The sequence below is a fragment of the Apium graveolens genome, chromosome 4 (genome assembly GCF_009905375.1).
Source record: "Apium graveolens cultivar Ventura chromosome 4, ASM990537v1, whole genome shotgun sequence".
NCBI classification, from domain to species: Eukaryota; Viridiplantae; Streptophyta; class Magnoliopsida; order Apiales; family Apiaceae; genus Apium; species Apium graveolens.
Genome location: NC_133650.1, coordinates 269,324,690 through 269,396,778, shown reverse-complemented (window position 1 = coordinate 269,396,778; position 72,089 = coordinate 269,324,690). Strand labels below are relative to the sequence as shown.

The following is a 72,089-nucleotide window of genomic DNA, read 5'->3' as shown; positions in this document are numbered from 1 at the left end:
CACTTGTTAGGTAATGAATCACACACATAGGGGGTGAATGTGTTTTTCTGATTTTAGGCTTTTCTTGAAAGTTAATGGTGGAACAAAGTAAATTAAATCTTGTATAGAAAAGTGTTCATGCAGAATTTAAACTTTCATAATATAAAGAACACAAATCTTCAAAACTCACTTAATTTTTATATTAAAAATTAAGACTATTTTGCTACAAAATTTCTAAGCTCTTTGATGTTAAAGAGCTCAGCTTCTTCTTGAGAGTGATACAAGAGATTTGATTTAAATTGTTACTTCTAACTAGAGGATCAGTGTTAACTTTATAACTCAGTTAATTGTTGGTTTACACAGTGGATAATAAACATGCTATTAGCTTTTCTAAACTGTCACTTGTCATTTCTATTTATAGAAAAGTAGATCTTCTATTTCTGGCTTAACATATCTTTAACATCCCGTGTTTACTTAAATCTTCCTCTGTCAGTTAATCTTTTCCATTGATCTTGTACACTCTTCAAGCTGCTTTTTGTAGACTTGTCAATCCAGCTATTGGATTGTTTGTTTATTATTTATCTTGGATATTGAACTGATCTACAATTCTGTACTTTGAGACTGTACTTCGAGATCTCCAGTTTGAATTAATAGAACACTTGACATCTCGATAAGTACATAGGCTTATCAAGATCTCTAGCATTCCATATTGAGTTTGACTTGTAGAGGTCTTCAGATTGTCGAGATCTCTAGTCTTCACATCTTCATTGTGACTTATCGATAACTCTGAGTTCTCTAGTGAAGGAATGACTTATCGATATCTCCAATCTTCAGTTCTTTAAATTGGCTTGTCGATATCTTCTTGAGTTCTCGAGTAGCTTTCCTGACTTCTCCACTCCCGGTGGATATTGCTCATCCGTCGAGTAGATATATAGCTCATCCGTCGAGTAGATATGTAGCTCATCCGTTGAGTAGATATATAGCTCATCCGTCGAGTAGATATTGCTCATCCGTCGAGTAGATATTGCTCATCTATCAAGTAGATATTGCTTATCCGTCGGGTACTTTCTGGAGTTCTCGAATGACTTCTCTATAACATTAAATCTGTGACTTGTAGAGATCTTGACTTAAAATATTTTTCTCCAAACAGATTTATTCAATTCCAAGCTTCTTCAAAATTCTTCTGAGGCATGATCTTCTCGATCTTCTTCCAGATAGAATCCTTAGGCTTGATACTGTTTTAGGAAAAAGACTCCAGTCCGCTCCTTTGCATTTTTAAAGACTTTAAGTGTTCCAAATACAAAATACAAATTTAGATAACAATATAACTTACTTAGGGTTGAAAAATTGTCTTAGTTTTGTTGAAGTACAGGCATGTCTTTTATAACAAATTGCTGAAGCATAAACAAGACAAATGAAATTAATGGCACGAAGGCCCCCAAATAGCACGCCCGAAGGTAGTTAAGACTTAAACAAGCCCAAAGGCAAAAGTATTTAGCAAACTTTAAAAAATTTACAAGTCCAGATCTAGGACTGAGGCTCAAGATCCGAAAGCTTTTCATCTTTGTCTGAAGATACCTCCGGAGGAGCATCCACCATGGCCCGACCGATGGGGTCCTCGAGGCTATCATCCAGAAGTTGTTTATAATCCCATCGAAGCTCATGGGCGTTCTCCAGGACATAATCAGCCCTGAACTGAAACAACGCTCCTCGATGAGGTCTAGCTTCTTCTTCGTCTTCTGAAGCTCCTTACGGGACCTCTTTAGCTGATCATTGTGAAGACTAATGCACCCGTTCGCCTTTGCCCAGTCCCTTTACAGCCTCTGCTTATCATTATTTAGAACAATGGCCCTTCGTTCAAGCTCCTCGGCCTTGCCACCCGGCCCTGCATGTCCCGCACCATATCCGCAACAATATCGGCCCAAAAAGTAGCCTGATAAAAAAGATACACAATGCAGAAATTCGATCAGCCTGAATGATAAAAAAACAAATGGAACAGTTGAAGGATGAACGAAGCATAAAAATTGACACTTATCAGGGAGAAGAAAGACATCAGCTCTATACAAGCCTCCATCGGGAAGGCCACAGCAAAGAGCGAACAATCCGCATGCAGCTGAAGTCGGCAGAGATCAGACGACACCTCCTTCATGGCCTCCATGATTGGATACATCATGTGTTCGCTCATCAGTACACCCTAATTTGAGATGTACGTCTTAACGACCCCATCGCGACTCCGAAGTCACTTGCCAGGGACTCCTTCACCCAAGAGCATAAGGTCATCCCCCTGAGTAGGAGTTTCCTCTAAAGCATACGGCTCTTGTAGACTGGTATCATCCCCCTCACCAGCAGTAGCTGAAAGATTGGGTTTATTCTTTTTCCTGGCATCCTTCGCCAGCCTCGCCTCTTCGACCGCCCTCTTCTCCGCGGACTTAAGCTTCTTCCTCTCAATCAAATATTTCTTAAAAGACACTAAAAAGGGAAACAAAAATAGAATTAAATAAGCTCATATTAAAATCACCAAGTACATAAAATACATGGAAATATGAAGGAAAGAAATCAATTATAAAATACAGAAAAGAGATGAAGGAAGGAAATCAGTTACCCTCACCCCATAAACTAAGTAGCCAATCATTATCCTGATATTCTTCGATGGTAAGCTAATCCACCTTAGCATGCACCAAAGCGGCATAAAGATCTTTTTCTTTATCGTTCAGATTAGGCATCGGGAGCTTAGTAGGGTCAAAGTCTCACCACACCAAAAACTCGGCTAGCTTCGGACCACTGATAAATCACCATTGGGTATGGGTGGTTTTGTTGCTTGAGTTTGTGGTCGTCCAATCAGCCCGACCGGCCCTTTTGGCAATATTGTAAAAACCCAGGATCTTCGGGTTCTTTCAAAAATCATAATGAAACCAAAAGAGTCATGTGAGCGGCTGTATCCCAGCCTGAAGGCAGCGGTTATGGAAGTAGTTAATATGGATAAATCCATTCGGATCCATCTATTCAGAGCAATACCATCTTTAGCAGGGGCACTCGGAAGCTACATTTGAGGGCAGTTTCGGAAATTCAAACCGCACGATCCCTGTACCCTTTAAGCACAGGTGGAGTATCATAAATCCTTTCACAAGCTTTCACAGGGTACAACCAGAAATAACCCCAAGGAATTGAATATTCGCGTACATTCCCCCCCCCCATTTTCTCTGTGGACAACTCCGAACGATTATTGGTCGCAGGATACGAGGCGACAGACCCAAAGAGCCTTCGCCCTGTCAGTTCGGGTTGAGAAGTGGAGGTCCCCGCTAAAAAGTTCGATAGGTCCATGTCCCTGTATTCGGAAATAAAGAGACTAATTATTCCATGTACTCAGATGAATGACAAAAAAAGATAAAAAAGAATGAAAAAAGTCGAGTACATGTCATAGGACTGAAAGAACGACTCACAAAAAGAAGACCAGAAATGGCCAAGGGTCGGTTACCGCAGGATGTTCTAAGTCTAGAATATCCCGAAGGAAGTTATTGCAAATGAACACCTCGCATACCATCTTTAAACTCAACAGACATGGACAGAAGACCGGAGGATGCCAAGGGTCGGCTCCCGAAAGATGTTCCAAGGAAGGAATGGAATTTCTTTTTCGATTGCATCACAAAGGCTTTTAACAAAAACTCTTCCAAATTTGATGCTCTTCATATCATGACACAACAAATAAGGTACTTTCTAATTCATGGTGCTTATTATGATTTTGGTTGAGTAGTTTTATCTTTTATATGGGATAGATTAACTGCTGATAGAAAGACTGTGTATTATGCTAAATTTTGTCAATTAATTTTTATATCTATTTCCCTAATACCCCTATCCCCAATAATCAAATTGTGTCAGTATTTAAGCTTACAAAAAGGGATTTCTCTGATCTCATCTCACAAGATGAAAAGAAAGAGCATTTAGTTCCTTTGAGGTTGCCATTGCCTTCTAGGAACTTGCTCATTGCAAGGCTCCATATGACTTATGATTTACCCAACAAGAAGAGTGCTTAGCTTCAGGAAATCACCATTGGGAACCCCCCTGTAGCTCACCCCAGCACAAAAACCCAAACAAAAACCCAAACAAAACCACCTCAGGTGCCTCATAAAAGACACCTGTTGTAAAAAGGAAGAAACTTAAGTTGGCTTCCAGGGTTGAGGCTCCAGTTTAGAAACCTCAAGAGGGTAGGAAATCAGCTGCTACAAATACTGATGTAGCCAAATCAAAAGCTGATGCAACATAAGTTCCTCAATCTTCTAAACCTTCAGAATCTGTAAGGAGGAAGCTTGTGCTTGCAGGATTAGAATCGGATGATGATGAGGACAATACTACCTTAGCTTCAAAATTTCCAAGCTTAAATTCTGATTCTTCTCCAAGACCAGTTGTTCTACCAACTGATGAGGGCACACCTACTGATGTTCAAAATGCCATATATACTGATGAAACTGGTACAATCCCAAGGCCAAGGAAAAGGAAGTTGGCCAAAACCTACTATGCTCAAACTCTGCTCAAGATTAAGAAAGAAGCTGCTAAGGAGACACATAGTGCATCTACTCCAAATCCTAATTTCCAGACAAATCCTGATGCACCCATGGAATTGTCTAATTCTCCAATGAAGCAGCCAAGAAAAAGATTGAGGGAAATAACTCATGAGCAAGTAGAAGAGAGTGTCAAGAGGCTGCAAAGGGAAGGTCTTTTCCCTGGATCAAGCACACAAGAACATGTATCTCAAAGGGATACAACAGCTACTACACATTATGATCCTATCACACAAGAACCTGCACTTCAAAGTAGTGCAGCAGATATTGAAGAGATAGAGCCTTTTGCTAAAAATTCCACTCAACAATGGCATGAAGCTTCCAAGATTCATGCAGAAGTTTCTCAAATCAAGGAATTCTTTAAGAAGATTGATACTCAAAGATACAATCAGACAGCTGTCTTTCATCAAGAAACTGTATAGGGGTCAAATTCTGATATTGAGAAGAGGAGTACATAAGAACCTGAATGTCAAAGTCATCCAACAACTCCTGAATCTCCAGCCCCACAAGAACTATTAAATTAAAGTTACAATGAAGGCTTAACTCCTGAAGCAGTGATATTGGTTATAGATGTTAAAGGCAGGATTCATCTAACACCACAATCTACTGATATCTTATTAGTACCTCCATTGGACGTCTTCAAAGAAACCGAGTCTTCAGAAACGCAAGGTATAAATACTGATTTCACCTTATCAGCATTTATTTTAAATACTGATTTTGTATTATCAATATTTATCAATCATGTTATAAATCATGTTGGTATGATTATATCTAGACCTTTATTTAAGAACTACCTCTAGTTGTATGACCACAAACAACCTTTCTTTAACCACCTCTTATTTCAGTAGGACAAAATTATCTGAGCCATTCATGTGAGGATGAGAGAAAAGATTTAGAGAAAAACAGAATTAAAGAGAGGCAGGATCCCTCGTGGAAAAGGGAGAGGTAGATGAGAGTCAGGATTTGTTAATCGTTGTGAGGAAACTCTTACTATTAAAAGTTATGAGCTGTGTGGTGTGAGGAGTAGTGAGACTAATTTAAAAGAATATAGAGATTAAGTGTTACTTGTTATATTTTGCAGGTGCACAGAGTAAAAAAGAAATAGATGCTGAATAACAGTCTATAGTCCCTCGGATAAACTCTGATGTACATCTCCCTGCAAGTCTAAGTATTGATACCTTCCTGCAGTCCACTCACTCTATCAATCCATCACCTGTTATTCCCTGTTGTTGCTGAAGCTGTAGATGCACAATAGTCCAATCATGAAGATCTATTCATAGCAGGGTCACCACAGCACTCCACAGGTACTGAGGTCTTGGAGATAAATACTGAAGCTCCACCTCACCTGTCTACTCATCTGGAAGATGTGGGGTTATATGCTGATGATATGGCAGTTTCTGAAGCAGCTGAATCACATACATCACCAATTTCTGACTCTATCTTAAATGCTGAAGCTGGAGTTGAATTTCAGCAGATAATTCAGGAACCAGTTATTGATGAAAAATATGGTCATGAGATAAAGTCTGATGATGGGGACAACAGCAATGCAATTCTAGATCGTGATAAGAATCTAAATCAACTCTTTTTCCCTGAAGACAGGCCTAACCATGTGAGGCAACAGAATTTGAAGGAATTAGATGCCAAGAACAAGAAGGAGTTCTTTGATGAAGTCTGGAATGCTAAATGGAAGGATGTTGAGTATCCTATATATAAGATAAATGCTGTCAATCACTTGGAAACAGCTAAAAAGACTATTCAAAATCCTGATGTCCTACATCATCTCAAACGTACTCTTTTGGTCAGATCTTTACATACATCTCAAGAATCTACTACTTCTCAAATTAATCAAATCATAGATTCTTTTGTTACTACAAAGCTGACCGTTAATAAGAAAATTCAGAAGCAGATTGCACATATTATTGACAGAAAAACTCAAATTGAATCCAATCAGGATAGATTGAAGGAACATCAGAAGATAATTTCTGGGCAACTTATTGAGGTACAAACTTCAATGGAGTTGATTCTTTCCTTTCTTCTTGGTGATGCTGCCAAAAAGGGGGAGAAAGTTGATAAATCTAAATGCATGCAGCTAACATTGAAAGATGTTGATGATGAAAATCCTGATGGAGAGCATAAGGGGGACAGAAGGACATTGTAAAAAGGAGAGATGAAGAGCTAGTTGGGAGTAGTGGATCATCAAAAGCCACTAGGTCTCAATCTAGATAAGGTGTAGGAAGTAGGAAGAGTAAAATGAGAGTTCAATCTAAAGAACTGACTGTGACACCTACAACAACTCAACAAACTCTAAAAGTCACAAATGCTGATGATGAACAAGGCATTATAGAGATAGAAGCTGGTGCAGAAGCAAGTCAGTATATACAAACTCTGAAAGTGAAAGGCAAGAAGACAACTATTTTCTACAAGGACCCAAAGATTCAGACACTTGATTCTGAGGTGAGTAGAAGAATCTTTGAGAAAGAAAATCCTGGAGTTGATCTTGAACAACTTAGGCAATTGGAGGAAGAATTCAAATCCATGAGGACGACAAATACTGATGCTGCTATCTCTCAATCACCTTACGAAGATGATCCTTCAAACAGACAAACCAAAGGGTTACTTATAAGAGAGATGAGTAAAGCAGATGTTGAAAGACCTCTCAGGTCCCAAGCAAACTTAAATGCTGACAAGAGACATAAGGGGAAAGAGAAGATGGGAGAGAAATCCAAGCCAAAGCCTAAAGCTTCTAAGAGGAAATCAGTATCTAAAGCATCTAAACCTCAAATACTGATAGATCCATTCTATATAATAGCTCAAGCTTTTGATACTGAAGAAAAAGTTGAAAAAGAAGAAGTCAGTCAAGCTCATCAAAGAAGAAAGATTTATAGAGCTGATTCGGCTGATAAACTGAAATTAACCTCTTACAATGCTCAAGTTAATAAAGAAATAAATGTTGATGTTCAACCAGTCACCACCTCTGATACTACTCAAGTTGTTGATTATTCAAAGCCAATTCAAGCTGAAACAACAAATCCTGATTCTGAGAACATAAATTATGATATGTCAGTGCTTACTTTTGAAGAGAAGAGGAAGTTTCTATTGGGAAGCAAGAAGCCTGCACCTAGAAGAGATTTATCTAAAATATTAAAAAATATTTACAGTGGGAGTTCTCATTCTAGAAGTCCTGGAATCACAAGTGGTATGGGAAGGTTAGGTGTTGATCAATCTGTGGCTGATGCTTTAATTTTAAGGAAGCAGGCAAATCTAACATAAATTGGAGATAATGTGATGCTTGAAGACTTGCAGAAGATCATATCAGTATAAATTGTTATTGATCTTGTTGGAGAAAATATGATATATTTTTTGGAATCTGAGAGGAGGTTGAGGTTGACACAAGAGCAGATGAAAGATAAACCATTGCAGGAGTTAGAACTTGTTGCTACAATTCTTAATATAACTAACTTTGTAACTGCTAGATGGTTTGCATTTTTGAAGAATTTAATATAGTTGAAGCAGAGAGGGATGACTTACAAGTCTAACTACATTCCAAAGTACATTGATAAAACTGAATATGTTGTTGATATGCCTATTGGAGGAGCCAAAGTAAAAATGAGTCTAGGACTGGAAGTCTTAAATTTTAATCCTGATGGAAAGAGGATTGGATTTCTGGAACTGGACGATCTATCACTTAGAAATTCAAAATTACATGATCTCAGAGAAGCCATCTACCAAAATGATGAATCAACAGATGATCTAAAAGATATCAAACAGAGGATGCAATGGTATTTGGATGTTATGAAAGAAAATCTATTGAGGAAGTTCCTTGAAGAAGCTGAAGACTGTGTTAAAGTTCATAATTAAAGATAAAGTCTGAAAATTACTGATTGAAAGAATGTATATATTTATTTAATTTCTGCACTTAGATAGTTTTTGACATCATCAATTAGAACTTGTAAATAAAATATATAATGCACAAGTTGGGGCAGATTGTTAGAAGAAATTGATGATATCAATATATAAACTATCAGAGTTTATTATCAGTATTTGAGATCAGGATTTACTGAAGGTGACGTCATCAGTATTTATCTATCAGTAAATGATGCTTAGTCACATCAATAGATATCAAAGAAGGAAAGGGATTACAAAATTCAAGGCGATGAAGGACTTTACTTACGGAAGCAATCATACATGGATATGTATTAGGATTCCCTATTGTAATAGACTAGGATTCCTTATTGATTGTGTAACTGTGCACTATATAAGCACATATTAGGTTTATACTATATGTGTAATGAATTATTATATCTTTCAAATAACCTAGCAGCTCTTAAGGATAATTGTTCATACTTTTGAGAGAGAACTTTTGTAACAGTTTTTATCTGATTAATATAAAAATTATTGATTCCGTTAAGCTTTATTGAATTGTTTGCATAAACTGTATTCACCCCCCACCTCTACAGTTTTATTATGGACCTAACATTATACAATATCTCAATAAGTCACAATCTAGTTCTCGATAAGAGTCAGGAAAGTGACATCTCGACATGAGATCTCTATAAGTCATGTGACTTCTCTACAAGTAATTTTCAACCATTCATTCTTCTCTTGTCGATAAGTCACATCTATACCCTATAAATATCCAGATATATCGACATAACCCCTCTTTACGCTTTCAAGATCTCAATTGACTTAGTTCCTGTGATTTTTAACCATTCTCAAACTTTTCAAGCTTTCTCTCTCTCAAAAACACTTACCCACTCAAATTCAAAACACTTTCGAATGACATCCAACACAAACAATGTCAGAGCAACAATCCACATGGAGGGAACCAACTTCTTAGCTTTTGTTCACCCGTCACAGGCACCTGACAATTTCAAGTGCTTTGTGAAATCCGTGGCTGAGTCATATCTTGAAGGAGCACTAACAACAAACCATGTGTTGTACTTTGACGTTCTAAATGAATTCTGGAACAATGTTGTTATTTCCACCCATGAAGATGACAATCAAGTGATGACAATGGTGGTAAAATGCAGTAGCAAAGGGGTAGCCGTGGAGTTCAATGCTCTTAATTTAAACAAAGCACTGGGAATCCCCATAGAGAAGATGGGTGCAACTCCTAGCTCTGAAGAAATCTCATAATTAATGGACTTCGTCCATTATGCAGATAAAATTGATTTGGCCATGATCAAGAAGAAGCACTTAAGGAAGAAATGGTCATTTGTATTTGACACAGTCATTAGAGCTTTCACATGCAGGAAAACAGGCTTTGATAATATCTCAAATGTGATGCAGAATCTTGTTTACTCCATGGGATATGACAAGCACATTGATGTGGGAAGCCTCATTCTAGGAGAGCTAAGCACAAAGTTCACACTGCCTTTGGTAAGTAGAGGTAAAGAGCTCTTCTTTCCTAGGTTTATTATGTCTTCTTTAAATTATACAGTGCATGACATACATTTAACTCAAAGGATAGATGTCAATCAAATAGGCATTTGTAAATAGGTTTCCAAAATTTTATTTAGATCACTTAACACAAAGAATCAGGTAAAGGTAAGTCTGAATGTCACTAACTTTATGTTGGAGAAATTCAAGACTTACCTTTACCCAATGCCTGACATGAGAAGCACTTCAAGTTCTAGTTCACCTATGGCTCATGGTCCTGTGGCAATACAAATGCAGGAACATCCACATGAGCATATCACAGATGTAGCCCTTTCTTCACAACCTCTAATGAGTAGTGAACCAACTATTTCATCCTCTCAAAAGGATGGAGTTAGTAAAAAGAAGAGAAAGCAAGTTCAACTAGCTGTAATCAATGATAGTGAGGAAACACAAAGTGAGGAAGTGTCTAACCTGGTCAAGAAACCAAAGAAGAAAAAGAAGATGGAGCTGATCACTCAATTAACCACCTCTATATCTTCTCAACAATATACAATTATAAACAAGGGACTAAAACAGACTCTAGTGGCACCTTCACAATAAGGTGTCACTATTGAACAAAGCATTCTTCCAAATGTACCTTGTGATGATTCTGCACCCTTGGCACACACATGAGTGAGAGCACATCACATGAAACTCCATCTTCCATTCAGGGGGAGTTGTTAACACTCAACACTGATCTCCAAAATTTTATTTCTCAAATTTTTTCTTCTTACAATGAAGAACTTGAATCCATTTCTCAAGCTCTGCCAAAATTAAATGACACAGTTCTTGAAACTGTGATCACCGCTCAGAACCGATCTCTAGCTGGTGAGAGGCTACATGCTGAGGTAGACCTTGATGACAACATCACAACCATAGGGGTTTCATCAGTTTTACTGAAGACCCTGTAGCTGAGGCTTACAATGCACCTTCATGTGCACAATAGTCTTCACAGACTGCTAGATTTTAGGGTAGTACTCTTGAGAGGGAGCTACTCAAATTCTCTCCAGTTCAATTGGAGTTTTCTCATGCAGAAATAACTCCCCTCAAAATCCTAGCTGAAATTGCCTTGACAATTGAAGCTAGGAGTTCACTTGCCAATGATCTAGCTATCAGGAAGGCAAGTACAATAGCATATTCAAGTGTCAGTTCTTTGGAAGAAGAACAAGAATTTGAGGCCATGGTACATGACAATGATGAAGGGTTTCAAGCACATAAACGGAACAGAAATGATATAAAACCAGAATAAAATCGAAACCCTACGCAGGATCCATACGAAAATAGATATTTAATTCGTAATAAGAATCTTTACCTTAAAGAATCTTTAAGAGTTCAATAATGGAGGATTAATGGAGTTTTAAACCTTGTTGAATCACCATGTATCCCGCTCTCACGATCTACGCTCTACGGTATCTACACAAATGCTTTTTTTGAAGGATTGATGTGTACTAGCACCCAAAAACTCCATCTCTACCTCTCTTCCTATATCTCCTTGAACGGCTAGGATTTTGTAAACCATGTATCCATATATATAAATCAGCCCTTAAAGAGTTTATATAAAAAGAAGAATGAGTTTTCTAATTATAATCTAATTATAATTAATAATAATCTAAAATACCAATTTATTATTTAATTAAATCACACTTAATTAATTAATAACTTATTTTAGAATTAGTTTAATTAATTTCTCTATTTTATTTATTTAATTAATTAAGTCATACTTAATTAATATCATAAATAAAACAAATTACATATTTAATTTAAATTCACAATTTAAATTATTTCTCCTTCAAGCGTTCTTTGTGTTTGACCCTGTAGGTTATTACTACGTTGGAAATAATTTTAATATCTAATATTGAAATTATAAACAATGAGCAGCATCCAGTAATACATCATTGGTACCCAAGTAATATTATATTTAAATCGGTGATTCGATTAAACCTTTCATGATAATGTATAATGTAATATAATCTCTTTAACCAAATATTATAGATTAAATTAGAGGCATGTAATATGTCATCCTCATCATAGTTTAATCCAAGTTTCCTTGATCAATGAATAGACTATCATATCAAATCAACATTTGAACGTGACCACGCATTTCATATTCTAGCTCACACAAGAGGCCAATATTATCACTTCTAAAATAGGAGGGTTAAATCTCATCTAGATCATTCATATTTCTCATACGATTCATAATATACCCAATGTCCACTTTTATCATTACTCGGTCAAGGATAACTTTTAATGGAATCAAAGTATATTAATTCTCATATAGAAATATAATGACTTCAGGTCTAAGGACCATTACATCATTATCACTGTGAGAATAACTTATGACACTATAAACATGTAATATCTCACAACGGTTCAATCCAGCACCATGTATCTAATACATGTGCCCGTGTTTTTACTTTAATATTATCATACCTATGATAAATGAGATGTGATCATCAGTCAACAAATATGGTCTTAATGCATTATTATTGTCCCCCATAATAATACTCAACTAGGGACCTTTAGGAATATAGATATTATTCTTATAATCTCTTTTCTAAGTCACGTACTTAGAGATATAGAATTGCATATCATATTCCAAGGACATTTATTAATCTAACATTTATATCGCAGTAAATTAAGAATTAATAAATATAAAAAGAATAATTGATAGAACATAAATATTAATAATCCAAATATCTTAAACTAAAAACATCATGGTGTTGTATCTAGGGCATAAACACTAAAGAGTGACCTGGTCAATCCCTCCTAATTCAAATGGAGGTTCACTTACCAAGTGAACAATACAATGCCAAAACCACAGTTTCAACTGTGAGTTCAACTATGATTCTAATCACAGGTACCACCCTACAAACCATTCCATCCACCTCAAACTCGACCCAAATAGACACAAACCAACCCTCCACATCTGCACAATCCTCTCACCTCATCTCTCAATGGTTGCAGGATGCTCAAGCTCAATCAATTACTATGAATGATCTTCTTGTAGATCAGCTTGCAGGCCTTGCCAACATTACCCAACAGCTACTCACCACTGATATATCTAATCAACACTATCAAGAAATTATATTGTCTTATAAAGAAGATGTTGAAGATTAACATACAAAAATTGAAGATGAAATTGAACATGATGGAAATGTAGATGATTGGTTGTCAAAGGACTTCAGCATTGAAATGGATGAGGCTTTGGCAAGATTTAGGTAAGAATATATCATAATTTTGAGTAACAATGCCAAAGTCCTCACTACATAAGAAGTGTATGATGCCATCACAGAGGTCTATAAAGCACAGTTAAAAGCTTTCCACTTTATTGGAAAAGCCCTTAAAAAGACTCTAGATGGTCATCAAGAGAAAATTAAGAAGATGGTGAGTGACATGATAGATGGATTGGTGCCATCTCTGATAGAAATCAAGAATAAGTTCAAAAAAATTGCTGACAAGATGGCCGCCTTCAGCTTGAATGATGTTTAGACAAGCATCAAAAATCTGAAAGGCTCATTTATGGCTCTGCATGAAGTTATCCAAAACCATATATCCAGCAACAATGACACTATGGTCAAATTGGATCAACTACACAAAGCCAGATATGAACCCTCAACTTGGTTATGGAGAAAATCAAGAGAGTGGTAAATGATACATTTGGTCCATCCATCTCTACCATATCTACACCTGGTCCTTCCACACCTGCATCAAATCAAGTTCAAGTACTTCAAAGTCAAATAACTGAACTTTAAGCTTCCAATGAATCTCTCACATCTCAAGTCTCTCAACTCACCTCTTAGTTCAAAGTCAACAACACAATATCAAGTCCCTGATAGACTTCCAGAAGAATTTTCAAATACAGACAAATGTGTCTCCGGGAGCTATCATGGGTGCTTTAAAGGTCCCTCTACAGGAAAATCCACAAATGGTACGGGCCCAGATCCCTCAACATGACACCTTGCCTTCTATCGAGCCTAAGGGGGAGATGATGGAGCCCAAGCTAAAATCAAGCCAAAGTGAAGATGATCTATTAGGATTGAAAGACTCAAGATGGTAGCTAAAGGCCCTTGTCTTGAAAATGAGTTTGTTGATTTTCTTGAAGGGCTGAGAGTCACTTAACTTAAATCACTTCACCTATAAAAAGGCTGTAAACAATAATGTCAATTTGTTGAGGGTGGTGTTGGTTACAAGACACAACTTCAAGGAGAAGAGAATTGTGGTGAATCTAAATGATTCCGGTGTTGACAGGTGCATGCAGGTCTCTCTCTCATTTCTACAAACAAGAAGAGCCTCAGAACTGGACATCTTCATCAATAAAGTAAAGGTGATGAGTCAAGAGGAAACTTTTTTGCTTCATTAACTAAAGAATGGTCAAATAGGAGCTTTTCTTAAAGCCTTCCTACAACCAAGCAAAAGAGTAGCCTACATTTTCCCCAACACTAGAAGATGCAAACAATTCCAATTACCAAAGCATTGTGTCATGGATAACAAGAAGTTGATGATGACTATAGAGATTGAGCTGAAGACAAAGAAGAACAAGACAGATGAAGATGTTGAGATGATAAAGATTTTTGCAAGATACCTGAAGAATGCAGAAAAAATGCTACCAAGGACCCAAATTAATGAAAAAGATGATGACTTGGATGATGATAAGCAAAAGAAAGATGAGCACAAATCTTTTGGTTCAAATTTAAGTCAGTAAAGTAAAGGTAGTGGGAGTTATAAGGATGCTATGGGTATCAAGGATAGTCAGAAGAAGGGAAAGGATGGAGGAAAGAAGGGAGATGGAAAGGATGATAAAGACTCCAAGAAAACACCAGTAACTCAAATATCCAAAACCTTGTCAACCTCAACCCAAACACCTAGCCAAACACAAACTTATAACATCAAAACTGTTAGGAATATATGTGCATTAGTTTGATGATATGTTTAACAAAACACTTAAGTAGAAATTCAGTGTCTGTAGCCTCAACGGATAAGACCACTTTGGCTATCCGTTGATGGTGTAGCTTTACTTAGAAATAAGTCTAGTGTTGTAGCATATTTCAGTCTCTGTATTTAAGATGTAATTCTTAGAAGTTGAGAGAAACTATGAGTCATGTTGACTACTAGAAGATATGCAGATAGGAAGGCCAATTGTAAATATTTCATGCCTTGTAATTTTGTATAAATGAAGTGGTATCAACGGATGACTTAAAGACCTTCAACGGATGAGAAGCTAAGCTTCAACGGATGTCTCTAAAGCTTCAACGGATAACATCCTTCAACGGATGAGTGAATCAACGGATGAAAGCTTCAACGGATGTTCTGTTGATTAACCGTTGATAAGTGGTAGTTGTACCTACAAACAGAGGCACGTGGGTGAACAGAGATAACTGAAATGTGGCAGCCTAATTTCAGGAACATCAGAAAAAGCAGCCGTTCTACTCTAGTATAAAGAGACATTAAGTCAACAAAGTACTGGAGTGAACTGGAGAAGAAACAAGTGGAGATCTTACTTTATTATTTTATATATCCTTGTCTTCACTTGTAAACTTGGTAATATATAAACCAAGTAGTAGCTAGTAATTAGATAAGAATTTTTCCAGAGCTGTTTAGAAAAATCTTGAGAGAAAAATTATCTAGTTTGTACTAGGATGCAGCTGTGATCAAATTCTTAGATCACAGAATTTCTGAAATACCATCTCTGGTGGAACAACAAATCCACCAGAAAAGTTTTTAAAGGTTTATTGTGTTCTTTACATTTGTGTTTGAATATATATATGTCTGTATCAGCTTAAAGCAATTCACACACTTGTTCATCTTGAACACACAGTCTTTATAAACTGCTCAAAACTTGAAAAAGTTTTGAGATTTACATTCAACCCCCCTTCTGTAAATCTCATTGTTAGTTCTCTAGAAATAACAAAAACCTCAAAGCTAAGTACCTATACAAACCTAAAACCAACTCTCTACTCAAAATTCCTATCCCACGGCAAACCAAACCTCCTTAAAGAAACTCTTCAATCCTCCTTCATTCAAACCTCTAACTAAAACTCATTTCAAGTCTACAGGGAGAAAACTAAATCTAATAAAGTTGAAGCTGGTGCCCTTTGGAACTGTTTTAATTAGGATGATTTTTTACCTATCTCATAAAAGATAACAGATGATGACTACCACAAACAGCTAACTGAAAAAATAGTCAAAGTCAGTGTTGAATCTTTGGGAGAAGTAAGAATTTACTTTAAGGATTGCACTTTTAACTAGTTAAACAAAGAAGTTATTGAGAACTACTCCAGTGTAGAGCTTAAAAAGGTAATCAGTTTGATGAATGCAAAGGATGCGCTTACCAGGATGAGGAAGGATGAGATAGCTAAAAGGTTAAGAGAGAGAAATAAAAGGCATGCTAAAGAAAAGGCTGAGAGGGAAGCAAATAAGATGAAATATACCAAGGAAATTGAGATGTTTGAGAAAAGGTCTGATGAGCTAAAGGCTAAAGGATTGAGCAGAGTTCCTTCAAATGGTGTGTTTATATATATCAAGGCTCATAAATTATCAAGGTACAGAATACAGAATCTTGATAGTTACTCCCTAAGTGAATGACTCAAACTGGTAGAAGCTCTAAGAGGAACTGATATTATTGAAGAACTTGAGTATCTTGTCAGACTAATAGATTTGATTAGAGAACAACCAAGTTATGAAAAATTCAGATGATCATATAAACTCAATTCTGTATGTAACTGCAAGAATGTATAAAATTTTCACTTTATAAATTTGTCAGTTTTATTTTCAATTTTAGCTTGGGGCTATTCTTGTTATCAGGCATGAATTTGTGACAAGTAATTTTCTCATAAATTGGGGGAGATTATTGTGCAAGATATGCCTGTATATAACAAGACTAAATTACTTTGACGTCCCTAAGGATAAGTTATATGATAATCTCATTGTATTATGTAACTGTATTTTTTGAGTCTGTAAAAATGCTAAGTAGATTAGACCGGAGGATTTTTTTTATGAACAACCATCAAGCTAGAGAATAAACACTGGAAGAAGATCAATCCTGATCATGCCTCATAAAAAAGTATAAAAGCATGGAGTTTAATAATGTTGTTCTAGGAAAAATATTCTAAGTTAGATATCTACAAGTCACAGATTAAGGAATATAGAGATGTATGCGGAGAAGTCAAATGGCCTATAGAGAAGTCCCAAGAAATATCGATAAGTTAATCTACATTTAGAGAACTAGAGATATCGATAAGTTATTCTACTTATAGAGAACTGGAGATACTGACAAGTCAAAAGCTTGTGTAGAGAACTGAAGATATCGACAAGTCAAAAGCTAATGTAGAGAATTGGAGATATCGACAAGTCATTCTACTTATAGAGAATTGGAGACCTCGACAAGTTAAAAGCCTGTGTAGAGAACTGTAGATATCGATAAGTCATTTTATTTATCGATATGTGACATCTCTACATAATAAAAGAGATCTCGATAAACAACTTCAGAATTCAGAATACAGATAACTTGAAGATCCAAGATTATCAGTCAATAAATAATTCTATCACTAAATTGGAAAGCCTACAAACGCAGCTTGAAGAATACAAGATCAAGGGCTAAGATGAACTGGACAAAAGAGGATCACAGACCTAGTAGATTATGCACAGATATGCTGCACTAGAAATAGAAATAGACAAAGAAGTTATAGAAAATATGTTAGTCTATTTTAGTGCAAGTTCTGTAAACCCTGCATATTGATCTATAAAACATATCGGGGTCCTTTGTTAAGTTCTAACAAACAGATCTAGAAAATCTTATAATTCTCTCAAGAGAAGTAGCTGGTATCTTATTTTCAAGAACAGAAATATGTAACAAAATAAGTTTGATTTAATATAAATCACATGAGTTTTAGATAGATTACTTGTGTGTTTACTTCTAGTCTTTTATCACTAGATCTTGTTGTTTAGTTCCAAAAGCCAAAAACATTCACAATTCATCAACAAAATAAGAAAATACATTCACCCTCTTGTATTGCACTTCATACCTAACACTTCATTGAATTCTTAGAAGTTTTCCCAAATCATTTATGGGAGGGGAAGATTGCTAGAATATAAGCCAACCAGACAGCTTTATTTTTATGAGGCCTTTTCGAACGTACCCAAAAATAAACACGTGCGGGATTGGCCCAAAGCAGACAAATTATACTAATGTGGAGTTAGGCCTTTTTAGCAAGAGCAACAAGTGGTATCAGAGCTAAGGTTTTAGTAGGTTCAAACTAATCCCAAAAGGGCTCCCAAAATGGACCTAAGAGGAGGCAGATGGGCTACCCAGTATGAGCTCAAGGAAAAGGGAGGTGGGCCTTCCAGTACGGGGCTAGAGGGAGTTAGAAAGCCAGAAGGATTCTAGTATGGGTCTAGGGGAGGAAATAAACCAATCAAGTGGTAGATTTGTTAGGTGTCGAGCCCAATATGTGAAGGGGGAGATTGTTAGGAGTTATCCCACATCGTTTGCAGGAGCAGCAGATTGCTAGAATATAAGCCAGCCAAACAACTTTGTTATTATGAGGCCTTTTGGGACGTACCCAAAAATAAACCATTTAGTTGTTGAGTATACAACAATGAAAGCAAATAAACAAGAACAATAAAATAAACGACAATCACACAAGACAAAGATTTATGTGATTTGGAAACTCCTACTCCACAAGCCGTACTAATTTTATATTGATCTCTCACAATTTGTTGTGTTATGATTTTACAATTACATGAGTACTTATAAGAGAAGAAACCATGCCTAAATCAAATTATAGTCCAAATCTGGAAAGTAGACTAATCCATAAACTAATCTGAATTTGAATAGTCTATTTTCATGGGCTTAATTAGTAGACTCCATAAACCCAACAATCTCCCACTTGGAGTCTAACCACATCTTCACTTCACTCTTGTAAGTCTAGAAAAATCAGTTCTTCAATCAATAACTCTAACTAGTGCAACGCCTTCTCATGAATTAATTCCGAAGGCCAGTTGAAGCTATGCAAATCTTCAACTTTTCATTCGTAACCACCTTGGTCAACATATTTGCAAGATTATTTTAACCAGGGATTTTATTCAAGGACAAAGTACCATTACTTATCAACTCTCTTGTGAATTGATATCTCAGCTAAATATGTTTCGTCCTAGCATAAAACATGGGATTCTTCGCTGTATAAAGCACTGTCCGCCTGTTTCTTTCCCAACTCCTCAAGAAAATTCTTCCACCAAATAATCTCCTTGCTAGATTAAGAGATAGCCATATATTCTGCTTCTGTGGTTGAAAGAGCAACACTCTTTCAAAGTCGAGATAGCCAACTACCTGTTGTGCCACCCAAAGTAAAAATATAACCCATTTTACTTTTTCTTGTATCCAAACATCCACCCAAATCTGCATCATAGAACCCTTCCAAGATAACATCTTTCTTATTGAAACATAATGCAACCTTGGATGTGCCTTTCAAGTAGCGTAACAACCACTTGACTGCTTCCCAATGCTCCCTTCCTAGATTATATATAAATCTGCTAACAACTCCTACTGTATGAGCAATGTCTGGCCTTGTACACAGCATTATTTACATCAAACTGCCAATTATAGACGTATAAGGAATTTTTGACATATCTCTTCATTCGTTTTAGACGATTACTTCTTCTTGAGATTAAAGTGACTCGCTAATGGTGTACTTCTGGTCTTCACATCTTGAACACTAAATTTCTGCAACAATTTCTCCACATACTTCTCCTGAGATAATTTCAAAGTACCTTCAGCTCTATTCCTTATGATGCTCATACCATGTATTTGTTTTGTTGTACCCATATCCTTCATCTCAAACTCCTCAGATATCTGTCTCTTTAGCCTGGTGATTCTCTCATGTTTGATCATGTTATCAACATGTCATCAACATACAACAACAATATGACATAAGATGAATCAAACTGTTTAAAGTAACAACAATGATCCATATCTCTCCTCATGTACCCATTCTTCATCATATAATTGTTAGACTTCAAGTATCATTGTCTTGGTGCTTGCTTTAAACCATACAAGCTTGCAAACAAGGTTTTCTTTCCTAGCTACCTGAAATCCCTCTAGCTGAACCATGTAGATGTCTTCCTCAAGATCACCATGTAAAAATGCGGTCTTAACATCTAGTTGCGCTAGATGTAACTCATCTGCAGCCATAATACTTAGCATAATTCTAGCTGTAGTCATATTAATAACGGAAGAAAATAAATATGTATAGTCAATACCCTTTTTCTGTTGATAACCCTTGACTACTAACCTCGCCTTGTATCTCTTGTTGTCATCATGTTCTTCTTTGATTCGGAACACCCACTTATTCTGTAAAGCCTTCTTTCATGCTGGTAACTCTGTTAAAGATCATGTCTCATTCTTCTGAAGAGAACTCATCTCCTCATCCATGATTGATTTCCACTGAACTGAATCATCCACTTGTACTTCCTCTGAATAACACTGAGGTACTTTGTCCTCGTCAATAACATATAAATGTTGTTACGGTGGCCTCACAATTCTGCTAGATTTTCTTACCTCAGCCTTTGGAGTTACTGGAACCTTGTCATTAACATTCTCCGAACTCCCACTATTTCCTGCAAGATCTTTTTTTGTAATATCTTCAAGCACTTCTTCCTCTTTCTCAGGTTGTTCATTTGTAAACTAAGAATCGACTACAGGCTTATTCTTATACACTGCATTCTCATTAAAAGTAACATATCTATTTCTAATGAAATTCATAGTAAGTTCATCCCAGAAATGATAACCCGTATCATCTGAGCCATAACCAATGAAGATATACTTCTTTGCTTTCGGATCAAGCTTGTCCCTATCGAAATATAAGAAATACAACCAAAAACTCGCAATTATGAAAGATTTACTTTCTTTTCCTGCCACTCTTCTTCAGGAATCTTGAACCCCAAGGACTTGAAGGTCATTTATTTATGAGATACGCTGATGTGCTAACTGCATCAGCCCAAATATCTTTGGCAACCCTGCATGTAATCTCATACACTTGGCCCTTTCATTCAAGGTTCTATTCATGGGCTTTGCAACATCATTATGATGTGGTGTCTCTAGAATAGTTTTAATCATTCTAATCCCAAATTTTGTGCAATAGCTTTTAAACTCAGCACTACTATATTCGCCTCAATTATCTGACATCAAACTCTTCACCTTTAAACCGGTCTGATTTTGAACCTGTTATAACCTTAACTCTGATACCACTTGTTTGGCCGCGAGCGATCCATAACTCTATATTAGTATGATATTGTCTGCTTTGGGCCGAGCCCACATGAATTTGTTATTGGGCATATCCCAAAAGGCTTCATCCTAATTGGAGTTATCTGACTACTTATAATCTAGCAATTTGCCCCTCCCACAAACGATGTGGGACAAATTCTAACAATCTTCTCATTCACATATCGGGCTCGACACTTGCCGAATCTGCCACTTGATTGTGTGATTTGCTCCCCCTGGACCCATACTAGAATTTTTCTGGCTTTCTAACTCCCTCTAGCCCCATATTGGAAAGCCCACCTCCCTTTTTCTTGAGCTCATACTTGGTCTGCCTCCTCTTAGGTCCATTCTGGGAGTCTGTCTGAGATTGTTTTGAACCTGTTATAACCTTAGCTCTGATATCACTTGTTGGGCTTGATAAGCAAACCTAGCTCCACATTAGTATGATACTGTCTGCTTTGGGCCTAGACCGCACGGGTTTGTATTTGGGTACTTCCCAAAAGGGCTCATACTAATGGAGTTTTCTGGCTTGATTATATTCTAGCAATCTGCCCCTCACACAAACAATGTAGGACAACTCCTAATAAGAATTAATCCAGGGGATGATACGCGGTTTGAGATCGAAATATCAAATTATCGAATAATCTATAAAAAGAATTGCTTAAAAAGGATAATAGAAAAATGAGACTTTAGGGATTTATAGATACGATTCCAAACTTTAAGTTTTAAAAGTTACATTTCAAAATTGTCTGAATATCGGCTCAATAAAAACTGAAATAGCTCAATAAAAACTGAAATAGCTCCGCTGTTACATGCCATTTTCTCGTATTTCTCGGCCCAAGAATAAAAAAACACATTTTTAATATTCGATAACTGAAAAATGCTTTTAAATTTCAGGGTTTTATGGATACACTCGTGCAAATATTGAGGTTGAAAAGGTCATATATTCTATAATTAAAGCCTAACTATGCAGACAGATTCATTTTATGTAAACTATAATCAAGTGAAACCATGAATTGGGTTGCATATAAACCTAAAGTTATTAGCAAACTATTCGCAAACTAAGTTGACAGTAGTACTTGGGTGATATAGTTAAACAGCACAAGACCATATCTAAAATTTACATCTGATAAGGACTTCAAAAAAGGAAGAAAAAAAAATCTGATCAGCAGAATATAACTTTTTTAATGTGAGGATGAGCAACCTTAGGTTCTTAGGCTGTCTTCTGCTTTGCAGGGGGTGTGAAAACAACTCGGAAAAGTGAAGCTGATAATATTGCCCCAACGAAGGGACAAATCCAGAAAACATAAAACTGCTCCCATGTATTGTGCCGTTTATCTACATATGCCCAACCGAAGGCCTGCACACATAGATTGATTGCAGTCAAATGGTTAATGTTCATAAAAAATCTACAGCTATTTGTAAAACTTCAATTACTGAACTAGCCTATTAGCATCAATAAATTTGGGAAAAGTAGGAGGAAAAATGTCGGAGAATAACACTCAGTTTACAATGGAGCAATTAGCTTAGTGCTTTTGCGACAGCACTTTCTGCCTGGTTGATATGCTAATTATTGGTTTTGTAAGAATGATTGGCTACAATAGCCTTTGCGAATAACCTTGAATGATCAGCTGATTTTGGAACATGCAAGACAGAAGTACATGTACGATAGAGGATAAGCTGCAAATGTATGTCAATCTTCAAAGTGAAAGCTACAAAGTTTTATCCTTGTTTCTGAATTAGGAAGAGGTAATGTCAAGTTAGGCTGTATTGGGTAATCAGCTACATAATAAAGTTTTAGTGTCAAGATGTCTCCTGAGCTGAGACAAACAGCGTTACACATGTTTTACGGGGTTCCAACTCCAGCTTCCTATTTGAAGTGGGGTTCCAGAAAAATTCAATGAAGGTCGATTTATTATAATGAAACTAGAAAAGAGATGCAAAAATCTTGAGGATAAACAGATCAGAAGAATATATATCTTTATAGTAATAAGAGAAAATTGTGTCTTAATTTGAATTCGGTTCAAAATGGTACATATCCCATAGATTTAACATATTCATCACTAAAAAATACTGAGAATATTAAATTTCTTCAACTACAACTTATAATCGAGTACACAAAAGCTAATATTGAAGCAAGGACAGAAGATAAAATCTGGTACTTACAACGGCAGGATTCATAGCAGGGCCTGTATACGCGGAACCTGCAAAAACTAATACAACAGTTGACATAGATAGCAACCAGTTCTTCAAAAGTGCGTTATTAGGACCCCTAAGGATAATAAGAAGAACAAGAAAGGTAATCCCAAAGGTCAACAGTCCCTCGGCAATGGCTCCGGTGTGCAAGTCGACTTTCAAAGATGGTCCCATCATCATGTGCTTATACTGTTTTGGAATTACCTCCATAATTGCCAATGCACCACAAGCTGCTCCTGCTGCCTGTAAAGGAACATTCAGTTAGTGATTCCTTCACGTCGTTTCATTGTATACAAATTATAATCTATTAAAATTGACACTATCTTCAGTTAAAACAAGCCAGAATTACTTTAAATAGCCTTGACATCATGAAAATTTTGAAAGACAGCCAAAGAGCAAGTATTTCATATTAAACTCTAATGGTCTACCTATGTAAATCTTGGCCAGAAATTCAAAGGCAATCATAAGTCAATAACAATGACAGGAAATAATGTGTAACTAACAAAATAGATAGTAATTTTAAGGTTAAGACTTGACAATCAAATAAGAATTTGTTTCAAATTCTAAAGCAAGCACAACGCATTTGTTAATGTTTTTTTCTTTTTCAAAAACTGTTGATGTAGCGGTATCTCCTTCGCTCCCTTTACGGGATGTCAGTGATTCGGGCCTTAAAAACAAGATGAGTGTGTGAGTATGTTTTACTAACATTATAAATAAATAAAAATTAAATAATTCGCTAATAATTTGGCTTCCTGCCTGAACCCAGGTAAAATCAGGGCCAATAGTAAACATGTAGAAGGTTAGTATTATAAACAGAGGTGCCTTGTACTAACTTAAGCATATTCTAGTCACTGATGACTGAACTATGGCATATATATAAGAAAATCCATTAAAAAAAAAAAGAAACTACCCCTTTCCTAATCTTTTTTAAAGATGCTAGTTCAGTAGATCCTATGAATGAAAAAAAATAATGAATCTACCTATCTTTACAGATTAAATGATACTGTACTAGATAATTTACTGCATACATAGCATAACCAATGTTGGTGATGGCAGTGTACCACACCTAGATAACTGTATATTCCCAATTAAGGTTAAGATCTAGGCTCTCAAGTCCGAACCTGAAATGTAAAGTGTAATGTTTCCTGCGAATAATTTCAGAATACAATGTTTGCAAACCAACTACATAGCATCCTTCAACGTAGTTTAAAAATCATTAGTCCGTAGTTCATAGACTCCTAAACCTTAAGGTATTACCTCTTATATAGTACCTTAAGAGCAACTCTAATCGCATGGAGCTGTTAGGTATATTGTCCAGATGGCAGCCCAACAGTAGTGATTTAGCTATCCAGCAAAAAATAAGTCCCTCCAACGCAGGACTCCTCTTAGCTACTACCTCCGTCCCATTGGGATATATACATGCACTATTTGCACGTATTTCGAGACTTCTATAAAATATAATTTCATAATATTTTTTTCAATTTTTTTTTTTGAATACAAGTTTAAACATAAAACTTTAATTCAAAAAAAAATAATTTAAAAATATATTATGGAACTATATTTTAAACGAGTATTGAAAAGCGTGTCAAAAAGTGATGTATAGAATCTAATGGGACAGAGGAGTATAATTTTAGCTATCTAGCTATCGTCTTTTGGTCCTTCAAATCTATTGATCCTCAACCCATCCTCTAAATCCAGTCCCCCTTATCTCCTGCTCAAAACAATCTTCCCCCTTCCTTTTTTGCCTTTTTTCTCTTTGAATGAATTTGCATTGATTTATTTTGTGTATACATGTGAACCACTCAACTAATATTTGAAAGTTTACAACTTCACCTTTTCTATGGAAATTATGATTAACATTTTGCATATATACGACTAACATTGTATATATAATGATACTTTTACTGCTCAAACTTCTAGCAGTGTGTCATATAAACCTTCAATCTACTGATTATTCATATTGCATTCAATGTACCAATAGATTGAGTTCAATGTACTATTAGATTGAATTCAATATACCATGAATTTTTTCTGTTTGAATTTTAAAATAAGATTAAAATACTGTTTTAGAAATATAACTAGCTATTATAGCTAAAACGCCATTAGAGCACAATATATTACAGATTCAACAAATTTTAATTAATCATTATTTTACAATATTCTAACTAACCATTATAGTTATCCTCTTGGAGATGCTCTAACACTCCCTCTCACATCGAAGCCCGGCCAGAAATAGGAGCCACTTCTTCATGGCGCTAATTTGCGTTACCATCTAAAATAATTTATAAGAATATTGGCAATAGCAGAAAATCAAACCCTAGGCTTCTCCCCTCACGAACTCTAATACCTACCACTTTAGTTAACACTTATTCTAAAACCTTAATTAATTTCTTAATTTGTATATAACAAACAAGCACATGCATCTGCACCGGTTCAAGTATCAGTATAAACTATCACAACACTACACAAACTACAAACCTGAAAAAAAACCCACTACAATATACCAACAAAAAATATTACGATAAACAAATGTAAAAATTTACTAGAAATAAAAATTATCATCAGTAGTGTTCTGTAATTCGGCTGTGAAATCACTCGGCATTTAAACACAAAATTAAATACGTACACATATTACAGATTTACCTGAGCGGGAAGACGGAGAGAAGCAGAGAACAAGGAATGATCAGTACGGACGCCGGCGGCATAAAAGGTGACGAAATCAGTGGGATTAAAAGTAGCACCGCCCAATGCCTCACCGATTGAACCGAAAGCAAATAACATAACAAGCGTAAGAAATGCCATGCAAAATACTTCAAATAACAGGCCTTTTACTCCAAAATTAGACCCGATCATGGAGGTGATCACTCCTAACGTGGAAGCACTAAACACCCACAGAAACGTTAATACGAAATCGCCCATCGCTGATTTTATCGCACCCATTTTTTGAGTGAAAACAGACTGAAAATAAGTATATGACTGATGTGATGATCTTATATCGGCAGGGGAACAAATACGGTTATCGCAACTACACCCCTGAATACTCGTGTGATCCTATCTCAACCGTACTTAATTGTTTCAATTCATTTATTTGAATTTCGGATTTTTTTAATTTAAATTAAATTAAAAATGTCAAGACATAAAATTTGTTGGTTAAAATTTAAAATAATATAATTTAATAATTATATCTAAGATATAATTGGCAAAACAAAATTTAGGTAATCTTTTCATTAGGAGTATAATGATAATTTATAATTTTGTTAGGACACCAATTTTGAAGTTCGCATTAAAGTTGAAGACCCCCACGGGGTTAGTAAAATCGAACCTAAGTCCGAATATAATCGTGGGTTCACATTTAACTTGGGCATATATTTTAGTTTTATTATTGTATTGATATTTATCATTTTTATTATTATATCTTTTTATCTCACATTTTGTTGTGTACTAAATCCGGGTCATCACGAAATTTACGAGCATAATCTGCTTATATCTTACCAAGAATAAATTGGGTATTGTTTGGTTTACACTAGTTTTGAAGTTATAAATCATGTATACACAATCCAAGTAGCCAAACTCTAAAAACAAATTAATATATCCTACATATAAAAAAACATTTGAGTGTATAAATTTTCAACTAACTACACTTTTAAATTATGAAGATTACATTTTACAATACTATATTCCAAAGAGATTGCATCTTTCGATGACAATGAAGCCTCTAAAAATACTCGAAATCGATATAAGAAGAATCATCTTTACTTGTATTGTTCTTATCATGTGTAACATTAGTCACTTTCTTTTCTAGTTGAACTGCATCTTTACAAGCATACTGTGAAAAGTCCACAGGATCAGGTACGTGGGGAGGCGTTGCGCTCCTCACTAGAGCCCAGTTTGTTCCCTCGAAGAATGGGTGTTGTTTGATTTCTGTAGCACCCCTCTTATACGCAATTCTTTTATGCGGTTCCTTCACCAGTAAACCGCGAATAAGATCACGAGCTGCAGAACTTACATGAGGATGATCTGGGAACTTCAGTGGTTGTCCTACTACGTTAAAAAGTGTGGCGCGATTTCCAGATCCCTTGAAAGGTGTCATTCCATGTAAAAGCTCGTACAAGAATATGCCGAACGTCCACCAGTCCACTGCACTACCATGACCCTCTCCGCGAATGATTTCAGGAGCTAAATATTCATGAGTGCCAACAAATGACATTGACCGCACATTTGTTGGCTCGGCCATTAGTTCTGGCAAGGCTCCTCCCACAAACAGGCCAAAGTCTGATTTGGATTTTCGACTCTTTTTAGAAGGTAGGATACGTGGGAAGAAACTTGATGGCTGGACACCATGTGTGACATTCTCATTCTCTAAAATGCCAGCTGCACTTGCATTACCACTGTTCATATATGTCGAGGACGACTTGACAAGTGTTGGATTGACAGAACATCGAAGTGATAGATCAAAATCAGATAGCATAATATGACCTTGTTCTCTAACTAGCACATTTTCTGGCTTCAGATCTCTGTAAACTATTCCTAACATATGCAGATACTCAATTGCCAACAATACCTCCGATGCAAAAAATCTGACAACAAAGAAACATCTTAGGCCTCGTTTGTTTCGATGTAACTCGTAACTTAAAATTCTTTGGATTCGAAATGAGTTACGGTGTTTGGTTAATTGTATTTTAAATTGAACAAGGGAACTTCAAGTTCCATGATTTTTGTAGTTAGCACAATATACAGGAAGTTAGTTGAAGTTAGTTACCATGCCCAACCATGGTCACCACAAGTTACATAGCGATTAAATATAAAAATATTAAGTACTTACCAAAATAATTACCTTGGAACTTGTAGTTGTAACTTAGTTACCGCTAAGTTCAAGTTCCTATGTAATTATAAAAATTAACGAAATAAACGAGCCCTTAATAACTGTCCGGCTAAGCCTAATAACCCAATTTGTAAAGCAAAAACATAAATGACATCATTTAAATGAAATCTCCTTGATATTGCAATGTTATAACACTATGATTCAGGATCTTAAGAAGAATATTAAAAAATAAAAAAAGATACTCGGTATAAAAACTATAGTCTGAGACATGGTGATGCATATAAATGTCCATGACAGAGAAATTAAATTATGAATAAACTATGTGAAGTAAACATGAAAGGATGACTTCTTAGACAGACAAGTATATGTTAAACACATAATTGACAAGCATTAAGCTGTGGAGCTAGCTAATGCATAGTTGCATAAACCACATATCTGTACGAAATTCATCACTTGCAGTGGCAATTATCTAGTTATGATAAATTTAGAGAATATTTTGCAAGATCAGAATTTTACATGTAACGATGTAATTAGTTACTGACCGTGCAGCTTCTTCTGTGAAGTACTTTTGGGGTTGCTTCTGTCGAAGACTATAAAGATTACCGCCACTACAGAACTCCATGACCAAGCAATAGTATTTATCAGTCTCAAAGTAAGAATATAAAGTGGGCAAAAATGGATGGTCCAGAAGACCGAGAATCTCCCTTTCCGTTTGAGTTCGGATTAGCTTATTTCTGCTCGCAATAGATTCCTTGTCCATGACTTTCATGGCAAAAAAGGCGCTAGTTCCTCTTAGTTGGACAAGATAGACACTTCCAATGTCACCATAACCAAGCCGCTTCAAGAGTCGAAAGTGGGTAATAGTAAGAGTTTCTCTGGATGAAATAGAGTTAATGGCCTCCCATCGAATATCACCACCAGTATGAGGCCTTAGCTTCTCTGAGCTGCTGCTGCGATTGTGATGAACATTCTTTTTGGCAGCAGTCAAGATGTTGTTTTGTAGTGGGTCCTCTTTAGTTCGATCATTGTTAGAATAGGGAGCATTTTCCAAACCAGCGTCCATATCTTGAGTCTCACATGGCGCTTATTCTCATAACTTGTAGTTCTGTGACATCAACAAATTCATAATTATTTCTTCTATCCCTAAACCATTAACAGCCATATACTAATTTTAAGACAAACAAAAAAACCATGAAAAATCAAAGATAGCATAATTCATGCAATGGCTTTGAATGTGACACAGCACTTTCACGCAAAATAAAATTTTAAAATTCGTCCAAGAAAATTTATTTCATTGTTTCCGGTGGCATATTTTTAAACCTGAACATAAGTTGCTTCTCTACATATAATTTTGAAACGCAGTTGCTTCTTGACATGTATATGCATTTTATCATCAAAAAAGAAAATGCAAACCTAATGTTAAAACACAGAAGAAAAATATGCAACTGCTCGATCAAATATCGAAAACCATCATACCCAACAATGCAAATCAATGTAGCGTATGGTTTCATTCAAGATTATAAGAAAAAGAAATGACTGACCAGACGGAATTACATGCTTTTGCTCATCATACAGTCTATAAATTTGGAAATACTAGATCATTTACAAGACAAAAATGAATAAATTTGCTAAAAGACAAACCAGTAACGATTCTCAAAAGTACTTGCTCCATTGTCCAAAAACGATATCATGGATCAAATCAGATATGTATTCCTATTATATCTGCACTTAAATGGATTTCAGAATTTAATGATTATTTACAAAAAAAAAACAGAGGAAGAAAGAAATGGAGAGAAAGAAGGGCAGGGAAAGAAAAGACCCAAAAACTGAGCTAGTAGGTAGAGTTTTGATAGATTAATACATGGCCAATCAAACAGGGATGTTTGTAAAATATTGGTAATACTAGGCGTTGGTAAAATTGTAACACTTGTCAAAATGAATACTGGTATTCAACAACTCCTTGGAGAGAAAATGATGGACAGAGGAGAGAGAGAGAATGACACTATAATTAGGGAAATTCTTCAGCACACACAGCTGAATTTTGATGGATTGCCGCTTAACACTGCCATGGCCCATGAACAAATCTCTATCTATATAATGTTGTATACAAGTTTTAAAATTTTGGAAGTTAAATATGGTAAAACTACACTTGCAGTATCTTCGCAAGTATACGTCCGCGTTTTTTGGGAGGGCTTTCGAAGATCATAACGCTCTCTCCACCGAAGTAAAAAACTAAATAAATCCGAAACCAAAATCGAAACCGCTAAAAATTGATGAAAATCGAACCGTCTAAAATTGTTCAGAAATTGAAATTGAAATATTAAAAACCGAAATCAATTGTTCGAAAAACCGAATCGATCTGATTATTAAAATAAATAAATAAATAATGATTTTATTTAATTTATATCATTTTAAAATTAAAATAGACAAATACTCCCTCTGTCTTATTAGATTCTATACATCACTTTTTGGCATGCTTTTCAATACTCGTTTAAAATATAGTTTCATAATATATTTTTAATTTTTTTTTTTGAATTAAAATTTTATATTTAAACTTTTATTAAAAAAAAATTTGAAAAATATATTATGAAACTATATTTTATAACAGCCTCGAAATACGTGCAAACAATCCTAACGGGACGGAGTTAGTATATTTTTGTAGGTACCGAAATAAGCACCTTAGTGGTTCTTTCAAAGACTTGCTCTAAAATTTTCAAACTAGGCTTCACTGGTGTCTATGATATCGTATTAATAGAGATGTACCTCTCCGACCCAATCTGGTCTTTTCCCCTCTCTAACGCTGTTCTCACAAGTTTTTTACGAAAAAAGAGAAAATAAGAGAAGAGAAAGGTAAAGAGGAGAAACAATTTTTTTTTAAATGTTCCCAAGTTATTTTCTTGTAAAGAAGAGAAAATTTTGAAAGTTTTGATTTGGAGGGAAATATATTGAAAAGTACGTGAGAGTTTCTCCCCAAATCATCCTATTTTTTGGAAGAAAATTTTGGGGGGAAAATTTTAAAAATTTACTCTCTTAATCTTTTCTCTTCTCTCCTGAAAAAATTCGGGAGCACGACCATGAAGGAAAATTATAAAAGTTTATTTTCCGTTCTTTTCTTTTCTCTCCTGATTTTAACTCGGGAGCACAGCGAGCATCTTCAATGAATATGAGCTCTTAGCTAAAAATGTGTCAAAAATATAATAAATATATAATTTAGATATTATGTAAAAAATCATTCGCTACAATGGTACATTCCCTTTAGTTAAAAATTTAGTCAATCTCTCTACGTTGGCTATATTTGTCAAAACTCTAAAAGCCTCTCCAACCACGTAGAACCCTTAGCTAAAAATCATTAATACATACTATAAATAAAAAAATATAGAGATTATGTAAAAAAAATCATCTTCAATGGTACATTTCCCTTGTTTATAAATATAGCCAACCATTTGATGTTGACTATATTTGTTGAACACTACAGACCTGTAAGAAATCTGTAAAAAAAATTAATCATTTATTACCATATTGAAGTAATATATTCTATTTATAATGTTATAAAATTTTAATAACATACTATTTTTAAAAATATAGCTATACCATCGAAGTACAATGCCTTACATGTTCAACAAATTTTACATATTGTCCTACAAGTCCAATTTAGCCAACCAATTATAGCTAACATCATTGGATATGCTCTAACAACATAGAGTTAAATTATACATAATATGTTACCATATTCAAATAATACATTCTATTTATAACAACCTGAAATAATAACAACATATTATTTTTTAAATATAGTCAATTATTATAGCCAACTTCACCGTAGTAAATAATTTTACAGGTTCAGTAACTTTTAAAATAATCTTTATTTTAAATTATTTTAACTCACAATTTTAATAATACTGTTACAGATGCAATGAATAATATCAATCTCCCATGCACAACTTTTCTTTTATCAACTCACGGTTTTTGTTAACAAAGGTGAGCACGTTCACTCCCATGAGGGATTATCATTTTGAAGGACGGTAAAATCCTTATATGAGTTCAACTTCTAATGCCTTAAGTTGCACATGTTACGTGTGTCTCTCATTTGAAATTCCATAAGCATAGTAACAATTTAAATAAAAATGTACCTAATGTTGGAAATAATACTAACTATTACAGCAACATAGAGGCAATTATATATTATATTTAGTTAGGCAAGGCCAAGATAACAGTTAACGCAACAAAGCATGCAGGTAAACAATAGACATATCAGTAACTGAAATAACGAAGAGAGAACATAAATTATACCCGTAACCATAACTTTAACAAAGTGATATAGTGACTAGAAAGTAGGGATGGCAATTTGTACCGAACCAATAGATACCCGATCCGTACCGATCCGATCGGGTTTTACCGAGCCCGGATATTTCGGATTTCGGTTCAGGTTTGGGTATGATTTTTAAACCCAAACTCTTTTCGGGCCGGGTTTAGGTTTAAGGCATACCGTTTCAAACCCGACCCGAAAACCCGAAACCCATTTCGTTCCGACCCGAACCCGAACCCGAACCGAAACCCGTATTAATATATAAATAATATTTTATATTTTAAAAGTATTAAAATAATATATGATATCATATATTACTAATATTAGTAGTAAAAAGATTATACTTTGTACAAACTATTACATTAAAGTCTAACATTAGTGAACTACTATCGTTAAACATATTTTCAGTAGTAGTGTTCGATACAAGTATACTATAGGTCAAGATTGTTGCTTTTTTTAACCCACAACTTCATCCTTAGAATTCTGATCCATTGCCTACTCTGAGTCCTATAATTCAGCCCAAAAATTTCAATATCGTTAGATCTATGAGCCCTTTGCTCGAATAAGATCATATTAAGCCTTCAATAAAAAATTAAAGTACAATTTGGTAGAGATCTGCAAACCCGAACCCGAGACGAACCCGCATAAAACCTGATCGGTTCGGATTCGGGTTTTATAATTCGGGTTTTTTCGGGTTCGGGTTTTATAATTCGGGTTTTTTCGGGTTCGGGTTCGGGTTTGACAAAGACAATCGGGTTCGGGTTTGGTATTTGCAAAACCCGTTTCGACCGACCCGATTGCCATTCCTAGATGGTAGCCAACAGATACAAAAAACACCAAGAAAATTACAGCTGAGTCGTTGGGCCTTGCTCGAAACCTTGACTACTCTTGAAGAGATAATTGCCCCTACCTGCTCCGTTGGGTTGCTTGCAATGTCTCCACCAGGATAAAACAACTCGGAGTTATATGTTCACAGCAACAAGAAACTCCACCTCAACTAGCACCTCAGTCGCCGGAAAAAAAATAGCAGCTCAGACTTATGTTTGGGAGAAAAGAGAATGCAGAGAAGAGAAAAGAAGAGAATGTATGTGTGTTGTTCACATTATTATATAAGATTTAATATTAATTTGAAATATTATCAGTTACAAAGTTATATATATCATAGTCCAGGTTCAATGTATCAAACGATTCTGACTAAGCCCACTCACAAACTGACTTAGCCCAATTCAGCAACCGAACCCAACCCAACAATAATAACCAGGCACAAACTGATAAATAAATTCTAATGAAAATATTAAATCACAAATAATTAAAATTCTCGCCCAGGTCGCCTCGCGTACATTCACTCAAATTGCCCTTCGACCCGGTTTGGTCCGGTGCGGTGCGTGGCGTGGCGGGGCGAGGCGGCGGCGCGCGTGAAGCACACAACAACACAATGGACCATCACACACCTTAATAATTGTATACTACCCATATGTGTGATACCATATAAAGCCTATACCCCCTTTAATTATTTCCAATGTGGGACAAAAAATAAACTCTCTTTTTTCAAGTTTTTTCAAGCTAACTTCATGTCACATTCTCTGTGGATCTCATTAAGCAAAATTCTTAAAACCATATATGAAAGTTTAAGTTCACATATCATGGAACAACTTTCAATCATTAGATTTTAGGATTTATCATCAAGAACATAATAAAATTATGATCTAAAATCCAATTTTCTAACAATCCCCCACAAATCCATACAGAATTGCGATCAGGTTTTTCATCATGACTTGTTTTTCAGAGTAGGTACCCTTCCGGATTTGAACCCTCCTAAGTCCTCTACTTCAATGGCTACCGGATTCAGATGGAATGTTTCACCTTGAATCTTAATCCGTTTAGTATAACCATGTTCCATAGATGATGACAATTTAACGGCTATGGTGCCAATCTACGGCTTTGAGACATTAATGGTCTTGGCTCGATCCTGTTCGTCGAATGCTTCAAGGAATAACCCTTTCATCTAATTGCGACCACATAATTACATTCGCTTAGCTGGGCATCTTCACAGATATACTGCCTCTATCTCGTCAAATGACTTGATCCCATTCATAGTTTTAACACTCTTACTTTTATAGCAGTGTCAGTACTTTCTAGGTTTACAGGGGATAGACTTTGATACAACAGTATCATCTATGTAGCAAAGGTACTACCAGTTCATCCTTACAGCTTGTTATTACCACATTGAATATACTTCGAGGGATCTCCTCTCATGTATATTGGGTTCCCACTGTTGATAAATTATGATGGGTTGACAGCCCCATCCCCAACCTTGACTTGAGGACCACTGCAAGTTCCAGTCCTTTAGTCAAAGGATCAGCTATATTATTCTGAGTTCCTATGAACTCTATAGCTATAATCCTATCAGTCACTAAACCCCTTATAGTCTTAAGTCTAACTTGGATGTGTCTCTTAATTTTAACATTATGCTTTTTACAGCTAATCTTGTCAATAGTTGTTCGACTATCACAGTGAATAGCAATAGCAGGAAGTGGTATGCTTATTACAGGTATTGCAGACATAAGTCCGTGTAACCATTCAGCCTCCGTCCCCGTGGCATCAAGTGCACACAACTCAGCCTAAAAAGTAGACCGAGTCATTATAGTCTGTCTACTTGACTTCCAGGATATTGCTCCACCGCCAAGGTGAACATATATCTAGTCATCCCATTGGAACCAGACTTCTTAGCTATGCAACTTGCATCACTGTACCCTTCAAGCACACCAGGAAATCTCCTGTAGTGTAAACTAAGGTACATTATGCCTTTTAGATATCTAAGTACTCTATCAAGAGCATCCCAATGAGTTCTGTTTGGACAGCTTGTATATCAAGCCAACTTAGACACAGAATATGAAATATATGGTCTAGTACAGTTAGCTAGATACTGCAAACTCTCAATAATCTAAGAATGCATTAACTGAAACACAGGCACTCCTGAAGTATTCTTGACAAGGGTAACTTTAGAATCATAAGGTGTACTAGAGATTCTACACTGTGAAAAACCATATTTCTCAAGTATAGATTTCTCTATATAATGAGATTGAGTCAATGTTATACCCTCAGCTGACTGAATCAGTTTGATTCCAAGAATCACGCTAGCCTCACCCATATATTTCATTTCAAAGTGCCTTTTCAAGAATTCTTTTGTCTCGCTAATAATCTCAATATTGGTTCCAAACAGTAAGATGTCATCCACATATAGTTACAGGATAACACACGCACTACCTTTAACTTTAGCGTAGACACACTTGTCACTTTCATTAATCTTATAACTGATTGGAAATATAGTTTCATCAAACTTTTTATGCCAATCTCTGGGAGCTTATTTCAAGCCATAGATGGACTTGATCAACTTACATACTTTCCTTTCATTGCCAGATGCAACAAATCCCTCAGGCTGGTCCATATAAATCTCTTCTTCAAGTTCACCATGAAGAAATGAGGTCTTTACATCCATCTGATGGATGATAAGACCATGGACGGAAGTCAATGCTATAAGCATTCAGATTGTTACCATCCTTGTAATGGGAGAGTATGTATAAAAATAATCAATTCCTTCCTTCTACTAAAAACCCTTTGCTACCAGTCTAGCATTTTACTTATCTATTGAGCCGTCAGGGTTCAACTTCCTTTTAAAGACTAATTTGCACCCGATAATAGAACACCCAGGAGGGAGATCAACCAACTTCCATGTTCCATTAGAAATAATAGAGTCAATTTCACTCTTCACAGCGCCTTTCCAATGCCTAGACTCCGAAGAATCTATAGCTTTTTGGAAAGTTAAAGGTTCGTCCTCGATATTGTAAGTGATAAAATTACCTCCAAAGTCCTTAACTACCTTTGCACACTTACTTCTCCTTGGTTCCTCTACTTCCTTAGGAATAGAGCTACTACTAGGTTCCGCCCTCACATTTGTCATCTTTTCCATATGATCAGGAATAGAACTCGATGTGTGAGTAGGATCTTCCTCAGAAGTCGTTTCAGGTATTCCAGTCTTCATAGGGTAGACATCCTCAAAGAATGTAGCATCTCGTAATTCAACTATCGTGTTTGTCACTATACCATCTATGTCAGATTTTAAAACCAAAAATCTCATAGCTGTAGTGGTTTCAAGATAGCCCAGAAAGATACAATCAACAGTTTTCAGACCTAGTTTCTTTCTCTTGTGTTCAGGAACAAGCACCTTAGCAAGGCACCCCCACACACGAAGATACTTAAGACTAGTCATCCTGCCTTTTCATAACTCCAAAGGTGTCTTATTCATGTGTTTCATAGGGACTCTATTTAAAATATGGCACGCCTTATTTAGAGCCTCTCCCCACATGTATTTAGGCAACCCAAAGTTAATAAGCATATTATTAATCATATCTTTAAATGTTCTGTTTTTTCGCTCAGCAACCCCATTGGACTCAGGTGTGTATGGTGGAGTAACTTCATTAACTATACCATTATTTGCACAAAATTCATTAAAAGCGTTACTCGTATATTCACCACCTCTATCAAATCTCAATCGTTTAAGTAGCTTACTAGTTTATGTTGGATATATTTGAGATGTCATGTCTAATATGTTTCATGTTTAGTTTTCAGATCTTAACTAACAGGAAATATTAGTTCTTACTGGAATCTGGACTTACTGGAATTTAGGACTTAAGGATATCAGGACTTAGATTATCAGAAGATAATATCAGAAGATGGATATCAGAACTTAAGTACTAGAGGACTAACAGTTAAGGAAGGAAACTGATTTACAGGAAAGAAGATCGAGACTAAATATCTACTACTATCACACTCTAAAAGTAATTAAGTATCTAAACTGGTCCTTGGTCAACACACCACCAAATTCACAAATATCATTTTGTACTAAATCTAACAAGTCTGAATCCCTAACAATGTTATGAAAATGTTTCCTTATTTGTTTAGCAAACACACATACTTGACATTTAGAATTCTTTTTTATGGTATTTTTTTGGAATCAACTCTAAGTTCGTCATATTCTTAAGAGCACCAAAGTTTAAGTGACCTAGTCTAACATGCCATATATCCGAGCATTCAACACAGTTAACAGAAGGAATAATATTATTATTCAAATTCCCCAAAACGGGTTCAACATTAATAACAAATAAACCATTTGACAAGTAACCCTTGCCAAAAAATGTACCAGTATGAATAAGAACTACTTTATTACACTTAAAAGAAATTTCAAAACCACTAGAAAATAAACAGCTTCCACTTATTATATTTCTACGCATGTCGGGAACATGATGCACTCTAGTCAGAGATAGTATACGTCCTGAAGGGAACTTCATATCCACGTTTCCTATTCCAAGTACTTGAGCGGCACTAACATCCCCATATTCACAGTCAAGCTATGACTCTGTTGATAAGATACAAATAAACTAATATCAGCACAAATATGCACATTAGCTCCAGTATCTATCAACCATTTATTGACAGATAGGTAGAAAATATTAAAGGGTTGTAGGATACATACGGATCAATGTTGGTTTCAGAAGCCGTAGCCTCACCAACAACCATGTTCACTACGAGCCCACTTGCGGTTCCAAGCACAGCATTCGCTTGCGCTACTACCTCGGTTTTCTTAGCTTTCTTCGTAGGGCAGTCCTTACACCAGTGCCCAACCTGCCCACAAGACCAACATGATTTGTTTGCCTTGGGTTTCTTGGCATTGTCCTTGTCACTCTTAGGTTTATTACTATTAACTTTCTTAGCAACGGCCTTCCTTTTCTGTCCTACAGTTGCTGCGTTTACCTTCGAGGTACCGTGCTCAGTTGGCATCACATGTCCCTGTTTGGACTTGTGTTGTTCTTGGACCGACATGTCCAGCATAAGGTTGGTCCAAGTGATCTCTCCTTTCTGTCTTTTCAGGGAGAGAGAGAACTCTTCCCAAGACTTCGGGAGCTTTTCAATCACGCTCATAACCTTGAACTTCTCAGGGAGGTCCATATCAGACTCCTTCAAAGCATGCACTATCATCTCGAACTCATGCACTTGCTCAGTCATGGACTTATTGTCCACCAGCATGAACTCAAGGAACCTTGCCACATAATACTTTTCCAGACCTTGTGAGTCAGTATTATGTGTCTGGTCCAGCTTCTCCCATAAGAGTTTTGCGGAGTAGGCATCAAAAGAATAGACATCAAACAAAGTATTTGTTAGAGCAACCAAAATGGCCGCCCTAACCACCCCATCTTTCTCAACCCACTTCGCAAAAACCTTAACCGTGTCAGCCTTCTCTTGATCTAAACTGGTTTCACAAATGGCCGCCCTAGCCACCCCATCCTTCTCAACCCACTATTATATTAAAGACGAAATATTAAAAGTTTGGTTGCTGGTCCTTAGTCACTCAATTCAAAGCCGTCGGATCAAACTGACGAGAACCGTTAGAGATATTCTTAAGAATTATTATGCAAAAAATATAAAGTTTGAATCCTACCAGCAATATACTAAAATTATAATTTATAATATATAATGATAAAAATAACCGTGATGCATTGTAAAATTATTATACCAGGGGAATAATGTTCGAATCCCAATAACAATATATTAAAGCCATATATTATAATGATAAAAACAATCGTGCATCGCACGGGTTATATACTAGTATTATATTAAAGACGAAATAATGAAAATTTGGTTGGTAGTCGGTTTTGTCACTGAATTCAAAGCCGTTAGATATTATATGATCAAATTGATGAGAACTATTATATATAATTTTAAAAATTATTATATAAGAAGATTTAAGGTTCGAATCTTATCAAGAATATATTAGAATTATAATTGTCAACATATAAAGGGTGTAAAGTTCGAATCTCAACAACAACATATTAAAATTATAATTTATAATATATAATGATTAAAACAAAATAGAATAATTAAAATTTATAATATATATCGATTAAAACAACCGTACATTCGCACGGGTTATAAGTTAGAATATACAATATACGTATAGATATATTTATATATTATAGAATCAGTTCTTCTTTAGTATAGTTTTGTGTTATAAATACTAGCTTACATATTACAAATTACCGATATATTTTTATTTTAATGAAAAACATATTATTTTTAACTTTCTTATAAGCTAAATTTTATTATATTTATATGTAAATATTAATTTTTTGAATAAATAAATCGCACAAACTGCACCACACCATGCTGCATTTTTGTGGGGTGGTTTATGCAATTTTTGAGGTTACGCGGTGCTGGTGCGGTTTGGAAATTCAATCAAAGCGCAACCGCATGTGCGGTTTAATTTACGGTTTGAACAAAAAACTGCACCGCCCGCACCACGATCACCCTACCTACAACAATGTTAAAGTCGACATGATGCCCAGGATCAAGTGAAAAATTGAATGAGAAATGCTACAACACAAAAACATTCCAAAAATTGTTCCAAAATACTTTTTTTTAATATTTATTTGATTATTTTCTCAATAATGATATGAAATCCTTGTGACATTACTACATTTATTATTTTAAAACATATTTGGATACGTATCACTGCTCAAATTAAAAATTTTGAAATCAAATCCGAAATTTCCGAAAATCTCTAAATATTGTCGTGGTTCTATATGTTATCTTTTAATACATCATAATTCAAATTATAGAGAAAAATATTTTTATAAAACAAATCTTATTTATTTTACGAATTTGAAAGTATTTTTTCTTCAATATTTAGGTGATACAAGTATAACATATAAAAAAATAAGATAAATAGTAACATTTGACATTGTTTAGTTTAAATTAATAAATGACCGACCAAAATCGAAAAACCGTTCAAAATTGTTTGATAGTAGTTAATAACAATTAATCAGATCGAATTAAACCGTGATTTAAAAACAGAGTAATATCAAAACGGATCCTGCACACCCCTTATTACTTATGTAACAGATGTTGCATGTTACGAATACAATAAAAACGAGAGAAATAATTAATGCAAATATTAATATATAAAGTAGGTATAGACACATTACTCTGCAGAAGCAAGATCAGATTCAGTGATAAAAAAAGATGGCGAAGAAAGCAGTGTTGATAGGTTGCAATTACAAAGGCACAAAAGCCGAACTCAAAGGCTGCATTAACGACGTCAAGCGCATGCACCGTTGTTTAATAGACATCTATGGTTTCTGTGACGATGACATTTCTATTCTTATCGACACAGATCATTCATACACTCAACCTACTGGCAAAAACATCCGGAGAGCGCTCTCTAATCTCGTCAAATCTGCTTCCTCCGGAGACATTCTCTTCGTCCATTACAGCGGTCATGGCACACGCCTTCCGGCTGAGACCGGTGAGGATGATGATACCGGTTATGATGAGTGCATTGTGCCTACTGATATGAATCTCATTACTGGTGAGCTTTATAACTTTTTTTTTTGATTGTTAGATTTGTTGATTTATTGATTGTAATGTTTGTGCATGATGTTTATAAATTGTGTTTCATATTGTTGAGATGATTGACTGATTTTCGATTGCACTATAGTGTTTACGAGCTTTTGAAATTAAAGATCGGATGATTTTGGTTTGGTTAATTTCATAGTTCATTGAGCATTGTGAAGAAATGAGTTCGGTGTAGAATTTGGACTATGCTATGAGTAATTTAAAGATGCTGCTCCTGGAATCTTATTTCTATTTCACATTGTCCAAAATTTTGGTAGAAAACACTACTGTATTTTGTTGACATATGATAGCATGCCAAATTATTATATTAGAAAGTTTACAGCTCATGCCTTATTTGCTAATAAGATGCTAAAGAACTTTTCCTTTTAGCATTCTGGTGATGAACTCGTAAATTTGTTTGCCATAAATAAAATTTCAATATTTTTGAAATATTCAGAATTTTATATATCCAAACTAATTTGCAACCTTTTTTTGCAGATGATGATTTCAAAGAGCTTGTAGACGAAATACCTCATGGGTGTCGAATGACAATTGTATCAGATTCTTGCCACAGCGGTGGCCTGATTCAAGATGTCGAAGAACAGATAGGAGAGAGCACTAATTCTTCTTCTGAGAAGCAAGACTCGGGTTCTGGGTTTAAGCACTTTCTGCATCGCACTGTGGATGATGCACTTGAATCCCGCGGGGTTCACTTTCCTTCTGGACTCCGACCTCATCACGGACATCAAGACAATGTTGGTGACCAAGAGGTTGATCTAGGTAATGGGGATCGAGGGTATGTGAAGAGCAAATCCTTGCCTGTTTCTACCCTTATAGACATACTCAAACAGAAGACTGGCAAGGATAATGTTGATGTTGGAAATTTAAGGCCAACCCTCTTTGATGCCTTTGGAGATGATGCAAGTCCCAAAGTCAAAAAGTTTATGAAGGTTATTTTTGAAAAACTTCAAGGCGGTGGTAATGGAGAAGGTGGAGGTGGATTAATGGGAATGGTTGGAAGTTTAGCCCATGACTTCCTTAAGCAAAAGCTCAATGATAATGGCGAGAGCTATACAAAACCCGCATTGGAGACAAAGGTAGATAGCAAGAAAGAGGTTTATGCTGGAGCGAGCAATAAGGCACTTCCCGAAGGTGAAGTCATGATTAGTGGTTGTCAGACTAACCAAACATCTGCTGATGCTAACCCTTCCGGCAAGAATGCTGAAGCTTATGGGGCTCTTAGCAACGCAATCCAGACCATAGTTAAAGAAACAAATGGCCAAGTTACTAATTATGAGCTTGTTACCAACGCAAGGAAAATGCTGAAGAAACAGGGCTACACCCAGCGTCCTGGTCTTTATTGCAGTGACCGTCTTGTGAACACCAATTTCGTGTGCTAGTACCTTTCCAGTGAAGCAAGTGCACTGATTTCAATTTTATGTGTGAAGGTACTCCTGTTGCCATGAGTGCTTATATAAGACTGCTGATCTAATTGCAGTGACCAACTGGTTTTTGCTGCTGCTTTTTTTCTTTCCTTTCTTTTGTGTGGTTCACTGGATATGTGATGTGTGGATTTACATCAGCATAAGTAAAACTATGTTGTAAATTGTCACTTCCTTGTAATAAACTGATAATGGCTACAATGGCCACCCTTTTCTAATTAAAATCGTAACAGTTCATTGCTCTAACCTTGCTGACCCTACTTCTGAGCACACAATATTATGCGCAAGCTTCCTCCTTGAACCCTTTTTCTATATATTTATTCAGATATAATAATGTATCTGCATAATTTTTGGTTTCTTTTGTCATTGTACCATATTTTTGAACAAAATATGAAGGATGAATTTGGTTTTGTTCATCCTTATACTCTACTTCTCATTAAAATACAAGAGGTAGGGTGACTATATGTTTCAAGATCATATTCGATTCTACATAGACCAAGATTAGAAGATAACCGGGTAATTATATTAAAGTTTAATATAATTAAGCTTCTCCTCTAGAGAAGCTGAGGAGTTTCTGAAGCAGATATCCACTTATCTGTCTCTCAGCTATACCAATATTCTTTAATATAGTAAAAACTGTAATGATGTGTCAGTCTGGATTATTGTATTATTTGCATGGGTATGCTTAGAGGAGTTCTACTTATGCAATAGACTTCCAGTTGTGCACTGCGTCTTCCCATTTGATAAACTTCTTCATGTATGCAGTGGTTTTGCACTTGTTTCCTAGCTCCTAATAGCATTACAAGCTTAATGTCTTTCATTCCCTGCACCAATACATGAAGGAACTCGAATGAGGGATTGTCTGAGGAGCGCATCCCTAATTTCTCCCCCCGCAGCTATTCAAGTTGGGCCATTTTGTGGCAGATGAGATTGGCTTTCTTTGACAGTTGTGAAGGGTGGTTTAGGAGACTGACAAGAGGCATTTTTTTGTCCTAAATTATAATAAGCTTGTTGTTTGAGTTTAGGTGTCTGATTTGGTTAAACAAATGATCATATGATAGATTCCTAGATTATTATAAGCTTGGCGTGAAGGTGTTGGGTTGTGCTACTTACCTTATGTGTTATGTTTCTGTTTTTATGATATTATGCTTTTGGCTGAAATTATGGAAAAGAGGGGTGTTTGGCCACACATAAGAGAAAATATAAAAGATGATCCTTTCTATTAGAAACAGACTCCTTACATAGAAATCCTCATGTCTTGCAATATTATTGATACAGTTTTCATTACATAATTGAGACAGTACTTTGTTTTATTTAGCTTTTTTTTTTCTCTTCTTATTGGCCATGTTGAACTAGAATTATCCTCCAGTTTCCTTTTGTTTATCTTGTATTGATCATCCTTTCAACCGAAATGGGATTTTAAACCAAAACCGAGCCGGCAGTTACGATTGCGGAGTTCGATTTTTGAAACCGGACAGACATGATTCCAGTTCTGGTTCAAATTTTATCCAAAAACCGAGTTGAACCAGATCATGGGCCATTTCATCTTTAATCTCTAAATCCTGCTGCATTAGCCTGTTGGAAGAGTGGTCTAGCAGTAACCGTACACTCGATCTTGCTTCTGCTATTGCGATTGGTTGCAGTGGAAAAAAAGGTTGCAGTGATTACAGAACTGTTCCTAGTGGCTGTGCAAAATCTTTAATGACAATAGCATTTGAATTTGCATTTGAAAGTCACATGCAAGAAAATGCAGCATCAATGGCTCGGCAATATGCTCGCAGCATTATATCATTGGTTTAGAAGGGTTGCACTCGCGCTCTCTCCGTCTCACCTTAACGGAAAAGGTGGCCTTAAGCCACACACAGGGCCTCTGGAGTCTGGATACACAGACACTAACTCGTTAGCTCTGCCAAAGTTACTGGCAGAGGCGGATTCTTCGAGGAAATCCGACCCCTTAAATTTTTAGTTTAGTTAAATTTGTATATTTAAATTATATAAAAATAAAAATGACCCCTCTTAATTTGGAGGTTATTCCTGACCTCGCTCAAAATATGGTCGAAAAATATAAAAATATTGAATATCCTTGGATTTATAGATCAATAAAATTGCATTTAAACTTTTCTTCATTTGCAATGACCATCTCATTTTTCAAAACAGTCCAATCATCTTAACATTTCTTTACATGAAAACATTTTATTCAATTGGAGTGTATAACGTTTTGGATTGCACGGGTGATACAATTCTCATACCGGACTTTAAAGCCCCTTTAAACGTGAATAGGTTACCCATAAAATAAGACCATATATATTTAGTCTTTCAAATACAAGCCCTCACTGATCTTCATAATGTGTCAGGCCTCACTGGTCTTCAAAATTATATAGTCTGATCTTCATAATGTGTCAGACCTCACTGGTCTTCAAAATCGCATAGCCGGACCAGCGCTGCTCGGCCACTTACGCCTCCAATCAATGAAAATCCGTGGAAATTATTTGATTAAAATCTTTCATTTTTCAAAATACTTTAATTTTTAAAATGATTATCATTCTTTGAAATCAATAAGACTATATCAAGTCTAAAATCATTCTCAATTTTAATTTCTGAAAAATGTTATTACGTTCACATGGGAAAGTACACCCAAATGAATCATCATTCATATTATCATTACTATTATTAATTTGAAAGCATTTGCATTCGAAATAAAGCATTACACGCCATTTTTTTGCATAGATCTGATCATAAGGTGACAGTAGGTATTCAACAATAATATGGTAGGCAAGGGTTGAAAATAGAGCCGACCAAATGTGCGGGTTCGAACCGCTCATTCGGGACTGGCTCGTACGAAAACCGGAAAAAATTCGGCCTGTTTCGGGCCAGTTCAAACCCGCCCAACTCGCTAAATTAGATGAACCGAGTACGAATTCCAATTTTAGAACCCGGAACCGCACAAGCCCGCTCGAGCTCGCACGGACCGAAACCGCACAAGTTGCACGTTGAACACAATCCACACACAGCCCGCACGAGCCCGCGGGTGTGCGTCACGCGCCAACGTTGTTTCTGCCATGCTTTCTGTCTTGCTTTCTGTCTGGTGCTCCCCTGCTCGGTGCTCTGTCTTTGCATAGTTGCAGTTACAACGTTAACCTCCAACGGCACTCCTCCAACGGACTATAATTTTCCTATAAATGTATACATAGGACAACACTATAATTCACACCCTTAATCTCTACACTCTCTCAATCTCTACACTCTTAATCTCTATCTCTTTCAATCTCAATTGAACTTGCTGGGTAAGAAATACACCCAAGTTTGGTGAAGCATTTCTTAATTCAAAACATTGCAAGTTGGAAGGCCCGACCGTAAACCGCCAACCCATGAACCGCCTGGCACGCACATGAGTTCAGTGCCGAATCCGAGTTATCTTCTGTAAGTTCAAGCACAGCCTGACCCGATTCGTTCGCTTCAAGTGTCAGTTCAGTGTTCAGGTTTTTCGGTTCCAACCCGCTCCCAATCCGGATCGCACGACCCACGGGTGGCCAACTCTAGTTGAAAACAATAAACACAAACCAAATATTCGGTAACTCGAACGAACTTCTCGTATAACTCGAACTAATACATTCTAAAAATTGAGGTTGACATCATTCACACCCAAATATATTTACGAAATATATAATCGACCAACAATCCCTTCATTTCCATTATAATCGAACCAAGATCATTCATATACATTTCGAATAAAATCTGAAAATTTATCGAATCAGATATGAAACTCGAATTTCATATTTAAACGAGATAATATACTTGTTTCGGACTCAAAGTATCATCATCGTCCCCGCCGGCCGGCTCACCGAAGCTCATCACCGGCGACCCAGAGGTGCTCCAATTGGATTTCCATTCACGGGTTCCACCAATAAACGTTGTTAACATCACAACCCCCAATCTAATTCGTCAAAACCGAAGCATTTTTCACAAAATCGAAACCCGGCCCGAAATGGGTTCATAAAAAAAATTGAAATATACTTACATCTATACACACATACGAGCATATAGCAGCTGTTAGGAAGATAAAAGGATGAAAAATTCTTTCTCAATCGGAGAACAAGACAGGAGAGGAGGAGAGATGATACCGAGAGAGAGATTGAAAGAGTCGAAAGAGATAGAGACCTAGATCGATGTTGATTGAAATGGAAAAAGGGCCTGCTGGTTTTTGAGAATAAGGCCCAAGGGCATTTCTGTCTTTTGACTACTAAAATTCTTATTCTAATTTATATTATTTAAATGCTGGAAATCCTGAAAAAAATGAACTTGCAAAATCTAAAACTGATCTGAAATATTTCTTAAAAGTTCGAATTCCATTTTTTAAATATAGGATATGAAATTACCTTTATTCCCATATATTTAAAATAATTTTTTAGTGCATAGATTATTTTATACGAATTTTGCAAGTTACTACTCAAAAATCAAAATAATGATTCTAAAATCATTTAAAATATCAAATCACCAAGATAAATTTTATTATCATTTTCATAATGTCTTTAGGGACATCTATTTATCTATTATCTATTATATACATAATACAACAACATGGTGGTTTGATGAGCAATTTAATTCATATGAAGATTATGCCCCTATTTAATATATATATATATATAATATTTGTTTTACATTAATTCTCATAATTAATATTTGTTAGTTGAATATTAATATCTATATAATATTTACTGCTCACAATTAATATATATATTAATTGACGCATCATTAATATCTATTCAATATTTATTTTATCTCATCATTCATTTATTAAAATATTTTAATTTTTGTATAATTAATATGTGCATACATATATACATTAATAAATACGTACATGCATATATATATATATTAACACATGCATGTATATATACATACATGCATACACATATACACACACAAACATAATACACATACATAATCATATATTCTTATTTGTCATCAATTTAACATCGTTATCATACATACATACATATATACATACATACATGTATGCATACACATGTACATACACACGCATACATACATAGATACATACTCGTATATTCTTACATATGGCGATTATGCCCCTATTTAGTATCTATAAAATATTTATTTTACATTTATTCTCACAATTAATATTTGTTAGTTGACTATTAATATCTATATAATACTTATTACTCACAATTAATATATATTAATTGACGCATCATTATATATAATACTTATTTTATCTCATCATTCATTTATTAAAAATTATTAATTATTGTATAATTGATATATGCATACATATATACATTAATAAATATGTGCATGCATACATACAATAAATATATACATATACATAAAATAATACATACATGCATATATACATACATACATGCATGCATACACACAAAGATACACACACATACACACATATACATAAACACACACAAATACATACTTATATATTCTCATCGTCCTCATACATACATACATACATACATACATACATGCATGCATACATACATACATGCATATATACATACATACATACATACATGCATGCATGCACACACATACACACACATACATACACACACAAACATGCATAGATACATACTCATATATCCTTATTTGTCATCAATTTAATATCGTACTCCAACGCAATGAAATGACCAAATATTATATTAAATTATGTGAAATAAAAAATAAAATAAACTATTTATACATATATGTACGACTTATACTTCATTATTAATAAATATATGACATATATCATATACTCTGACCGTCCTATAGGTTGTTAACATCGTTAAGGGGGTTTGTTGAGCAAATTAATTCATATGACAATTATACCCCTACATTATGTATATACAATATTTAATTCATCTCGTCTTTCATTTATTAGAAATTATCAATTGTTGTATAACTAATATGTGCATACATACAGTAAATATATATATATATTATAAATTAATACAGGGACATACATACACATACATACTCATATATTCTTATATGTCATCAATCTAACATCGTTATGAAATGGTGAAATATTATTTTAAATTCAAAGACTTAAAAAATAAAATGAATTGTTTTTACAGATATGTACGATTTATACTTCACTATTAATCATTCTATAACATAAATCATATACTCTCACCATCCCATATGTTGTTAACATCGTTGTTAGACACAGAGAAAATGAATTATGTTGAAGAAAAATTAAGAAATCAGGGGTAAATTTTGGAGCCATATAAAAATTATATGCTATTTTAGGAAATATTAACAATCTATTTGAACATCCCAAAATAGAAAGTTATTGGGACGGAGAGTATTATATGTCATTCTGTGAGTAAACTACCAATACTGACGTCAGTTGCCTATATAGTATGACTCATCAATCATATTTGTAACACATAAACACATTAAATAAACAAATAATTATTATTTTATATTTATAGTAATTGATATACATCAGGAACACATAATCAATGGTATTTATTATATTTTCTAAACATTAACATATTACAAATACCATTTAATTATTAAGTGACAAAAATGTATACTAACACAATTTATTACTTTTTGCAAATGCATCAATACAAACATACCTCAATCAGCCCACAAGGGTTGGCTCAGTTGGTTAAAGAGGGGATAACTATCCTCTTGGTCACAGGTTCTGATCCCCACGGGAGGAGAATTTATGATTATGCCTCCTGAGTCAGAGTCTGTCGCTTAATTGCGGTTTACCTTGGTTCACGTGGTTTGCAGGCTATTGCGTGAGCCCGTAGGGTTTACCCAGTGCGCACCCGAAGGGTAGCGGCTGCGGATTACCTACGATAAAAAAAATATGCCTCAATCACTTGTGCTCATATGCATAAGCAAATAAATTATTCATACCAACATAAATATATCGTCAACAATTATAGCGAAAACATATTCAAATAGTAAAATCTAGAACATGCCCGTGCATTGCACGGGCTATAAAGCTAGTTCTAGAGATAATACAACAAACCTCATCATTTTATTATATCCCAATAATTTTATAAAAATATTTAAAGGCTCACATAATCATATTTCCACATAGTAAAATACTTAAATTCGTTTAAAAACACAACGATCACATATTTCAACTCGTACAAATCTTATAGCACATATTCATACATTCCACAATCAAACCTCATACTCCCACTTAACTTTTATATTAAATCTTAAAATATAGTCACTTTTGCATTTTCGACGGATATATACAATATGATAACCTTATCGGTCATTCTTTCCCTTTATTTGCTTAACCGTTGTTATGCAAGACATGCATGTACCTTAACAAGATTAAGTCAAATTGACAACCCTAAGTAAGTTGTATTGTAATCTAAATTAGTATTTTGTGTTGTAACATTTAGGTCTGTAAGATGTAAAATAGACTAGACTAGAGTATTTTTCTGTAAACAGTCTCAAGCCTAAGAATAAGCTCTGGAAGAAGATCATGAAGATCATGCCTCAGAGAAAATGTGAAGAAGCTTGGAGTTGAATAAATCTGTTTTGTGAAAAACATTCTAAGTCAAGAAGTCTACAAGTCACATATTAAGTGTTATAGAGAAGTCATTCGAGAACTCCATAATGTCTTATCGAGAAGTCAAGAAAAGCTACTAGAGAACTTTGAAATATCGACAAGTCAAAGTATCATTAGAGATCTCTGAGATATCGATAAGTCAAAATATCACTAGAGATCTCTGAGATATCGATAAGTCTATTTGTCACTAGAGAACTCAGAGATATCGATAAGCCAAAATGAAGACATGAAGATAAGAGATCTCAACAAACCAAATTCTCTTATAGAGAACTTAGAGACTTCGATAAGTCAAGAATCATTAGAGAACTGTGAGACCTCGATAAGACTTTATACTTATCGAGATGTCAGTTCTCTAACTGCTAACTGGAGACCTCTAATGAAACTCAAATACAGAATACAATCAAGTTAAATATTCAAGATTATCAATCAACAAACAATCCAATCAGCTGGATTGATAAGTCTACAAAAAGCAGCTTGAAGAGTGCAAGATAAAGGGTAAAGATTAACTGACAAAGGAAGATCAAATTTAACACAATATGGAAAGACATGCTAATCCAGAAATGGAAAGATTAGTGACAGGTTGCTAAAGTGATTAGTACTTCTTATTACATGTTGTGTAAACTAGTGTTTAACTACTCTATAAAGTTAACACCGGTCCTTTGTTAGCAGTAACAATTTCGGATAAGAAAAATCTTGTATTCTCTCAAGGAAGAAGCTAAGCTCCTTAACAATAAAGAGCCTAGAAATTTTGTAGCAAAACATTCTTAATTTTAATATAAAAATTAAGTGAGTTTTGAAAGATCTGTGTTCACTGTTCTTGTTTAAATTCAGTATTAACACATTTCACCACAAGATTTTAATTTACTTTGTTCACCACCATAAACACTTCAAGAAAAGCAGAAAAATACCAAAACACATCCACCCCCATGTGTGTGATTCATTACCTAACAAGTGGTATCAGAGCAAAATCTGAAAGTAAACAGATTCAAGATCTTGGAAAAATGAATACACAAAAAATCAGTAGCATCAAAATCCCTACTTTTGATAAGGCTAACTACACTCTATGAAAAAAGAAAATGTTGCTATTTATCAGGATGGTCAACCCACTATACACCCAAATCCTCAAAAATGGGCCTTTCACTCTCATGGTAAGAGTTGAGGAATCTACAAATGGGGACATGGTTATTCCAGCACATTATGCTCCTAAAGATCCTTCAGAATATAATGATACTAAAAAAGAAAAAGTCTCTCTGGACAGTGGCTTGCAACTAATTCTTATAGAGCCACTAGACAATGTAATGTACAACAACATTGTTAACTGTGACACTGCTAAGCAGATCTGGGAGAAGATAGAGATACTTTGTGAAGGAACATAGGAAGTTAGGTCAAATCATAGAAGGATATGGATTTCATAGTATGAGGGTTTCATGGCTAAGCCAAAGGAAAGCATTACTGATGTGTTTGAAATATTAACAAGCTGATTAATGACTTGCAGTTGCATGATAAATATTATGAAGCTGAAGAAGTGAACTTGAAGTTTTTGCTCACACTCCCTGATCATTTGGAGCAGAAAATCTCAGCAATCAGATAAGGGGGGACTTAAATAAAATGACTCTGGAAGTGAATCTTAAAAATATATGAATTGGAAATGATTCAAATGAAATCACTGAGAGCTGGTCAAGGGCATGTTGTAGATGGTTCAAGTGCTCTAATTGTAATGAAAGCCAGATCTAAAATGATGATCCAAAATTCCAGACTCCAAATGGCTCAACAAGTGAGCAAAGAAACAATGATTCACAGGAGCAAGTCATACTGGAATTAGAAGAAGATGAGTTCTACACCCCGGATGAACTTGATGAGCTAGATCAATCAATGGCCTATATGGCAAGAAAGTAATCTAACATTAGAGTAAAGAAGCCAAGATTCTTCAAGGGAAAAGGACAATCATTCAACAAAGACAGCAGCTGAAAAGAAAAAGGAAAGTACACACCTGATAGCAAAAATGGCTACAAAGCTGGATCTGTTGACAGATCAAAAATAAGATGTTATAACTGTAATGATCTAGGCCATTTTGCTATAGAATGCAAGAAACCCAAGAAAGCAAAGAAAGACAAAGCTTATCTTGAACTGGAAGCAAAGTATGAAGCTATTTTGAGGAAACAACAAATCAAATCCTATATTGCAGAGGGAAAGAGTTGGGATGATTCTGATAATGATGAAGATGAGGAAGTTGGAAACTATGCATTTATGGCCTTGGAGCAAGGAGAGTCATCCTCATCAAAAGCACAGGTACCAACTCTTACCACCATTGATTTAAATGTGAGTCAATATAAGGAAACTGTTAAAAAGATGAGCACAGAAATGTTTCACATTCATACAAGTATGGTTTCTGCTAATGAGGAAGTTAGCAGACTAACAAAGATCAATGAGAAGCTTGAAAATGAGAAACAAGAAACTGAATTATTGCTGGTGGAGCTTGAAGCTGTGAAACAAGAAAATGCATATCTAAAGAACAACAAGTGTACAAATGAGATTGCAGCAGTGTTGAGGGAGAAGCTAGAAAAGAATGAAGTCAAGTTTAAGTCTTTCAGGAATATATCTGAGTTGGTTGGACAATACCATGAGAAGAACAAACCATGTGCTAATATAGCTATTGGTCTTGATTATGATGCTTTGAACAGCAAGAAGAAAGAAATAGGTGGCTGTTAGGAATATGTTGTGAACTTGATGATAAATTAAACAAAACACCTTAGTAGATTTAACTTAGTGAATTTTGTATCACTCGATGGATGATCAAATATAGTCCCGACGGATGATTTAATATAGTCCCGACGGATGACAATTTGACATCCACCAGGTGAATAGCTTATATAACAAATAAGTATTGTAGCACATTTCTGCAAACAACTTTGTGTAGATTCTGTAGGAGTATATGAGTCATGTTGACTACTAGTGGATATGCATAATAAGTTGATTAATTGTAAATATGAGATGTCTTGTAATTCTGTATAAGTGAAATGGATTCAAGTGACAAATAGCTACCCGACGGATGATCAACAAAGCTACCTGACGGATGATCAACAAAGCTACCCAACGGATGACAAACATGTACCCGACGGATAATCAAATTCAAATATATGCTGACAGTGACAACAGAGTCACATGCGTTGGGTGTTTGCAAAAGGAATGTGGCAGCCTGTTAAGCAGGAATTTGAGAACAAAGAAGCATTACCATTTCCATGCAATTGTTAAGATATTCAAAGATGCTGGAATAGAGTAGTGAAGAAGCATGGAGTTAGACTAGATATGTTTTGTTTTATTATCTTGTCTTATTGTCATGTAAACTTGGTGATATATAAACCAAGTGTAGCTAGCAGAATATTCAACTAAGCAAACACATTTTAAAGAGAGATAGAAAAAGTTGTACTTGTCAAGAATCTCTCTGTAGTATGTTTGTTCTACTTGTAAAGCAGCTGTGAGCCATTTTAAGCTACACAGAGTTCTCAAACTGATATATATATATATATATATATATATATCTGGTGGATTTATTCAAATACACTAGAAATTTTTAAAAACTTGTGTTTTTATTACTTTGTGTCTTGATTTATATAACTCTTTTATTCCGCACTCTGCAAATCAAACACTTATATATATTCAGTTAGAACAGTTTTTAAAACCTTGAAAAAGTAGCCAGAATTACATTCAACCCCCCTCTGTAATTCTTGTTGTATTGTTAGGGAATAACAATTGGTATTAAAGCAAGCTCTTGAAGTACAAAGAGTGTAAAGATCACAACAAATGAACAAGAAGGATGTTGGAGTCAAGATTCCATTTCTTGATAAAGATAATTATCACCACTGGAAGGTGAAAATGTACCTACATCTTCTTTTCCAAGATGAGGCCTATGTGGATTGCATAGAGAGAGAGGTCCTCATGTACCAATGAGAGCTGCAACTGGCAATAAACCATCTGTTCCCAAACCTAGGCATGAATGGTCTGATCTTGATATTGAGCAAGTCAGGAAAGATAAGAAGGCCATGAACATTTTGTTCAATGGAGTTGATGGTGATATGTTTGATAATATCATTAACTGTAAAACAGCCAAAGAGGTTTGGGACACAATCCAGATTATTTGTGATGGTACTGAGCAAGTAAGGGAGAACAAGATGCAGCTACTGATTAGCAATATGAGCATTTCCACTGTGAAGAAAGTGAGTCTCTCAATGATATTTTTAGTAGATTTCAAAAGCTACTAAATGATCTAAAGTTGCATGGAAGAGTCTATCAAACAAAAGGCTCTAACCTCAAGTTCCTTAGATCTCTTCCAAAAGAGTGGAAGCCAATGACAGTTTTATTGAGAAATTCTCAGGATTACAAGGAGTTCACCTTGGAGAGACTGTATGGCATCCTAAAAACTTATGAGCTTGAAATTGAGCAAGATGAGAGGATGGAGAAAGGAATGAAGAAAGGAGGGTCCATAGCACTGGTTGCTGAGTTAGAGAAAGAGAAAGAGATGAAGGTAGAAGTTGTTGAGTCTACATCAAAGGTCTGTAAAAGTAAGGGTAAAGGGATGGTAGCTGAAAATGAAGATTAGTTAAGTCAAGATGACATGGATAATATTGATGAGCATTTAGCATTCCTATCCAGAAGATTTGCCAAGCTCAAGTTCAAAAAGAATTTTGGAGCAGCCAAGACAAGTAGAATCATGGTGGATAAATCCAAATTCAAATGTTTCAAATGTGGCTTGGCAGGGCATTTTGCCAATGAGTGTAGAAAGTCAGATTCTAGCAAGAAGAAGTTTGAGCCTGTTGATTATAAATAGAAATATTTTGAGTTGCTCAAGAAAAAGGAAAGGGCTTTCATTATACAAGAAAATGACTGGGCAGCTGATGGTTTGGATGAAGATGAAGAAACAAGCTATGTCAACCTAGCCCTGATGGCCAAGTCTGATGAAACAGAAACAAGCTCTTCAAGTAATCAGGTAATCACCACTAACCTAGCATATTTATCTGAGGCTAAGTGTAATGATGCAATCAATGACATGTCCACAGAATTATATCACTTGCGTGTTACACTTAAGTCCCTCACTAAGGAAAATGCTAAAATTAGATAAAACAATTTGTTTTTAAGTGAGAGGAATAATGTACTAGAGTCTAAGTTTATTGAATTTGAAAAATTGAGAATTGAGTGTAAGATTGCTAAGGATGAATTAACTGAGTCCTTGAAGAAAGAAGAGATTTTAAAGAAGCAGCTTGAATAAGAACATGAAGTGATTACAGCATGGAAATCATCCAGAGATGTCCATGCTCAAATCATTAAAGTTCAAGGTATTGAGTCCTTTTGTGATGCAGCCTGGAAGAAGAGTAAGGAGAAGCTGGAATCCAATTTGGTTGAAGGATTGTTGACAGATGTGGACTCGACGGATGATGAAAATCATCCATCGGATAATCAAAAGGATTTTTTGTCAAGTGAAAAAGAGCCACATCCGTCGGCTGTGAGTAAACCTGTGAGCAAAGCTAAGCTAGCCAAGTTAAATGAGAAATATGGCTCAGTCTCTAAGAACTTTATTCCAGGAGAATCAAGTCAAGTCAGGAAGAAAAAGAAAGTTAATGTTGGTCATCTATCTATCAAGCAATTGAATGACATATTAGAAAAGATTGAGGTTAAAACAGAAACTAAAAGGAAAACAATAGAAATGGGAAAGTAGGAATTAACAAACATAACAACTACACACCTGATAAATATGCACCAAGAAAAATCTATGTTAAGTGTGGTAGTGTTAATCACTTGTCTGTTAATTGCAAACTTGCCGTGCCTACTCCTATGTCTGCACCTCCCTCTTTTCCCAACATGATTACTATGCCTACCATGCCATTGAACACTATGCCTACTCAGAATATGAATGCACAATTTGCTAATATGCCATTTGCACCTAATCCTTATTATGTTGCATTTAGTATGCCTCAAATGCCATTTAGCATGCCTTACTGGAATAACATGTTTGCAAACAACATACCTTTTCCTGTTAATCAAAATATGCATGATAATTATGTTCTAATGACTGGTTTCAAAGGTCCAACTCAAATGACTAAGGATGAATCAGAAATCCCCAAGTCAAATGAGATCATACCTAAGAAACCAAAGAAGAAAGCTAACAAGGCAGGACCCAAGGAAACTTGGGTACCAAAATCAACTTGATTTGATTTTGATGTGTGCAGGGAAATCGAAAGAATCTTTGGTATCTGGATAGTGGTTGCTCAAGGTACATGACTGGAGATTCTACCCTGCTCACTGAGTTTAAGGAAAGAGTTGGCCCAAGTATTACTTTTGGAGATGACAACAAGGGTTATACTGTGGGATATGGCTTGATTTCAAAAGACAATGTCATCATTGAAGAGGTTGCCATAGTGGATGGTCTCAAGCATAATTTGTTGAGTATCATCCAGCTTTGTGATAAGGGCAATTCAGTAACCTTCAATTCAGAAGCATGTGTTGTGACAAGCAAAAAGAGCAACAAAGTGGTTCTCACTGGAGTGAGAAAAGGAAATGTGTATCTATCCGACTTTAACGCATCTAATACAGAATCAGTAACCTGTCTTCTCAGTAAAGCAAGTCAAGATGAAAGTTGGCTTTGGCACAAGAAGCTGTCTCATCTAAACTTCAAGACCATGAATGATCTTGTCAAGAAAGAACTGGTTAAAGGTATTCCTCAAGTGAAGTTTACTAAGAATGGATTGTGTGATTCCTGCCAGAAAGAAAAGCAGATCAAAGCATCATTCAGAAAGAAGCTTGATTCAACAAGTGAAGAACATTTGCAATTGTTACACATGGATTTGTTTGGACTAGTCAATGTGTTGTCCATATCAAGGAAAAGATTTTGCCTAGTAATTGTAGATGATTTCTCAAAGTTCTCTTGGACACATTTCCTAAAGTCTAAAGATGAAGCTAGTAAAATCATCATCAATCATATAAGGCAAGTCAACAATCATCCTGATTTTAAAGTAAGAAGAATCAGGAGTGACAATGGAACTGAGTTCAAGAATTCTGTGATGAGATCATTTTGTGAAGAGAATGGGATTGTGCATGAGTTTTCTGCAGCAAGAGCTCCATAACAAAATGGAGTAGCGGAAAGAAAGAATAGATCTCTTATTGAAGCTGCAAAGATAATGTTTGAAGAATCAAAGTTACCAACATATTTTTGGGCTAAAGCTGTGAATACTACCTGCTACACTCAGAATATTTCTTTGGTTAATCAAGCAAAGTGCATGACACCCTACCAATTGTTCAAGAATAGGAAGCCAACTCTAAATTTTCTTCATGTCTTTGGCTGCAAATGTTATCTCTTAAGGAATCAAACTGATCAACATGGGAAGTTTGATGCTAAAGTAGATGAAGGTATTTTTGTTGGATATGTTGTGGGAAAAACATATAGAATCTACAATCTAAGAACCAACATTGTTATGGAATCAGTACATGTTATGTTTGATGACAAAAAGATTGAAGGACTGCAAGATGAAGATTTCCATGAGAGCCTCAAGTTTGATAATATGGAGATGGTTAGTGATCACAGTGATAATGAAAGTGATCAAGAAACAGTGAATAAGGATAATGCAGAAAAATCTACAACTAATGAAGCACATAATTCAATATCTGTCGAGTTACAAAATGCTTCATCCGTCGGGAGACAATCTGCCTTATCCGTCGGGAGACAATCAGCTTCATCTGTCAGGACACAAAGTGCATCATCCGTCGGAACATTAAGAGAAGCTGAAAGTCAGAATAGATCACCTATAGAAAGGTCCACTTTCTCAAATTAAAGATTCACAAACTCAGGGAGGGTTTTTCATAATCAAAACTCAGTCACACATCAAGACAACAATGAGGCCTCTTCATCAAGAGCTAATCTACCTCATCAAAGGAAATGGTCTAAAGATCACCCTTTTGAGCTCATCATTGGTCATGTATCTTCTAGAATCCAAACAAGGAGAGCAACTCAAGAAGAATGTCTATATAGCAGCTTCCTATATAAGGAAGAACCAAAGAAGGTAGAAGAAGCTTTGTTGGATCCTAATTGGATTTTAGCTATGCAGGAGGATCTAAACCAATTTTGAAAGGAACAAGGTATGGAAGCTGGTACCCAAACCTAAAGGAAAGAATCCAATTGACACCAAGTGGGTATTCAGAAACAAGATGGATGAAAATGGCATAGTAGTTAGAAACAAAGCTAGACTGGTTGCTAAGGGCTACTGCCAACAAGAAGGAATAGATTTTGATGAAACCTTTGCTTCTGTTGTAAGACTTGAAGCCATCAGAATTTTCTTAGCCTATGCAGTTCATGCCAATTTCAAGGTCTATCAAATGGATGTCAAAAGTGCCTTTCTAAATGGAGATTTGGAGGAGGAAGTCTATGTCATTCAACCTCCTGATTTTGAAGATCCAAATTTTCCAGGATATGTCTACTATCTTTTGAAAGCACTTTATGGACTTAAGCAAACACCTAGAGCCTGGTATGACACTTTATCAAAGTTTCTTTTGGAAAATCACTTCACAAGAGGTACTGTTAATAAAACTTTATTCTTTAGAAATGTTAATGGCTCTAGTATACTTGTTCAAATTTATGTAGATGATATTATATTTGGCTCTACAGATGAAAAACTTTGCAAAAAGTTTGCCAAATTGATGCAAAGTAAGTATGAAATGAGCATGATGGGAGAACTAACTTACTTCTTTGGTTTACAAGTTAAGCAAGTTAGTGATGGAATATTCATTAGTCAAACTAAATATATTCATGTTCTTTTAATGAAGTTTGATCTAATGGATTTCACATCTGCAAAAACTCTCATGGCCACTACAACTAAACTTGAATTAAACACTACTGAAAAGTCTGTGGATATTTCAAGCTACAGGGGCATGATTGGCTCACTTCTGCACTTAACAGCTAGTAGGCAAGACATAATATTTGCTACTTATCTTTGTGCTAGATTTCAGGTTGATCCTAGAGAATCTCACTTAGTAGCCATTAAGAGGATTTTCATATATCTTAAGGGACACCAAAACTTGGCATTTAGTACCCTAAAGATTCTAGTTTTGATTTAACTGGTTATTCATATGTAGTTTATGCAGGTTGTAAAATAGACAAAAAAAGTATAACAGGAACCTGTCAATTTCTAGGGAACAAACTTGTGTCATGGTTCAGTAAAAAGCAAAATTCAGTTTCTACCTCTACAGCTGAAGCTGAATATATTGCTGCTGGTAGTTGTTATGCACAGATTTTGTGGATGAAAAACCAATTGTTGGACTATGGTCTACAAGTGGATAGAATTCACATTTTCCGTGATAACACAAGTGCAATTGCCATCACTGAGAATCCAGTACAACATTCAAGAAAAAAGCACATAGACATCAAGTACCACTTCATTAGGGAATATGTGATGAATGGTACTGTGGAACTTCATTTTATTCCAAGTGAAAAGCAGCTTGCAGATATCTTTACCAAGCCACTTAATGAATCCACCTTCTCAAGGTTGGTAAGTGAGTTAGGTATGCTTAATTATTCTTGAATTATTTCAGATATTTTTGCAAGTTAAAATGCAGCCAGAAACTTAATTGATTTTTCTGATTTGAATGAAATTTTGGCCAAGTCAAAATTTACATCCCGACGGATGTTCATTATCCATCGAGTTTGATCACCCATCAGAATATTATTTGCTAATGAAAATCAATTACTTTTCTGGATTATTTTTTTAACCCGACGGATAATTGATTTACCCTCATCCACCGAATTGTCTCAATCTTAGCCGTTAAAACTCTGAACGTTATCCATTGGGTATACTTACAGGTTGTAAGTATAACACGACGGATAAGTGATAGAACTTTTACAGTTTATTTATTTTTAAACGGCTATTCTGGGCTATTTTGATTGGTTACTTTATTTCACTTTATTATTTTTGACAGTTTATTTTTGAGATAGTATAAAAGCAGAATTCATTTTATTCTACTCTTTTATCATTCTCAAATCAATTGCTCTAACTTCCTTTCTTCTCCAAAGCAAATATTCTCTCTACAAATTTCTCATTCTCTAACAATGGCACCAATATTCAAAATCATGTCTCAATCTGGATATATCTATGAAAAGAACAACTTTGTAGCTCCTGTGAATAAAGAGATTCTCCAGTCTGGAGACTTTCACAAGATGGATTTTCTGAAGAGCTATAAACTCAGTTATGCTATTCTGGAATCACCCGCAATCTATTGTGAAGTTTTGAAGGAGATATGGACAAATGCCGTGTATAAATCATCTGACAAAACCATAACTTTTACACTTAAAGGTAAGCAGTTTTACATCAATAGTGACATTGTCAAAGCATGCTTTAGAATTCCAGATAACATTGTGTTGTGTATATGTTGTGTACTTAATGATTTCATGAACAAAACACCTTGGTAGATTTTACTTAATGAAATAATGTAGCACTCAACGGATAAGACTTTTAGTCCCGACGGATGACTCATTATAGTCCCGACGGATGATGACTTATTATCCGTCGAGTGAGTAGCTTGTGTAACAATAAGTCTGTAGCATATTTCTGCATAAACATTGTTTAGAATCTGTAGTAGCATTTTAGTCATGATTGACTTTAACTAGATATGCAGAATAGGTTGATTAATTGTACATAGATGATGTCTTGTAATTCTACATAAGTGAAATGAAGTCAAGTGCCTGATTGCTACCCGAAGGATAATCATTAACTCGATGGATGATCATGAACCCGACGGATAAAGAATTCAAACATCTGTTGACAGTGACAACACAGTCACATGCGTCGAGTGGATGCAAATGGAATGTGGTAGCCTATTCAACTGGGTTTTTGAGAATAAAGAAACATTGCCATTTCCATGCTATAAAGAAGATATTCAAAGATGCTGGAATAGAGTAATGAAGTAGCGTTGTAATAGACTAGATAGTTTTTATTTTATTATCTTGTCTTATTACTTTGTAATCTTGGTGAAATATAAACCAAGAAGCAGTAAATAGAAGGAAGTAATCTGAGATAAAACAAGAGAAACATTTGTAAGCAGAATTCTTAGCATTTCTCTGTATTCTCAGTAGTTCAATATTTGTAAGCAGCTGTGGGCGTTTTGCACACAGAGTTCTCTCGATATAATATATATCTCTGGTGGAATCATTCAAATCCACCAAAAAGTTTTTAAAGACTCTTGTTTTTAATTACTTGTGTTTTGATTTATTCAGTAATTATTCTGTATTGTGTTAATCAATTCACACTTATATTTATATTCAAGTTAGAACATTTTCAATCAAGAAAAAGATTCAAGAATTCCATTCAACCCCCCTTCTGTAATTCTTGTTATATTGTTAAGGGACTAACAATTGGTATCAGAGCAAGCTCTTAACTAACAAAGAGTTTAAAGATCAAAACAATACAACAATATGAACAAGAAGGATATTGGAGTCAAGATCCTTTTTCTGGATAAAGATAATTACCATCATTGGAAGGTAAAGATGCATCTTCATTTGCTTTCTCAAGATGAGGCCTATGTTGACTGCATAGAAAGAGGCCCTCATGTTCCAGTGAGAGCTGCAACAGGAAACGAGCCATCAGTCCCCAAACCAAGGCATGAATGGTCTGATCCTGACATTGAATAAGTCAGGAAGGATAAAAAGGCCATGAAAATCCTGTTTAATGGAGTTGATGGAGATATGTTTAACAACATTATCAACTGCAAAACTGCCAAGGATGTTTGGGATACAATACAGATCATCTGTGATGGCACTGAGCAAGTTAGAGAAAATAAGATGCAGCTCTTGATTCAGCAATATGAGCATTTTCATAATAACGAAAGTGAGTCTCTCACTGACATTTTTAGTAGATTTCAAAAATTACTAAATGCTCTAAAGTTGCATGGAAGGATCTATCAGACAAAAGACTCCAATCTGAAATTCCTTAGATCTCTTCCAAAGGAATGGAAACCAATGACAGTCTTATTAAGAAACTCACAAGAATATAAGGAGTTTACTTTGGAGAGACTGTATGGCATCCTGAAAACTTATGAGCTTGAAATAGAGCAAGATGAGAGGATGGAGAGAGGAAAGAAGAAAGGAGGATCCATTGCACTAGTTGCTGAGTTGGAGAAAGAGAAGGAGATGAAGATGGAAGCTGTTGAATCAACTTCAAGGGTCTGTGAGAACAAGGGTAAGGGGCTTGCAGTAGAGAGTGAAGATTCTTCGAGCCAAGATGACATGGAGGACATTGATGAACACCTAGCATTTCTTTCTAGGAGATTTTCCAAGTTCAAGTTCAAGAAGAACTTTGGAGCAGCCAAGCCAAATAGAAACATGGTGGATAAATCAAAATTCAAATGTTTCAAATGTGGCTTGGTAGGGCATTTTGCCAGTGAGTGTTGAAAGTCAGATTCCGGCAAGAAAAAGTTTGAGCATGTGGATTATAAGCAAAAATACTTTGAACTGCTCAAACAAAAGGAAAGGGCTTTCATAACACAAGAAAATGACTGGGCAGCAGATGGTCTGGATGAAGATAAAGATGTCAGCTATGTCAATCTAGCCCTAATGGCCAAGTCTGATGAAATAGAAACAAGTTATTCAAGTAATCAGGTAATTACTACAAACCTTGCACATTTATCTAAAGCTGAGTGTAATGATGCCATAAATGACATGTCTACAGAGTTATATCATTTGCGTGTTACACTTAAGTCTCTTACTAAAGAAAATGCTAAAATCAAAGAAAATAATTTGTTTTTGAGTGAGAGAAATAATGTGCTTGAGTCTCAGTTCATTGATTTTGAAAAGTTAAGAATTGAGTGTAAAATTACCAAGGAAGAATTAACTGAGTCCTTGAAGAAAGAAGAAATTTTAAAGAAGCAGCTCGAGCGTGAACAGGAGGTGATTAAGGCATGGAAAACATCCAGGGATGTCTATGCTCAAATCAGCAAAGTTCAAGGAATTGAGTCTTTCTGTGATGCAGCCTGGAAAAAGAATAAAGAGAAACTAGAACCAAATTTGGTAGATGAAGTGCTAACAGATATAGACTCGACGGATGATGAGGATCATCCGTCAGATAACAAAAAGGGTTATCCGTTGGATAACAAAAAGGGTTATCCGTCGAATGATGAAAATCCTCATCCGTCGGCTGTGAGCAAGCCTATCAGTAAAGCCAAACTTGTTAAGCTGAATGAGAAGTATGGATCTGTTTTCAGGAGAATCGAGTCAAGTTAAGAAAGGGAAAAAGGCTAATGTTGGTCACAAGACTGTCAAATAGTTAAGTGACAGACTTGAAAAGATTGAGGTAAAAACAGAGACTAAAAAGAAAAACAATAGAAATGGTAAAGTAGGAATTAACAAAACAATAACTACACACCTGATAAATATGCTCCTAGAAAAATCTGTGTCAAGTGTGGTAGTGTAAATCATTTTTCTGTTAATTACAAATCTGCCATGCCTACTTCCATGTCTGTGCCACCTCCATTTCCTAACATGAATGCCATGCTTCCCATGCCTATGAATGCTATGTCTACACAAAATATTAATGCACAGTTTGCTAACATGCCATTTGCACCTAATCCTTATTATGCTGCATTCAGTATGCCACAAATTCCATTTAGCATTCCATACTGGAATAACATGTTTTCTAATAGCATGCCATTTCCTGTTAATAATAATATGCATGATAATTCTGTTGCAATGAATGGCTTCAAAGGCTCAACTCAGATGACCAAGGATGAATCTGATGTCCCCAAGTCAAATGAGATAAAGCCTAAGAAACTAGAAAAAGAAAGCTAACAAGGCAGGACCCAAGGAAACTTGGGTACCAAAATCAACTTGATTTGATTTTGATGTGTGCAGGGAAACAGAAAGAATCTTTGGTACTTGGATAGTGGTTGTTCAAGACACATGACTGGTGATTCTACCCTGCTCACAGAGTTTAAGGAGAGGGTTGGCCCAAGTATTACTTTTGGAGATGACAACAAGGGTTATACTGTGGGATATGGCTTAATTTCAAAGGACAATGTCATCATGGAGGAGGTTACCTTAGTGGATGGTCTCAAACACAACTTGTTGAGTATCAGCCATCTTTGTGATAAAGGCAACTCAGTAACCTTCAATTCAGAAGCCTGTGTTGTGACTAATAAAAGAAGCAACAAAGTGGTTCTCACTGGTGTGAGAAAAGGAAATGTGTACCTAGCTGATTTCAACTCATCTAATGCAGGATCTGTTACTTGTCTTCTCAGTAAAGCAAGTCAGGATGAAAGTTTGTTATGGCACAAGAAGCTATCCCATTTAAACTTCAAGACCATGAATGAGCTAGTAAAGAAAGAACTGGTTAGAGGCATTCCTCTAGTGGAGTTTTCTAAGGATGGACTGTGTGATGCCTGCCAAAAAGGGAAGCAGATTAAAGCATCATTCAGGAAGAAACTTGATTCAACAATTGAAGAGCCTTTGCAACTGCTTCACATGGATTTGTTTGGACCAGTCAATGTGTTGTCCATCTCAAGGAAAAGATTTTTCCTAGTAATTGTAGATGATTTCTCAAAGTTCTCTTGGACATATTTCCTAAAGTCTAAAGATGAGGCTAGTGAAATCATCATCAATCACATAAGGCAAGTCAATAATCATCCTGATTTCAAGGTTAGAAGAATCAGGAGTAACAATGGAACTGAGTTCAAGAATTCTGTCATGAGAGAATTTTGTGAGGAAAATGGGATTCTGCATGAGTTTTCAGCAGCAAGGACTCCATAACAGAATGGAGTAGTGGAAAGGAAGAACATATCACTAATTGAAGCTGCAAGGACAATGCTTGAAGAATCTAAACTGCCAACCTATTTCTGGGCTGAAGCTGTAAATACTGCATGCTACACTCAGAATATTTCTCTAGTTAATCAAGCAAGATGCATGACTCCCTATCAATTGTTCAAGAACAAGAAGCCAACTCTAAATTTTTTTCATGTCTTTGGCTGCAAATGTTATATTCTGAGAAATCAAACTGATCAAAATGGGAAGTTTGATGCTAAAGCAGATGAAGGAATTTTTGTTGGATATGCTGTTGGTAAAGCATACAGAGTCTACAATCTAAGAACCAACATTGTTGTGGAATCAATACATGTTGTGTTTGATGATAAAAAGATTGAAGGACTGAAAGATGGAGATTACCATGAGAGCCTCAAATTTGACAATGTGGAGATGGTTAGTGATGATAGTGATGATGAAAGTGATCAAGAAATAGTGTCAAAGGATAATGCAGAAAAATCTACTACCAATGAAGCACAAAACTCAACATCTATCGAGTTGCAAAATGTTTCATCCGTCGGGAGACAACCAGCTTCATCCGTCGGTACTCAAAATTCACCATCCGTCGGGTTATTAAATGGAGCAGGAAGTCAAGATAGATCACCTATAGAAAGTTTCCCTTTCTCAAATCAAAGATCCACAAACTCAGGGGGAGTTTCTAACAATCAAAACTCAATCACACGTCAAGACAACAATGAGGTTTCTTCATCTAGAGCTAATCTACCTCAACAAAGAAAATGGACAAAAGATCACCCCTTTGAGCTTATTATTGGTGATGTTTCTTCTAGAGTTCAAACAAGGAGAGCAACTCAAGAAGAATGTCTATATAGTAGCTTTCTTTCCAAGGAAGAGCCAAAGAAGGTAGAATAAGCTTTGTTGGATCCTGATTGCATTTTAGCTATGGAGGAGGAGCTAAACCAGTTTGAAAGGAATAATGTATGGAAGCTGGTGCCCAAGCCTAAAGGAAAGAATTCAATAGACACCAAGTGGGTATTCAGAAACAAAATGGATGAAAATGGCATAGTTGTCAGGAACAAAGCTAGATTGGTTGCTAAAGGCTACTATCAACAAGAAGGAATAGATTTTGATGAAACATTTGCTCCTGTTGCAAGACTTGAAGCCATCAGAATCTTCTTAGCCTATGCAGCCCATGCCAATTTTAGGGTCTATCAAATGGATGTCAAAAGTGCCTTTCTGAATGGAGATTTAGAAAAGGAAGTCTATGTCAGTCAACCTCCTGGTTTTGAAGATCCAAATTTTCCAGATCATGTCTATTATCTTTTGAAAGCACTTTATGGACTAAAGCAAGCACCTAGAGCCTGGTATGACACTTTATCAAAGTTCCTTTTGGAAAATCATTTCACAAGAGGTACTGTAGATAAAACTTTGTTTTTCAGAAATGTTAATGGTTGTAGTATACTTGTTCAAATTTATGTAGATGATATTATTTTTGGCTCTACAGATGAGAAATTTTGCAAAAAGTTTGCCAAACTAATGCAAAGTAAGTATGAAATGAGTATGATGGGAGAACTGACTTACTTTCTTGGTTTACAAGTTAAGCAAGTTAGTGATGGAATATTCATTAGTCCAAATAAATACATTTTTGATCTTTTAAAGAATTTTGATCTAGTGGATTACACATCTGCAAAAACTCCTATGGCCACTGCAACTAAGCTTGAATTAAACACTACTGAAAAGTCTGTGGATATTTCAAGTTATAGAGGCATGGTTCGCTCACTTTTGTACTTAACAACTAGTAGGCTAGATATATTGTTTGCTACATGTTTATGTGCTAGATTTCAGGCTGATCCTAGAGAATCTCACTTAGTAGCTATTAAGAGAATTTTCAGATATCTCAAGGGAACACCAAAAATTGGCATTTGGTACCCTAGAGATTCTGGTTTTGATCTAACTGGTTATTCAGATACAGATTATGCAGGTTGTAGAATTGATAGAAAAAGTACAACAGGAACCTGTCAATTTCTAGGAAACAAGCTTGTGTCCTGGTTCAGTAAAAAGTAAAATTTAGTTTCTACTTCTACAACTGAAGCTGAATATATTGCTGCTGGTAGTTGCCGTGCACAGATATTATGGATGAAAAATCAATTACTAGACTATGGTTTGCAAGGTGAGATGATTCCTATTTTCTGTGATAACACAAGTGCAATTGCCATCACTGAAAATCCAGTACAACATTCAAGGACAAAGCACATAGATATCAAGTACCATTTCATAGGGGAACATATAATGAATGTGGAGCTACATTTTGTTCCAAGTGAGAAGCAGCTTGCAGATATCTTTACCAAGCCACTGGATGAATCCACCTTTTCAAGGTTGGTAAGTAAGTTAGGTATGCTTAATTATTCTTAAATCTATATGAGTTCATTTGCAAGTTGAAATGCAGCCAGAAATTTAATTGATTTTTCAGTCTTGGATGAAATCTTGGCTGAGTCAAAATTTACATCTCGACGGATGATCTTTATCCATCGAGTTTGATCATCCGTTGGTATATTATTTGCTAATAAAAATCAATTATTTTTCTGGAATATTTTATGTCTCGACGGATAACAGTTTATCCTCATTCGTCGAATTGTCTTAATCTTAGCCGTTAATTCCCTGCACATTATCCATCGAGTATACTTACAGTTTGTAAGCATAACACGACGGATAATGGGTGGAATTCTTACAGTTTATTTATAAACGGCTACTTTATTTTACTTTATTAATTTTATCAGTTATTTTTTGAGATAGTATAAAAGCATATTTTATTTCAATTTCTTTTCTTTTATCATTCTCAATTCAACTGCTCTAAATTCACTCTCTCTCAAAGCACTTACTCTCTTTCTCTTCAAGCTCTTATTCTCTAAGAATGGCACCTGTAGTAAAGATTATGTCTCAAACTGGGTTCATTTATGAGAAGAACAATTTCACTGCACTAGTGAACAAGGGTATTCAGCATTCTGGTGATTATCACAAGATGATGGACTTTGTGAAGAATTGCAAGCTCAATTATGCCATGCTGGAATCACCCACAATCTTCTGTGAAGTTGTTGAAGAGATGTGGACCACTGCTACCTACAACTCTACAGATAATACCATCACACTAACCATTAAAGGTAAAGAATTCTGTATCAATAGTAATGTGATAAAAGCATGTTTCAAAATTCATGATGACAATGTGACCTCACCACACACTGACACTGATATAATCAATATGCTTAATTCCATGAACTATGCACTTCCTACTTCTAAACTGAGTGACATTAGAAGAATGGGTCTTAGAAAATAATGGAGTTTCATGTGTGATGTAGTTACAAAGGTTTTCTCAGGAAAGATCAGTAATTTTGATTCAGTGAATATTTCCATGCTTAACATGCTCTAGATGCTAGTTACAGATAATTATTTTAATTTTAGTGACCTTGTTTTGTTTGAGTTAGGTTTTAAACTGGGAGAGTTAAATAAAAGAGGTAAGAATGTGTATTATGCTAGATTCCTTATGATGTTAGCTAACCACCTTTGTGAAGAGATTGTGCTTGAGAACCCTAACAACAAATTAGATTGTTGGGTTCAAGAGAGAAGGCTCATTGCAGATTTGAATAGGGCCAATCATCACAAGGATGTGCCATTGTTCTATTTTCCTATAATGCAAGCACCTCAGGTAAGTGAGGTAAGTTCATCTATCCATACAACTATTCCAACCTCAACAATTTCTTTAAGTTATAGTGTGCCTATGGAAACTGTGTCAATGACCAAACCGTTGCCTGCCCAAGCTACCAAACCTACAATAATTTCAAAATTCAAATCAAAGAAAGCCCCCTCTTGTATCTCTCAAAAGATGCCAGTTGCAAAATCCACTAAAGCCAAAGATGGGAGTGTGAAGGAGGGTAAGTTAGGTGAGGGAAGGGGTGAACATAAAAGAAACCCCAAGAATAAGGTTGGAGAGTTGAGTGGATCCCAGCCTAGCCACACTGCAGTTTCCCAACAAACTGTAGCGCTTAAAAAGGATAAAAGCTCATTTCTAGCTGCATCCTCCCAAAAGGATGTAGTTATTGAATAAAACTCTCAACCAAGAGCACAGGCCAAGAGGGTTAGGGATACAAGCTCACCCCAAACTTATGCCAGAAAGAAGAAATCAAAAACCCTTGGGGATGCATAGGGTACACACATAGTGCAAACTGGTGCAACAGACACAGTCACTGCACCTTCACAAATTTAGTTTGATGTGGCTCCAATAAATATGGAGTCACGGCCAAAATCTCTAGTTATAGAAGCACCTCAAACACCAAACTCACCAACAAATTCTGTGGATGTGGATATGATAAACACATCAATTCCTGATTCCCCTTCTTTAACTGTGTTGAGGAAGCCAAAATCTAGTGCAAGTGAGCATCATCTTTGAGATGATTTGTTGGCTCACTTGCCAATTCTTTCAGGAACAGTTGTATCATCTGTGCCCAAAATATCTTCAATCAGCACAGAGTCAACAATAGTTTCTATTCCCAGCTCATTCATTTCTACTCTCTCGACGGATATTGCTTATCCGTCGAGTAGTGATTGTATCCCGATGGATAAGCCTAACAGCAGTTATCCGTCGGATAGCAAAACCACTCACTCGATGGATATCACTCATTCGTCGAGTATCTCTGCACAGCTTCAAACTTCATTTATTTCAAGTGCAGAAGATTTAGTGGTTGTACAGTCACTCTTAGGATTGAGAGAGAAGAGTGTTTTGAGTGAGACTCTGGGTTGCTCCCAGGAAAAAGGAGAGGAAAATTCTGATCTGTCAACCAAGATAGATGCCTTGGACACGAGAATGTCAACCATGGAAGCATCTTTAACTGCTATTCATCTTCATCAAGCCCAACAGACAAATTTACTACAAAAACTGGTGGCTGCTCAAACCTCCTCCTCACCTCAACTTGATGATAACAAAAAGGGGGAGAAAGGACCAAGTGAGGGGGGAGACCAAGTGAGTGGGAGAGGCTTCAAATTCAAATCAGTAAAATAATTGTGCCTTCAAATACTATCTCAAAGCCATCAGTTACAGATAGTATAGATCTGATCAATGCAGCAGCAGCCAACATAAGAGCAGCTGATAAGGAGAAGTTGAGTTTAATCAACTGGGAGAAGATTGATGAGGAAATACATAAGAAGTTTGAACTTGTCAAGGATCCAGTTAAGTCAGCCATCCATCACTCTCAAGTCAAGCAAATTAGTGTGAATGAGATGAGCATGAACTATCTGGAAAGAGGACAGCCTTTCTGCATCAAATCTCCAAAGGCTGAAACAATTCTGAAACCAAGGGTAAACTACTCAAAATCATCATTGAAGAACCCTTTGTATACTGTGTATGAGACACCTAAGCCTAATGAGAAGAAGCTTCTATCAAGATCAATTGTTTTCTACAAAGATCCAGCTGATTCAGCTTCAAAAAGAAGAATTGCCAAAATTTTCAGGAATGGGAAAGAAATTTGTGTGGTGGCTGGACATCCTCAATTTGCTCAAGCAAAGAGAGAAGAAAAGGCTAGATTGAAGCAGGAAAAGAAGCAAGCTGCTCTGGATGCTAAAAAGACTAAATAAAAGAAAGAGCAAACTGCTATCTTGGCCAAGCTACATGTTGTAAATTTCACAACAAATTCCTGTTCAGCCATCAGAAATTACTGAATCAAATAAGCAAGTTGAACAACAGAAGAAATCTCCAAGAATCAAGGAATTGGCTAAAAGAACTAAAAGGAAACTGGATATTGTTGACAAGGAATTGGAAGATCAATTTCCTAAGGAATCCACACCATCTACAACTCAAGCATCAAAGCCCTCTGTGGTATTTGAAGATATCAGGGTGGTGGATCCCTACAGGAATATTCATGGTGAACCTATTGTGCCTAAGGATGAGCCAATAGAATGGAGAAACATACCAATTCCTGACTTCAATCTACCAATCCTTAACAAGCCAAAGAGAACAAAGTCAAGAGCAGTCAAGAAAGTGAAGCTGTCACCTCTCAAATCCAAATCTGTAGTCAAAGCTCAGTCCAAAGTCAATAGGGGAGATTACATGTACTTGTGTGACATCAAAGAATTTTATGATCTAAACCTCTATCTAGATGAACTAGATGAAGTGAGAGGAATTGATGCATACAGAAACCTACCCGAAAGGTTAGTGTTCAAGTACAAATGAGGAAAGGAGATTTAGTGGCCACTTCATAGGATCCTTCAAGAAAGCCAAGTTGTACTGATTAAAGTTTATTCATCCTTCAAGAAGAATTTTGGGTTCAATATTATTGCAAGAAGATTGGTACTGAAGAAGATTGAAGAGCTAAGGAGTGTTAGAGCTAAAGATGCACTTCTAAAGACTCTAATTATCCCTTACACAGGGAGAAGAGTGCATCTAAGGCCCTACTGGTTGATGGTGTTTATAGATGATAAAGATGTGAGAAGATTTTTCAGATTAGAAGACCAATTGAGCATCTCCAGCAATGAGACTCTTTTGGAAATGCAAGGAAAGATAAATCTCTCAGAATCTGATGAACTAGAATTCCACAGGCAGCTCCAAAATCAGATTGAAGAAAACAACAGAAAGCTTGGAAAGAGATCCAGACCTTCAAGGAATTAGATAGATCTGTTCAGGCTAGAGGAGCATCTTGAAAATGACTGTGAGCAAAACTTTGTACATTTTTGTTATTTGAAGCACTTTTCAGTAATATCTACTTTCTTTTAAAGTTGTATTTTTAGGGTGTTTTGTTATCATCAAGTATCTCTTAATTTATTGCTACAATTCCAGTAGACATAAATTGGGGGAGATTGTTGTGTATATGTTGTGTACTTGATGATTTCATGAACAAAACACCTTGGTAGATTTTACTTAGTGAAATAATGTAGCACTCGACGGATAAGACTTTTAGTCCCGACGGATGACTCATTATTGTCCCGACGGATGATGACTTATTATCCGTCGAGTGAGTAGCTTGTGTAACAATAAGTCTGTAGCATATTTCTGCATAAACATTATTTAGAATCTGCAGCAGTATTTGAGTCATGATTGACTTTAACTAGATATGCAGAATAGGTTGATTAATTGTACATAGATGATGTCTTGTAATTCTACATAAGTGAAATGAAGTCAATTGCCTGATTGCTACCCGACGAATGATCATTAACTCGATGGATGATCATGAACCCGACAGATAAAGAATTCAAACATCTGTTGATAGTGACAACACAGTCACATGCGTCGAGTGGATGCAAATGGAATGTGGTAGCCTATTCAACTGGGTTTTTGAGAATAA

The 72,089-nt window shown here is 35.6% G+C and overlaps 3 protein-coding genes across 3 annotated transcripts; 1 reads left to right on the top strand and 2 right to left on the bottom strand.

Annotated features, from left to right (window-relative positions):
* Window positions 1-22,240: 22,240 nt before the first annotated feature.
* Window positions 22,241-26,378, bottom strand: LOC141717135 (aquaporin SIP1-2-like). Its single transcript, XM_074519242.1, has 3 exons — window positions 26,047-26,378; window positions 23,374-23,646; window positions 22,241-22,567 (listed from the first exon to the last, which is right to left on the bottom strand). Exons 1-3 carry the CDS (start codon window positions 26,341-26,343, stop codon window positions 22,421-22,423), a joined length of 717 nt encoding a protein of 238 aa, XP_074375343.1. The 5' UTR covers window positions 26,344-26,378; the 3' UTR covers window positions 22,241-22,420.
* A 598-nt stretch (window positions 26,379-26,976) lies between these two features.
* LOC141717134 (serine/threonine-protein kinase AGC1-7-like) lies at window positions 26,977-29,982 on the bottom strand. Its single transcript, XM_074519241.1, has 3 exons — window positions 29,867-29,982; window positions 28,768-29,330; window positions 26,977-27,980 (listed from the first exon to the last, which is right to left on the bottom strand). Exons 2-3 carry the CDS (start codon window positions 29,286-29,288, stop codon window positions 27,119-27,121), a joined length of 1,383 nt encoding a protein of 460 aa, XP_074375342.1. The 5' UTR covers window positions 29,289-29,330; window positions 29,867-29,982; the 3' UTR covers window positions 26,977-27,118.
* A 10,625-nt stretch (window positions 29,983-40,607) lies between these two features.
* LOC141717133 (metacaspase-4-like) lies at window positions 40,608-42,667 on the top strand. The gene is made up of 2 exons (XM_074519240.1): window positions 40,608-40,953; window positions 41,478-42,667. Exons 1-2 carry the CDS (start codon window positions 40,608-40,610, stop codon window positions 42,377-42,379), a joined length of 1,248 nt encoding a protein of 415 aa, XP_074375341.1. The 3' UTR covers window positions 42,380-42,667.
* Window positions 42,668-72,089: the final 29,422 nt, after the last annotated feature.

What these genes read in the sequence shown, in the direction of transcription:
- LOC141717135 (XM_074519242.1), bottom strand. Translation starts at nt 26,343, where the DNA reads ATGGGTGCGATAAAATCAGCGATGGGCGATTTCGTATTAACGTTTCTG. An exon ending in CTCTCCGTCTTCCCGCTCAG is followed by an intron (nt 23,647 to 26,046) that starts GTAAATCTGTAA and finishes GTTCCTTTACAG; the next exon opens with GCAGCAGGAGCAGCTTGTGG. An exon ending in CTGCTATGAATCCTGCCGTT is followed by an intron (nt 22,568 to 23,373) that starts GTAAGTACCAGA and finishes CTATGTGTGCAG; the next exon opens with GCCTTCGGTTGGGCATATGT.
- LOC141717134 (XM_074519241.1), bottom strand. Translation starts at nt 29,288, where the DNA reads ATGGACGCTGGTTTGGAAAATGCTCCCTATTCTAACAATGATCGAACT. An exon ending in TTCACAGAAGAAGCTGCACG is followed by an intron (nt 27,981 to 28,767) that starts GTCAGTAACTAA and finishes CTTTGTTGTCAG; the next exon opens with ATTTTTTGCATCGGAGGTAT.
- LOC141717133 (XM_074519240.1), top strand. Translation starts at nt 40,608, where the DNA reads ATGGCGAAGAAAGCAGTGTTGATAGGTTGCAATTACAAAGGCACAAAA. An exon ending in TGATATGAATCTCATTACTG is followed by an intron (nt 40,954 to 41,477) that starts GTGAGCTTTATA and finishes CTTTTTTTGCAG; the next exon opens with ATGATGATTTCAAAGAGCTT.